This window comes from Megalopta genalis, unplaced genomic scaffold (genome assembly GCF_051020955.1).
Source record: "Megalopta genalis isolate 19385.01 unplaced genomic scaffold, iyMegGena1_principal scaffold0040, whole genome shotgun sequence".
In the NCBI taxonomy this organism is placed as follows: domain Eukaryota; kingdom Metazoa; phylum Arthropoda; class Insecta; order Hymenoptera; family Halictidae; genus Megalopta; species Megalopta genalis.
The window spans coordinates 443,205-514,326 of NW_027476109.1; positions in this window are offsets into that span (position 1 = coordinate 443,205).

Here is a 71,122-nt window from a genome sequence, read left to right on the forward strand (position 1 = left end):
GGCAGTCCCGGGCGGCGACGATCGGCGGCGATACTGAGCCCTCTCCCGGGCGCGGCGGCGGAGGCATTGCGGCAGCAGCCGTACTCGCCTCCACCACCTGCCGGAACCGAGCCACCTCCGCCCGCAGCTCCGTCATTTGCCCCCTGAGGACGGCATTCTCTGCCTCCAGGGCACGCGTGGCGTCGGTAGCTGACCTAACCGCAAGCTCGGACACCCCCACCCTGCCGTTTAAGGCGGCCACCCTTAGGGCGCGGGCCAAATTGCCCTTCAGCCCCTTTGACACGCCGGAGATCCTGGCCACTTCATCCAGGCTCTCCAATATAGCGGCCGCGACATCCCGCGTTGGACGGTTGCGGAAATTTTCCGCTATATCCGTCTCGTCCGGGAGCGGGACGCTCGACCGCGATGGTCTCGGCACGGGGGCTTCCGGGTCGAATATCGCCGCCACCTCCCTTGCCTCGGCCTCCAGCTGCGAAGCCTCGGCCAGCCTAAGTTTGGCCTCTGCGAGGCCAACATATTCGCCGGTCGTCTGCGGCCGTCCTCTTTTCCTCGCTGACGACGAGCCCGGGACACTCTGCGATGAGTGGTGGGAGGAGACAGAGAAATCTGACTCCTCCCCCTCATCGCACTCACCAAGGCCCGCTGCGGTCCTCTTTTTGCCGCGTGTCGCCGAATGCCTCCGCGACACCGGCTCTGTGCATCTTTTGAGGCGCACGATAGGCCCGCGCACCTCCACCTCACGCTCGTTTCCCCCCTCCCCGGTTGTTTGTGAAAAAGTAGACTCCATACTTAATCCCACGAGTGTGGTCGGAAAGAAGGTCACCCCGGGCAGAGCCGCCGTACCCGGGGAAGGCTAATACACCCGGGGGTCGCCAGGTACCCCGGGGTTGTCCGCTAAAGATTGGTGCACCCACCAACCATAGCTGGCGCTTACTCCAGCTACACCCTCATCACCGCGCAACGCTGCTTGGGGCTAGGGATTTTTTAGAGAGGTTGTCATCCTCGCGGCCCGGCCGGTTAAGGCAAGACCCCCGTTCCTGTAAAACATGACCACAGGTTTACGGTATGTGTCCGACTTTAGTTGGCCCCTCACCTCAAGCCACTCCGGCATGGTAGAACCTGCCAGGGAATAAATTCCCCGCCGGCACAGCCTTGAGGATCATTAGGGCACCAAGCCCCCCCACCACGACAAGGTAGCGGACTCGGGGGGGAACCTTGACATAACCTTGACATAACCTTTTTTTTTTTTTTTTTATTTTACGTGGAGGAAATCTGCTCGCCAGACACCACCGCCCCGCCCTGGGGAGCGGGACGAGGGTAGTGTGGGGTTTGACCCACTAAAACCTCCACGGCGACCTGAGGACGCAGGACCGATCGCTGGCGATTCAACGGGGGAGCCACGGGAACTCTTGAAGAACACTACCGCGGCTCCCCCTCGCCTGGCCGGCCATTAATATGGTAACGATGGCCGGCCGCGTCCCGGGGGGAGATATAATCCTCCCCCCTAAAATCCATTTAAATTCGGCGGCGCGAGGGGTCGCACCCCGCACCGCCCCGACACGGCGACCGCGCGATAGGTGACCAGGGCCCCCGCCATGATCACAGCGGCCGCCGGGGGGACGACGAGTATATTGGAGGAGGATCACAGTTAACCCTCCCCTCCATCAGGCGACTCGTCATCCCCCACTCCCAACAGTGGACGTCCTCCTCTGTTGGCGGGCGGCGGACAATGAAACCAGCATGTTTTGGTACACCCGCCGCCCGCCTACTCTCAGCTGCCCGGGGTTTCTCGGCGTGGGCGCGCACGCCGTCCCCGGGCACGTCGGGCGGGATCTGTAAGCTCCCGATCCCGCTCGGCAGCCTCCTTCCGCGACATAACATCCTCGCAGAAAGAGATTGCTGCCGCCCACTTCCCCGGGCTCTCCAGCATGGCCCCAACTAGGCTGGAGAGTGCGAGGTCGTGACCGACTTCCCGTTTTAGGACTCGGCGCAGCGCTGAAAAGGCGGGACATTCCTCCAGCGTGTGCTGCGCCGAGTCTTCCTCCGCGCCACAATGGTGGCACACCGTCGTCGCTTCCCGCCCGATGCGACACAGGTAGACACCGAAGCAGCCATGCCCGGTGAACACCTGCGTCGCTCGGTAGGAGAGCCTGCCATGCCGTCTCTCCCGCCACGAGGTGAAGTGCGGCAGGAGAGCCCCGGGGACGCGCTCGCCGGTGTGGGAGCAAAGCTCGGCACGCCATCTGGCGAGCGCTAGTCTCCGGGCCTGGAGCTCGAAGCCCTCGACCGTCTCTCGCTCCGGCGGGGCCCCTCGAGCACGGCTGGCGATGCTTGTGCGCCCATAAACATAGGCGCGCACCGCCGCCTGAAGCTCGAAGGGAAGTTCTCCCGCCAGAGCAAGCGCCGCCACGGTAGACGTGGTGCGGTAACCTCTTATGAGGCGGATGGCCATCCGCCTCTGCAGCCGGCGCAACAATAGCGTGTTGCGCCGGCTGGTCATCACGTACGGCGCCCATATTGGGGCACCGTATAAGGCCATAGACCGCACCACGCCCATGTATAGGCGGCGCACCAAATCTCCCGGTCCCCCGAGGTTGGGCAGCAGGCGGCCCAAAGAGGCCGCCGCCTTTTCGACTCGGGGGACGAGACGGTCGAGATGCGCATCGAAGCACCAGTGGCTGTCGAGGATCAGTCCGAGATATTTCAACTCGGACTTCACCTCGACGCAGGCTTCTCCAACCCGGATCCACGATCTGGCCGGTGGCCGAGACCGAGGCCGTCCGTGAAACCAGACAGCCTCGGCCCTCTCCGGGGCTATTTTCAGCCCCAGATCGCGGATCCTCGCGACGACGGCTGCCACCGCAACCTCTGCTCGACGGATGGTCCTCTCGAAGGTACTCCCGACGGCGACCACCAACGTGTCGTCCGCGTAGCAGACGAGGGTGGCACCGTCGGGCAGGGAGGCCTTTTCCAGGACCGCGTTGTAACCTAGGTCCCACAGGAGCGGTCCTAAAACGGACCCCTGCGGGACCCCGCGGTCCACTTCCCTCCGTATCATCCCGCACCGGCCCGGGTATTCAACCCACCTGTCCCGCAGGTAGGCCCCGATCACCCGCCTCAGATAGGGAGGCACCTGGTGATCGACGAGGGCCTCCCTAATGGCGGACCAGGGCAGGGTGTTGAACGCATTGACGATGTCAATGGACACCGCCAAGCACACCCCGCCCCTTGCCACGGCATTGTCCGAGAGGGACTTGAGACGGTCGATTGCGTCGACCGTCGATCGCCCCTCCCGGAAGCCAAACTGGCAGTCCGCCAGATCTGGGCCGTCGCGGGACAGGTGTCTGGAGAGGCGGGCAACAATGATCTTCTCGAAGATCTTGCCCGCCTCATCCAGGAGACAAATGGGCCGGTACGCGGAGGGAGAATCCCCCGGCCTCCCATCCTTCCTCAAGAGGACCATCCGACTTTCTCTCCATAGGTCGGGGAACGTCCCCGACCTCAGGAGCCCAGAGTAGAGGCTCCTCAGCCTCTCGCCCAGGACGCTCGCGGCGAGCAGCCAGACCCGGCCGGGGATACCGTCCGGCCCCGGGGCGGTATTCTTGCCCCGGAGCCATTTGACGACCCCGGCCATCTCCTCCGGCGCGACCTCAAGATCCGGGGACCACTCATGTTCCTCTGGCTCAGGGACGGGCCGGGACGCCTCCCCGCTAACGGGGAATAAAGCGTCCACGATCCGCCCGAGCAGCCCCGGATCCAGGCTCTCCGTCACGGGGGGCGCCCAGGGACGTAATCGTCCCAATGCCATCTTGTATGGGCGCCCCCACGGATCTCGGTTCAGAGAGCCGAGGAGATCGCGCCAGGCCTGGTCCTTCGCTCGCCTGATGGCCAGCTGCAGGGAGACCACCTTCTCCCGATATCGCCCATACAGCTGGGCAGCCAGCACGTCGTCCGTACGTCGTCGTCGACGGGCGCGAGCGTACTGGCGTCGCGCGCGGACGCACTCGGTGCGTAATTCCGCTATTTTGCGCGACCACCAGTACACCGCCTTCCTCGGGAAGACCCTGGCCCGGGGCATGGCGACGTCGCAAATCGACGTCATTGCGCCCCGGAACCAATGGGCCTCCCCATTCCCGTCGACTGGCCCGGCCGGTGTTGCTGGCCAGGCCACGACGTGGGCTGCCGCCATCAGAGCGTCCTGGTCGAGGCGCTTCAGCGCCCACCGCGGTTGAGGCGAACCCTCATCGGCGGGGCGACGACGGGGTGTCGATGGTGGGGCGGCGGAGAGGTCGAGAACTATGTATCTGTGGTCAGACAACGTCTCGACCCCTTCCGCCACCTTCCACCCCGTAATACGGCGCGCGGCCGGGGGCGTTGCCCACGAAAGGTCAACGATGGACCCCCCGTTATGCCGCACGCACGTATGGACCGAGCCCGTGTTCAGGAGACGGAGCTCCAGTCCCGCCGCCCAATCCTGCACCTCCCGGCCCCTCGAGTCAGTCCCGGGGGAACCCCAAGCCGTGGCCTTGGCATTGAAGTCCCCCAGGACCAGCACCGGACGGGGATGGCAGCGGGAGACGCATCTCCCTACCCCGTCCAGATACTGCTCAAACTCTTCGAGGGACAACCTTGGAGGTGCGTATACCGCCACAACCGCGGTGCCGCCCCAATCAACGGCCACTTATCCCAAGCCGCGCTCGATAAGCGAGCACGGCGAGGACCCCGGCCTCCCAGCCCAAATAATCGCGGCGGAGCCAATCGAGTCCCCCATCCAGTGTGGATGTTTGGGGACCTTGTGCGGCTCCGACACGACTGCCAACCCGGCACCTCGCTCGGCCAGGCATTGAAACAGGAGATCCTGCGCTCGGGCCGAGCAGTTGAGGTTAACTTGTATTATCGGGCCCGGGGGCCCCATTACACAGCCGTGTCCATCGCCGTCACGGCCGCGCATGCGGTGGCGTCTGGGACTTTAGTGGCCCCATCCGCCCACGTGGGTGCGGCGGTAGCATCAGTCGGTGCCGCCTTTTCGTTGCTGGCCACGGTGGTCGCTGCCTTGGCCATCGTGGTTTCCTTCCCTTTTTTAAGAAATCTGGCAGACGGCCTTTGGCCGCCTCCCCTGCCCCGCCCCGCACTGGCAGGACAAGCCCGGCTGCCGAGGCGGTGACCAGACGGCTTGCCCGCGCCCGCACAAAGCGGACAATTGGGCGTGGCCGTACAGGCTGCCACTTTATGGTCCCGACTGCCGCATCTATAGCAGCAGTCGGACCTATCCTCGGCAGAAGTGCACCGCTGACTGGTGTGGCCAACACCAAGGCAACGGTAACACTGCAGAGGCCGGGCACTCAGGGCCTCCACGGCTGCCTGGGTCCAGCCGACGGTTATCCGGCCCGCGACAGCAACCTTGCGAGCGGCCGCGGCAGGACATCGGACCCAGAGGGTGCCCAATCCCGTGGGGGAAGACCGGATTTCGCCGGTATTGATGTCCCCCTCGCTGCACCCGCCCACGCGGGCAACAGCCGCAGCGACCTCCGCCGGCGTGGTCGAATCGACCAGGCCGCGCACCCTAAGGTCAGCTTTTTTGACCGGACGCGCGACCTTTACGCCGGTGCCTGCCAGTGCCTCCGCCACTTTTGTGGCGAGGACGGTGGCCTTGGCGGCCCCATCGGTACCACGGACCTCCAAAATTAACCCCCCAGTCACCGCCCTTCGCGGCCTCAGCGAGGCGATGCCAATTTCTGCCAGGTCCACCTTGGACCTGGCAGTGGCCATCGCCTGCGCGTAAGTAATGTCCGCGCCAGACGGAACCGTTATGGTAACCGCTGCTGTGCGTGGCGGTCGTGGAGGCAGGGGTGTCTTCCCGGGGGCCACCGGGACCACCCGTCCTCTTTTATTCGCGGCCGCAGTGGCCTTGGCTGCCGCCTTTTTGGCCTTCCGGCCAACCACCTGAGACCACGCCTCGTGGGGTGGAGGCGCGGCGGAGGGTGGGGCCAATTCTGCTCGCGGTCGAGCGGGCTTCGTCTGGGCCGCTTTAGCCGCCCCAGCTTTCTCACCTTTCTTTTTCTTCTTCGCCCTCCGCCCCACCCTGTCCGAAGACTGTGAGGGGACGGACGGCCCAGGGGCCACCGATCGTAGGGCCGAGTCCGTTCGCGGCGCGAGCTCCTTCCTGAATGACGCCAATTTGGCGTCTATCAGGGCGCCTATTTGCGCCAGAAAATCTGCGGGCGCAGCCGCAGGTGGTGGCGAGGACTTTTCTTGCCCGGAGCGATGGCAATCCCGGGCGTCGACGATCGGCAGCGATACTGAGCCCTTTCCCGGGCGTGGCGGCGGGGGCATTGCAGCAGCAGCCGTTCTCGCCTCCACCACCTGCCGGAGCCGGGCTACCTCCGCCTGCAGCTCCGTCATTTGCCCCCTGAGGACGGCATTTTCGGCCTCCAGGACACGCGTGGCGTCGGTAGCTGACCTCACTGCCAGCTCGGACACCCCTACCCTGCCGTTTAAGGCGGCCACCCTCAGGGCGCGGGCCAAGTTGCCCTTCAGCCCCTTTGACACACCGGAGATCCTGGCCACCTCATCCAGGCTCTCCAATATAGCGGCCGCGACATCCCGCGTCGGACGGTTGCGGAAATTTTCCGCGATATCCGTCTCGTCCGGGAGCGGGACGCTCGATCGCGATGGTCTCGGCACGGGGGCACCCGGGTCGAATATCGCCGCCACCTCCCTCGCCTCGGCCTCCAGCTGCGAAGCCTCGGCCAGCCTAAGTTTGGCCTCTGCGAGGCCAACATATTCGCCGGTCGTCGGCGGCCGTCCTCTCTTCCTCGCTGACGACGAGCCTGGGACACTCTGCGATGAGTGGTGGGAGGAGACAGAGAAATCTGACTCCTCGCCCTCATCGCACTCACCAAGGCCCGCTGCGGTCCTCTTTTTGCCGCGTGTTGCAGAATGCCTCCGCGACACCGGCTCTGTACACCTTTTGAGGCGCACGATAGGCCCGCGCACCTCCACCTCACGCTCGTTTCCCCCCTCCCCGGTTGTTTGTGAAAAAGTAGACTCCATACTTAATCCCACGAGTGTGGTCGGAAAGGAGGTCACCCCGGGTAGAGCCGCCATACCCGGAGAAGGCTAATACGCCCGGGGGTTAACCTTTTTTTTTTTTTTTTATTTTACGTGGAGGAAATCTGCTCGCCAGACACCCCCGCCCCGCCCGGGGGAGCGGGACGAGAGTAGTGTGGGGATCGACCCACTAAAACCTCCACGGCGACCTGAGGACGCAGGACCGATCGCTGGCGATTTAACGGGGGAGCCACGGGAACTCTTGAAGAACACTACCGCGGCTCCCCCTCGCCAGGCCGGCCATCAGGATGGTAACGATGGCGGGCCGCGTCCCGGGGGGAAATAAAATAAATCCTCCCCCCTAAAATCCATTTAAATTCGGCGGCGCGAGGGGTCGCACCCCGCACCGCCCCGACACGGCGACCGCGCGATAGGTGACCAGGGCCCCCGCCATGATCACAGCGGCCGCCGGGGGGACGACGAGTATATTGGAGGAGGATCACAGTTAACCCTCCCCTCCATCAGGCGACTCGTCATCCCCCACTCCCAACAGTGGAGGTCCTCCTCTGTTGGCGGGCGGCGGGCAATGAAACCAGCATGTTCTGGTACACCCGCCGCCCGCCTACTCTCAGCTGCCCGGGGTTTCTCGGCGTGGGCGCGCACGCCGTCCCCGGGCACGTCGGGCGGGATCTGTAAGCTCCCGATCCCGCTCGGCAGCCTCCTTCCGCGACATAACATCCTCGCAGAAAGAGATTGCTGCCGCCCACTTCCCCGGGCTCTCCAGCATGGCCCCAACTAGGTTGGAGAGTGCGAGGTCGTGACCGACTTCCCGTTTTAGGACTCGGCGCAGCGCTGAAAAGGCGGGACATTCCTCCAGCGTGTGCTGCGCCGAGTCTTCCTCCGCGCCACAATGGTGGCACACCGTCGTCGCTTCCCGCCCGATGCGACACAGGTAGACACCGAAGCAGCCATGCCCGGTGAACACCTGCGTCGCTCGGTAGGAGAGCCTGCCATGCCGTCTCTCCCGCCACGAGGTGAAGTGCGGCAGGAGAGCCCCGGGGACGCGCTCGCCGGCGTGGGAGCAAAGCTCGGCACGCCATCTGGCGAGCGCTAGTCTCCGGGCCTGGAGCTCGAAGCCCTCGACCGTCTCTCGCTCCGGCGGGGCCCCTCGAGCACGGCTGGCGATGCTTGTGCGCCCATAAACATAGGCGCGCACCGCCGCCTGAAGCTCGAAGGGAAGTTCTCCCGCCAGAGCAAGCGCCGCCACGGTAGACGTGGTGCGGTAACCTCTTATGAGGCGGATGGCCATCCGCCTCTGCAGCCGGCGCAACAATAGCGTGTTGCGCCGGCTGGTCATCACGTACGGCGCCCATATTGGGGCACCGTATAAGGCCATAGACCGCACCACGCCCAGGTATAGGCGGCGCACCAAATCTCCCGGTCCCCCGAGGTTGGGCAGCAGGCGGCCCAAAGAGGCCGCCGCCTTTTCGACTCGGGGGACGAGACGGTCGAGATGCGCATCGAAGCACCAGTGGCTGTCGAGGATCAATCCGAGATATTTCAACTCGGACTTCACCTCGACGCAGGCTTCTCCAACCCGGATCCACGATCTGGCCGGTGGCCGAGACCGAGGCCGTCCGTGAAACCAGACAGCCTCGGCCTTCTCCGGGGCTATTTTCAGCCCCAGATCGTGGATCCTCGCGACGACGGCTGCCACCGCAACCTCTGCTCGTCGGATGGTCCTCTCGAAGGTACTCCCGACGGCGACCACCAACGTGTCATCCGCGTAGCAGACGAGGGTGGCACCGTCGGGCAGGGAGGCCTTCTCCAGGACCGCGTTGTAACCCAGGTCCCACAGGAGCGGTCCTAAAACGGACCCCTGCGGGACCCCGCGGTCCACTTCCCTCCGTATCATCCCGTACCGGCCCGGGTATTCGACCCACCTGTCCCGCAGGTAGGCTCCGATCACCCGCCTCAGATAGGGAGGCACCTGGTGATCGACGAGGGCCTCCCTAATGGCGGACCAGGGCAGGGTGTTGAACGCATTGACGATGTCAATGGACACCGCCAAGCACACCCCGCCCCTTGCCACGGCATTGTCCGAGAGGGACTTGAGACGGTCGATGGCGTCGACCGTCGATCGCCCCTCCCGGAAGCCAAACTGGCAGTCCGCCAGATCTGGGCCGTCGCGGGACAGGTGTCTGGAGAGGCGGGCAACAATGATCTTCTCGAAGATCTTGCCCGCCTCATCCAGGAGACAAATGGGCCGGTACGCTGAGGGAGAATCCTCCGGCCTCCCATCCTTCCTCAAGAGGACCATCCGACTTTCTCTCCATAGGTCGGGGAACGTCCCCGACCTCAGGAGCCCAGAGTAGAGGCTCCTCAGCCTCACTCCCAGGACGCTCGTGGCGAGCAACCAGACCCGGCCGGGGATACCGTCCGGCCCCGGGGCAGTGTTCTTGCCCCGGAGCCATTTGACGACCGCGGCCATCTCCTCCGGCGCGACCTCAAGATCCGGGGACCACTCATGTTCCTCTGGCTCAGGGACGGGTCGGGATGCCTCCCCGCTAACGGGGAATAAAGCGTCCACGACCCGCCCGAGCAGCCCCGGATCCAGGCTCTCCGTCACGGGGGGCGCCCAGGGACGTAATCGTCCCAATGCCATCTTGTATGGGCGCCCCCACGGATCTCGGTTCAGAGAGCCGAGGAGATCGCGCCAGGCCTGGTCCTTCGCTCGCCTGATGGCCAGCTGCAGGGCGACCACCTTCTCCCGATATCGCCCGTACAGTTGGGCAGCCAGCACGTCGTCCGTACGTCGTCGTCGACGGGCGCGAGCGTACCGGCGTCGCGCGCGGACGCACTCGGTGCGTAATTCCGCTATTTCGCGCGACCACCAGTACACCGCCTTCCTCGGGAAGACCCTGGCCCGGGGCATGGCGACGTCGCAAATCGACGTCATTGCGGCCCGGAACCAATGGGCCTCCCCATTCCCGTCGACTGTCCCGGCCGGTGTTGCTGGCCAGGCCACGACGTGTGCTGCGGCCACCAGAGCGTCCTGGTCGAGGCGCTTCAGCGCCCACCGCGGCTGAGGCGAACCTTCATCGGCGGGGCGACGACGAGGTGTCGATGGTGGGGCGGCGGAGAGGTCGAGAACTATGTATCTGTGGTCAGACAACGTCTCGACCCCTTCCGCCACCCTCCACCCCGTAATACGGCGCGCGGCCGGGGGCGTTGCCCACGAAAGGTCAACGATGGACCCCCCGTTATGCCGCACGCACGTATGGACCGAGCCCGTGTTCAGGAGGCGGAGCTCCAGTCCCGCCGCCCAATCCAGCACCTCCCGGCCCCTCGAGTCAGTCCCGGAGGAACCCCAAGCCGAGGCCTTGGCATTGAAGTCCCCCAGGACCAGCACCGGACGGGGATGGCAGCGGGAGACGCATCTCCCTACCCCGTCCAGATACTGCTCAAACTCTTCGAGGGACCACCTTGGAGGTGCCTATATCGCCACAACCGCGGTTCCGCCCCAATCAACGGCCACGTATCCCAGGCCGCGCTCGATAACCGAGCACGGCGGGGACCCTGGCCTCCCAGCCCAAATAATCGCGGCGGAGCCAATCGAGTCCCCCGCCCAGTGTGGATGTTTGGGGACCCTGTGCGGCTCCGCCACGACTGCCAACCCGGCACCCCGCTCGGCCATGCATTGAAACAGGAGATCCTGCGCTCTGGCCGAGCAGTTGAGGTTAACTTGTATTATCGGGCCCGGGGGCCCCATTACACAGCCGTGTCCATCGCCGTCACGGCCGCGGATGCGGTGGCGTCTGGGACTTTAATGGACCCATCCGCCCCCGCGGGCGCGGCGGGAGCATCAGGCGATGCTGCCTTTTCGTTGCTGGCCACGGTGGTCGCTGCATTGGCCATTGTGGTTTCCCTCCCCTTTTTATTAAATCTGGCAGACGACCTTTGGCCGCCTACCTTGCCTCGCCTCGCACTGGCAGAACATGCCCGGCTGCTGAGGCGGTGACCAGACGGCTTGCCCGCGCCCGCACAAAGCGGACAATTGGGCGTGGCCGTACAGGCTGCCACCTTATGGTCCCGACTGCCGCATCTATAGCAGCAGTCGGACCTATCCTCGGCAGAAGTGCACCGCTGACTGGTGTGGCCAACACCAAGGCAACGGTAACACTGCAGAGGCCGGGCACTCAGGGCCTCCACGGCTGCCTGGGTCCAGCCGACAGTTATCCGGCCCGCGACAGCAACCTTGCGAGCGGCCGCGGCAGGACATCGGACCCAGAGGGTGCCCAATCCCGAGGGGGAAGACCGGATTTCGCCGGTGTTGACGTCCCCCTCGCTGCACCCGCCTACGCGGGCAACAGCCGCAGCGACCTCCGCCGGCGTGGTCGAATCGACCAGGCCGCGCACCCTAAGGTCAGCTTTTTTGACCGGACGCGCGACCTTTGCGCCGGTGCCTGCCAGCGCTTCTGCCACTTTTGTGGCGAGGACGGTGGCCTTGGCGGCCCCATCGGTGCCAGGGACCTCCAAAATTAACCCCCCAGTCACCGCCCTTCGCGGCCTCAGCGAGGCGATGCCAATTTCTGCCAGGTCCACCTTCGACCTGGCAGTGGCCATCGCCTGCGCGTAAGTAATGTCCACGCCAGACGGAACCGTTATGGTAACCGCTGCTGTGCGTGGCGGTCGCGGAGGCAGGGGTGTCTTCCTGGGGGCCGCCGGGACCACCCGTCCTTTTTTATTATTCGCCGCCGCAGTGGCCTTGGCAGCCGCCTTTTTAGCCTTGCGGCCAACCACCTGGGACCACGCCTCCTGGGGCGGAGGCGCGGCAGAGGGTAGCGCCGATTCTGCTCGCGGTCGAGCGGGCTCCGTCTGGGCCGCTATAGCCGCCCCAGCTTTCCCACCTTTCTTCTTCTTCTTCGTCTTCCGCCCCACCCTGTCCGAAGACTGTGAGGGGACGGACGGCCCAGGTGCCACCGATCGCAGGGCCGAGTCCGTTCGCGGCGCGAGCTCCCTCCTGAATGACGCCAATTTGGCGTCTATCAGGGCGCTTATCTGCGCCAGAAAATCTGCGGGCGCAGTCGCATGTGGGGGCGAGGACTTTTCTTGCCCGGAGCGTTGGCAGTCCCGGGCGGCGACGATCGGCGGCGATACTGAGCCCTCTCCCGGGCGCGGCGGCGGTGGCATTGCGGCAGCAGCCGTACTCGCCTCCACCACCTGCCGGAGCCGAGCCACCTCCGCCCGCAGCTCCGTCATTTGCCCCCTGAGGACGGCATTCTCTGCCTCCAGGGCACGCGTGGCGTCGGTAGCTGACCTAACCGCAAGCTCGGACACCCCCACCCTGCCGTTTAAGGCGGCCACCCTTAGGGCGCGGGCCAAATTGCCCTTCAGCCCCTTTGACACGCCGGAGATCCTGGCCACTTCATCCAGGCTCTCCAATATAGCGGCCGCGACATCCCGCGTCGGACGGTTGCGGAAATTTTCCGCTATATCCGTCTCGTCCGGGAGCGGGACGCTCGACCGCGATGGTCTCGGCACGGGGGCTCCCGGGTCGAATATCGCCGCCACCTCCCTAGCCTCGGCCTCCAGCTGCGAAGCCTCGGCCAGCCTAAGTTTGGCCTCTGCGAGGCCAACATATTCGCCGGTCGTCGGCGGCCGTCCTCTTTTCCTCGCTGACGACGAGCCCGGGACACTCTGCGATGAGTGGTGGGAGGAGACAGAGAAATCTGACTCCTCCCCCTCATCGCACTCACCAAGGCCCGCTGCGGTCCTCTTTTTGCCGCGTGTCGCCGAATGCCTCCGCGACACCGGCTCTGTGCATCTTTTGAGGCGCACGATAGGCCCGCGCACCTCCACCTCACGCTCGTTTCCCCCCTCCCCGGTTGTTTGTGAAAAAGTAGACTCCATACTTAATCCCACGAGTGTGGTCGGAAAGGAGGTCACCCCGGGTAGAGCCGCCATACCCGGGGAAGGCTAATACGCCCGGGGGGTCGCCAGGTACCCCGGGGTTGTCCGCTAACGATTGGTGCACCCACCAACCATAGCTGGCGCTTACTCCAGCTACGCCCTCTTCACCGCGCAACACTGCTTGGGGCTAGGGATTTTTTAGAGAGGTTGTCATCCTCGCGGCCCGGCCGGTTAAGGCAAGACCCCCGTTCCTGTAAAACATGACCACAGGTTTACGGTATGTGTCCGACTTTAGTTGGCCCCTCACCTCAAGCCACTCCGGCATGGTAGAACCTGCCAGGGAATAAATTCCCCGCCGGCACAGCCTTGAGGATCATTAGGGCACGAAGCCCCCCCACCACGACAAGGTAGCGGACACGGGGGGGACACCTTGACATAACCTTTTTTTTTTTTTTTTTATTTTACGTGGAGGAAATCTGCTCGCCAGACACCCCCGCCCCACCCGGGGGAGCGGGACGAGGGTAGTGTGGGGTTTGACCCACTAAAACCTCCACGGCGACCTGAGGACGCAGGACCGATCGCTGGCGATTCAACGGGGGAGCCACGGGAACTCTTGAAGAACACTACCGCGGCTCCCCCTCGCCTGGCCGGCCATCAAGATGGTAACGATGGCCGGCAGCGTCCCGGGGGGAGATAAATCCTCCCCCCTAAAATCCATTTAAATTCGGCGGCGCGAGGGGTTGCACCCCGCACCGCCCCGACTCGGTGACCGCGCGACAGGTGACCAGGGCCCCCGCCCTGATCACAGCGGCCGCCGGGGGGACGACGAGTATATTGGAGGAGGATCACAGTTAACCCACGCCTCCTCAGGCGACTCGTCATCCCCCACTCACAACAGGGGAGGTCCTCCTCTGTTGGCGGGCGGCGGGCAATGAAACCAGCATATTCTGGTACACCCGCCGCCCGCCTACTATCAGCTGCCCGGGGTTTCTCGGGGTGGGCGCGCACGCCGTCCCCGGGCACGTCGGGCGGGATCTGTAAGCTCCCGATCCCGCTCGGCAGCCTCCTTCCGCGACATAACCTCCTCGCAGAAAGAGATTGCTGCCGCCCACTTCCCCGGGCTCTCCAGCATGGCCCCAACTAGGCTGGAGAGTGCGAGGTCGTGACCGACTTCCCGTTTTAGGACTCGGCGCAGCGCTGAAAAGGCGGGACATTCCTCCAGCGTGTGCTGCGCCGAGTCTACCTCCGCGCCACATTGGTGGCACACCGTCGTCGCTTCCCGCCCGATGCGACACAGGTAGACACCGAAGCAGCCATGCCCGGTGAACACCTGCGTCGCTCGGTAGGAGAGCCTGCCATGCCGTCTCTCCCGCCACGAGGTGAAGTGCGGCAGGAGAGCCCCAGGGACGCGCTCGCCGGCGTGGGAGCAAAGCTCGGCACGCCATCTGGCGAGCGCTAGTCGCCGGGCCTGGAGCTCGAAGCCCTCGACCGTCTCACGCTCCGGCGGGGCCCCTCGAGCACGGCTTGCGATGCTAGTGCGCCTATAAACATAGGCGCGAACCGCCGCCTGAAGCTCGAAGGGAAGTTCTCCCGCCAGAGCAAGCGCCGCCACGATAGACGTGGTGCGGTAACCTCTTATGAGGCGGATGGCCATCCGCCTCTGCAGCCGGCGCAACAACAGCGTGTTGCGCCGGCTGGTCATCACGTACGGCGCCCATATTGGGGCACCGTATAAGGCCATAGACCGCACCACGCCCAGGTATAGGCGGCGCACCAAATCTCCCGGTCCCCCGAGGTTGGGCAGCAGGCGGCCCAAAGAGGCCGCCGCCTTTTCGACTCGGGGGACGAGACGGTCGAGATGCGCGTCGAAGCTCCAGCGGCTGTCGAGGATCAGTCCGAGATATTTCAACTCTGACTTCACCTCGACGCAGGCTTCTCCAACCCGGATCCACGATCCGGCCGGTGGCCGAGACCGAGGCCGTCCGTGAAACCAGACAGCCTCGGCCTTCTCCGGGGCCATTTTCAGCCCCAGATCGCGGATCCTCGCGACGACGGCTGCCACCGCAACCTCTGCTCGTCGGATGGTCCTCTCGAAGGTACTCCCGACGGCGACCACCAACGTGTCGTCCGCGTAGCAGACGAGGGTGGCACCGTCGGGCAGGGAGGCCTTCTCCAGGACCGCGTTGTAACCCAGGTCCCACAGGAGCGGTCCTAAAACGGACCCCTGCGGGACCCCGCAGTCCACTTCCCTCCGTATCATCCCGTACCGGCCCGGGTATTCGATCCACCTGTCCCGCAGGTAGGCCACGATCACCCGCCTCAGATAGGGAGGCACCTGGTGATCAACAAGGGCCTCCCTAATGGCGGACCAGGGCAGGGTGTTGAACGCATTGACGATGTCAATGGACACCGCCAAGCACACCCCGCCCCTTGCCACGGCATTGTCCGAGAGGGACTTGAGACGGTCGATAGCGTCGACCGTCGATCGCCCCTCCCGGAAGCCAAACTGGCAGTCCGCCAGATCTGGGCCGTCGCGGGACAGGTGTCTGGAGAGGCGGGCAACAATGATCTTCTCGAAGATCTTGCCCGCCTCATCCAGGAGACAAATGGGCCGGTACGCGGAGGGAGAATCCCCCGGCCTCCCATCCTTCCTCAAGAGGACCATCCGACTTTCTCTCCATAGGTCGGGGAACGTCCCCGACCTCAGGAGCCCAGAGTAGAGGCTCCTCAGCCTCTCGCCCAGGACGCCCGCGGCGAGCAGCCAGACCCGGCCGGGGATACCGTCCGGCCCCGGGGCGGTATTCTTGCCCCGGAGCCATTTGACGACCCCGGCCATCTCCTCCGGCGCGACCTCAAGATCCGGGGACCACTCATGTTCCTCTGGCTCAGGGACAGGCCGGGACGCCTCCCCGCTAACGGGGAATAAAGCGTCCACGACCCGCCCGAGCAGCCCCGGATCCAGGCTCTCCGTCACGGGGGGCGCCCAGGGACGCAATCGTCCCAATGCCATCTTGTATGGGCGCCCCCACGGATCTCGGTTTAGAGAGCCGAGGAGATCGCGCCAGGCCTGGTCCTTCGCTCGCCTGATGGCCAGCTGCAGGGCGACCACCTTCTCCCGATATCGCCCGTACATCTGGGCAGCCAGAACGTCGTCCGTTCGTCGTCGTCGACGGGCGCGAGCGTACTGGCGTCGCGCGCGGACGCACTCGGTGCGTAACTCCGCTATCGCGCGCGACCACCAGTACACCGCCTTCCTCGGGAAGACCCTGGCCCGGGGCATGGCTACGTCGCAAATGGACGTCATTGCGCCACGGAACCAATGGGCCTCCCCATTCCCGTCGACTGGCCCGGCCGGTGTTGCTGGCCAGGCCACGACGTGGGCCGCCGCCATCAGAGCGTCCTGGTCGAGGCGCCTCAGCGCCCACCGCGGTCGAGGCGAACCTTCATCGGCGGGGCGACGACGGAGTGTCGATGGTGGGGCGGCGGAGAGGTCGAGAACTATGTATCTGTGGTCAGACAACGTCTCGACCCCTTCCGCCACCCTCCACCCCGTAATACGGCGCGCGGCCTGGGGCGTTGCCCACGAAAGGTCAACGATGGACCCCCCGTTATGCCGCACGCACGTATGGACCGAGCCCGTGTTCAGGAGACGGAGCTCCAGTCCCGCCGCCCAATCCAGCACCTCCCGGCCCCTCGAGTCAGTCCCGGGGGAACCCCAAGCCGTGGCCTTGGCATTGAAGTCCCCCAGGACCAGCACCGGAAGGGGATGGCAGCGGGAGACGCATCTCCCTACCCCGTCCAGATACTGCTCAAACTCTTCGAGGGACCACTTTGGAGGTGCGTATATCGCCACAACCGCGGTGCCGCCCCAATCAACGGCCACGTATCCCAGGCCGCGCTCGATAACCGAGCACGACGGTGTCCCCGGCCTCCCAGCCCAAATAACCGCGGCGGAGCCTATCGAGTCCCCCATCCAGTGTGGATGTTTGGGGACCCTGTGCGGCTCCGCCACGACTGCCAACCCGGCACCCCGCTCGGCCAGGCATTGAAACAGGAGATCCTGCGCTCTGGCCGAGCAGTTGAGGTTAACTTGTATTATCGGGCCCGGGGGCCCCATTACACAGCCGTGTCCATCGCCGTCACGGCCGCGGATGCGGTGGCGTCTGGGACTTTAATGGCCCCATCCGCCCCCGCGGGCGCGGCGGCAGCATCAGGCGATGCTGCCTTTCCGTTGCTGGCCACGGTGGTCGCTGCCTTGGCCATCGTGGTTACCTTCCCTTTCTTATAAAGTCTGGCAGACGGCCTTTGGCCGCCTACCTTGCCTCGCCTTACACTGGCAGGACATGCCCGGCTGCCGAGTCGGTGGCCAGACGGCTTGCCCGCGCCCGCACAAAGCGGACAATTGGGCGTGGCCGTACAGGCTGCCACCTTATGGTCCCGACTGCCGCATCTATAGCAGCAGTCGGACCTATCCTCGGCAGAAGTGCACCGCTGACTGGTGTGGCCAACACCAAGGCAACGGTAACACTGCAGAGGCCGTGCACTCAGGGCCTCCACGGCTGCCTGGGTCCAGCCGACAGTTATCCGACCCGCGACAGCAACCTTGCGAGCGGCCGCGGCAGGACATTGGAGCCAGAGGGTGCCCAATCCCGAGGGGGAAGACCGAATTTCGCCGGTATTGATGTCCCCCTCGCTGCACCCGCCCACGCGGGCAACAGCCGCAGCGACCTCCGCCGGCGTGGTCGAATCGACCAGGCCGCGCACCCTAAGGTCAGCTTTTTTGACCGGACGCGCGACCTTTACGCCGGTGCCTGCCAGCGCTTCCGCCACTTTTGTGGCGAGGACGGTGGCCTTGGCGGCCCCATCGGTGCCAGGGACCTCCAAAATTAACCCCCCAGTCACCGCCCTTCGCGGCCTCAGCGAGGCGATGCCAATTTCTGCCAGGTCCACCTTGGACCTGGCAGTGGCCATCGCCTGCGCGTAAGTAATGTCCACGCCAGAAGGAACCGTTATGGTAACCGCTGCTGTGCGTGGTGGTCGAGGAGGCAGGGGTGTCTTCCTGGGGGCCGCCGGGACCACCCGTCCTTTTTTATTCGCGGCCGCTGTGGCCTTGGCAGCCGCCTTTTTGGCCTTCCGGCCAACCACCTGGGACCACGCCTCGTGGGGTGGAGGCGCGGCAGAGTGTGGGGCCAATTCTGCTCGCGGTCGAGCGGGCTCCGTCTGGGCCGCTTTAGCCGCCCCAGCTTTCCCAGCTTTCTTCTTCTTCTTCGCCCTGCGCCCCGCCCTGTCCGAAGACTGTGAGGGGACGGACGGCCCAGGGGCCACCGATCGCAGGGCCGAGTCCGTTCGCGGCGCGAGCTGCTTCCTGAATGACGCCAATTTGGCGTCTATCAGGGCGCCTATTTGCGCCAGAAAATCTGCGGGCGCAGCCGCAGGTGGGGGCGAGGACTTTTCTTGCCCGGAGCGATGGCAATCCCGGGCGCCTACGATCGGCGGCGATACTGAGCCCTCTCCCGGGCGGGGCGGCGGAGGCATTGCGGCAGCAGCCGTTCTCGCCTCCACCACCTGCCGGAGCCGGGCCACCTCCGCCCGCAGCTCCGTCATTTGCCCCCTGAGGACGGCATTCTCGGCCTCCAGGGCACGCGTGGCGTCGGTAGCCGACCTAACCGCAAGCTCGGACACCCCCACCCTGCCGTTTAAAGCGGCCACCCGCAGGGCGCGGGCCAAGTTGCCCTTCAGCCCCTTCGAAACGCCGGAGATCCTGGCCACCTCATCCAGGCTCTCCAATATAACGGCCGCGACATCCCGCGTCGGACGGTTGCGGAAATTTTCCGCGATATCCGTCTCGTCCGGGAGCGGGACGCTCGACCGCGATGGTCTCGGCACGGGGGCACCCGGGTCGAATATCGCCGCCACCTCCCTTGCCTCGGTCTCCAACTGCGAGGCCTCGGCCAGCCTAAGTTTGGCCTCTGCGAGGCCAACATATTCGCCGGTCGTCGGCGGCCGTCCTCTCTTCCTCGCTGACGACGAGCCCGGGACACTCTGCGATGAGTGGTGGGAGGAGACAGAGAAATCTGACTCCTCCCCCGCATCGCCCTCACCAAGGCCCGCTGCGGTCCTCTTTTTGCCGCGTGTTGCCGAATGCCTCCGCGACACCGGCTCCGTACATCTTTTGAGGCGCACGATAGGCCCGCGCACCTCCACCTCACGCTCGTTTCCCCCCTCCCCGGTTGTTTGTGAAAAAGAATCCATAATTGGTCCCACGAGTGTGGTCGGAAAGAAGTTCACCCCGGGCAGAGCCGCCATACCCGGGGAAGGCTAATACACCCGGGGGTCGCCAGGTACCCCGGGGTTGTCCGCTAAAGATTGGTGCACCCACCAACCATAGCTGGCGCTTACTCCAGCTACACCCTCATCACCGCGCAACACTGCTTGGGGCTAGGGATTTTTTAGAGAGGTTGTCATCCTCGCGGCCCGGCCGGTTAAGGCAAGACCCCCGTTCCTGTAAAACATGACCACAGGTTTACGGTATGTGTCCGACTTTAGTTGGCCCCTCACCTCAAGCCACTCCGGCATGGTAGAACCTGCCAGGGAATAAATTCCCCGCCGGCACAGCCTTGAGGATCATTAGGGCACGAAGCCCCCCCACCACGACAAGGTAGCGGACATGGGGGGGACTTTGACATAACCTTGACATTTTTTTTTTTTTTTTTTTTTTTTTTTTTTTTTTCAGGAGGAGGGGAATGCTTTGCGCACGCCGCCCTATGGTGTTAGTGGGCGGGAGTGTGGGACTCCCTGGCGAAAGGTGCAATACCAAGTATACCCACTAAACCCCTCCTCAGGCGTCAGCCTTTACGCAGAACACCCACCGCGGCGTCCCCTCTCGGGATTCCTGCACGGTGGGTGTCTGGATCATGGGTCAATAACCGTTTAACTAAGGCCACGGTAAGCCTATACTACACCTAAAGTCAAGAAACAGGGTCAAGAGTTACACCTAAAATAAAAATAAACAATTAAAAATAAAAATAAAATAAATGCCTAGCCTAAAGGCTGAGGCCTGTGTCTCGATCTGGCACTTTGCACCCTGCGGTGCCGTCGTTTCTCGGTCCTGTCAAAATCCTCTCTCTGTTTAATAACGTCGTTGACGTAACATGAGAGAGTCGTCCTGGTATCCTCGTCCTTGAGCAGGGACATAAAGCTGTCGAGACTTAAAGCGGCTCCCATCGCCCTTTCGGCGGCGCCCCTCTCGGCGGCAAAACGCCCACACTCCATGAGCGCGTGAACGGGGCCATCAGGCCCCCCCCCCGCATGCCAGGCAGAGATTACTGTCCGTAAAGCCCATCCTCGACAGGTACTCAGCGAAGCATCCGTGCCCGGAGATAAACTGAGCTAGGCGAAAGCTGAGTACTTTAGGGCCCCACTGGATCCACTCGCTGATATTGGGAATCAAGCGGTGGGTCCAGCGTCCATGCCTTGCAGCATCCCATCTCACTTGCCAACGCTGCAGCGTGACAAGTTTCTCCTCAGCCTTCACCCGCCCAGCCTCCGACACGAAGCACTCCGAGCCCCTGTCGAGGGTGGACAGCCTGCGGAAAATACGCAGCCTTTCCTCCGCCACCAACACCAGGGGCGGCACGCCCGCCAGAACGCAAACGGCGTCGAGGGACACGGTCCTGTACGTCCTGGCTACTCGAGCCAGGATCGCACGCTGGACCGCGTTAATGGCCTTGTCATTGCCACACCTCGACGCCACGTGAGCCCAGACAGGGGCCGCGTAGAGGACCACCGACTCGACCACCCTATAATAGAGCAGCCGAGCCCAGTAGCCCCCGCCCCGGATGTTGGGGAGGATTCGGGCTAGCAGGCCCGCGTATTTGGCTGCCCTCTCGCAGCTACGCCTGACATGCGCGCGGAAGCACTGATTGCCCTCAATCAGCAGCCCAAGGTAGCGCACGCATCCGCCGCCACGAAGGGACGCCGTGCCGAGGGCAAGTTGGAGGGCCTCCGGCGCCTTCCTGCTGGTCAGGTGCAGGACCTCGGTTTTCTCCTCCGCCAGCTCAAGGTGGTGTTTCCGAAACCACGCGTGGATGCGGGCGAGCGTTTGCTCGGCCAGCGCAACCACGCGTTCGGCACTACGCGCGCCAACGAGCAGCGCGACGTCGTCGGCAAACCCTAAGACACTACAGTGCCTAGGGAGAGGCATCTCGAGGAGACCATCATATTGAGCGTTCCAGAGCCAGGGGCCGAGAACGGAGCCCTGAGGCACCCCGGCATGCACTGCAAAACGCTCAGGTCCTGACGGGGTCGTCGCCTCCACCACGCGCCCGCTGAGATAACTACTCAACACGCGCAGCAGCGGAGCCGAGACCCCTTTCCCCGCCAAAGCGCCCAGAACACCGTCCCACCGTACGGTGTTAAAGGCATTCCTGACGTCCAAGGCCACCATCACGCAGTGCAAACCTGTACGCTTGGCAGCGTCCCATGTGTCGATGAGACGACACATGGCATCGACCGTGCTTTTGCGCTTGACGAAGCCAAATTGGTTGCTTGCGAAGGTAACCCCGGACGCGAGGCGCTCCTTAAGACAATATTCGAACGCCTTGGAGAAGTTTGAGAGGAGGCAAAGCGGGCGCCACGACACCACGCCCCCGGGTCCAGGCTTCTTGGGAATCAGCACAAGCCTGCCCACCTTCCATGCCTCCGGGAAATATCCCAGAGTGATACATGTATTAAAAAGGTGGGCAATATGGCTAAGTGCCTCTCCCCCGAGAGCCCAGACCACGCAGGACGCGATACCGTCGACGCCGGCCGCCTTCCTCTTGACCCTTTTGATGGCCGCCTCGACCTCTTCCTCTGTAAAAAACTGCCTGGAAGAGGCAGGGCACTCTGAACAAAATTCCTCAATTCGCGGGAACGGAGCCCCACTAGGAGGCTCCGTTACAAAAAGCTTGCGAACGACGCCCGCCACCTCGTCAGCGCTAAGGGATGCTGGCGGAGAGCGTCCCTTGACCCTACCCCTGACCCAGAGGTATGGCCGGCCCCAGACGTCCGCCTCCACACTGTCCGTAAAGGACTTCCACGAGGAGGACTTGGCCTTCGCAATTATGCGGGCCAGGTCCTTTTTTAATACTTTATAAGCCGCGGCCCTAACCTCCAGGGCACAGGCGTCATGGCCGCGCCTGGCCCTCTGGAGGCTCCGTCTTGCTTTGCATAACAATCTTCTGGCCGTCGCGATCTCGCTACTCCACCACCACACGGGGCGCTTATTGCGCAACCCGGGGTGGAGAGAGCGAGACGCGCGTCCGGCCAGATCGACAACCATGTCTATGTACGCGTCCACGTCCTCAACAGTAACAATACTGAGAGGGTTAGCTTCATGCGCAAACTTGTGATACTCTTTTATGAAACGTTTAATATCTACGCTCCGGCGCGGAGGGCCACTGTACGGTCCCCGCCCGGCAGCGCAGTCTACAAACTTGTGTAAAATGTACCGATGATCGGAGGCAGTCTCAACGTCGAGAATTCTGCTCTCCGTCAACCTTGCATAGGCGCCCCCGCCACAAAGCATGAAATCGATGAGGGAGCGTTGGCTCCCTCGCTCAAAAGTAAACGCCCCGGTGCTTCTCACCGGGACGAGTCCGATCCTATTAACAAGCTCGAGGACGGCGTGTCCCCTTGCGTCGGAGCAGACCGATCCCCAGGCCGGGGACTTCGCATTGAAGTCCCCGCCCACCGCAATCTGGCCCAAAGGAACTTTTCCAATTAGGGCCTCAAGCCCACCGAGAAGGGCACCGAACTCGGTGAGCGGGATATTCGGGGAGAAATAGCAGCCAACGAGGGTGAGATCACCCACGCTGACCGCCACCGCCCCCCGAACGGCACCAACATGCCTAGCTCCCGCCCCCGCGGCGCCCCTCCCCGTGACCCAGACAGCCGCCTTTCCGGTTTCGTCCCTGTGCCAGTCACCTGGAACGGTCCAGGGCTCCGACACGAGGACAACGTCGACCTCGAGCTCGTGCACGGCCTGCTGGAGCAGGTCGTGGGCTAGCCGACACCCATGCAAGTTGATCTGAAGAACGTTCAGACCCCCCAGTCGGATTCTCTGCGTATTGGCCGTGCTGGCCATCGCAGTACACTGGTATAACCGATAAAATAAAATACAATAAAATAAAATAAAATACACTTAGCTTGGCTAGTAGTAGTACCCCCGGCAAGGCGCCTGTACAAAGCCAAGAGTGCGGATGCAGCCGGATAAAAATTCCAAAGCAGCCGGGAAGATCCAATGCAGCCGGGTATACTCCGATATCAATCAGTGCAGCACTCAAAATTCAACAAAATCAAGCACGGCACCCACTAAACCGGCACACCCGTAGCGTACACCTAACTGCACAAACTGCACTTTTGCTTGCTTAAATTAAATTAAATTAAACTTCAAGCTTACCGGTTATTGACCGATAAGCTGTCGATATTTAAAATTGGTCGAAAAGAACGGAAAAAGAAAAAGAAAAGAAACGAAAGGAGGCGAAAAAGATCCGCAAAAAGGCCTACAAGAAACTTCGCTCCGATGAAAAACGGGCAGAAAAACTGGCCTAGTCGGTCGCTTGTTGTCGCGCACGTTGCGTGACGTCAGCCTCGTCTCTCGAAATTTGACGGAGAGGGCCGGCCCCCTCCGCACGTCCCTGTTCTGTATTGCCTGTCGAGCCGTTCGGCTCCGGTCGTGTTTCGCCGCCTCGTTCGGCCGCGCCTGCGCCGCCGCCTGCGCGTCCCGAGTTGCGCGGTCTTGGCGCGACGTCATCCTGAACGTCTAACCCGTCTCCCCCCGCGCGTCCCTGGGCCGGCGCTCGCCGCAGCCTGAGCTTCGGCTCGCCTCGGCCCGCGTCGCGACGGGAGGCCGAGTCTGCGCACCGGTCTGCGCAGACATCGCTGCGCGTCGACATCGCGCTCGTAGGCGCGGAGGACTCCCCCCCGGCCGATGCACCGCGCGGTGCAGGCCGCGGAGCGCCACCCGCACGAACGATGCCACCCCTAGCACCGATAATAGCCTGCCCTTGTATGGGAGCTGTCTCCGTGGGTTCCTTACCCCCGGTGGACGTGCGAACCCCCTTCTCGACCGAAGGGGGAGAAGGCCGCGCGCGCGGGGTTACCCTAGGGCGCCGCTCGCCAGAGGGAGGCTTCCCCCCTTTATTCCTCGCATCCTCGAGGGCCTTGCGATAGGCAGGGCACCGCAGACCCCCGTCCCGGTGCCCGTCCTGATCACAGACCACACACCTCTCCCGACCCTTGCAGTCGCCAGCCCGGTGGTCATCGGCACCGCATTTACGGCAGACCTTAGTACGGTCTGGCCCTTCACACTCGGCAGCCCGATGCCCGTAACCCCGGCACCTGAAGCACTGGAGGATTACCTCGCGCTCAGTTACCAGACAGCAACTCCAGCCCACCCGTAGCGGGCTGAGAGCGATGATACGCGCCGCCACCGACGCGGGAGCCAGAATTGAAGCATTCTGTCTCCCGGCAAATGCCGGCCGGAGTGCGCGTATCCTATAGCTGTCAGTCGGAACATCCGGCAGCCTCCTGTGGATGGCCGCCTTTATATCGTCGGCGGTCGCATCGCCTTCGACACGACGAAGATGCAGGGTGCGGAGAGGGCCCCTCCCCACACCGACCGACGCCCTAAGCCCCTGAACCCTTTCGTTGACTAGAGTGCTCAGGGCCCTAGCCTTAGCCCCGTCGCCCCTCACTTGAATGAGCATGTGGCCCTCCCTGCTGGTCCTGACGTCGGAGACGAGAATCCCCGCGCCGTCGATGTCCACCTTGTCTTTAACGGCTCGGAGCATCTGAGCGTACGAGAGATTCTCGCCCCTCACCAGGACCGTGTCGGAGGGCGGCTCGGGAGGACGACGCACTAGGCCGGCCGGGATCCCCCAGATCTTAATTAAGATACCGGTACCCGAAAATACCGCCTCAAGCATTTTCCGGAAAGGCTCCGGCGGAATGTTGGGGTGGGAGGCCATGGCTATGCACTTGCATACCATTTTGACTCCCAACTCCCTAAGATGCACCAGAGCCTTAAATGCATTTTCAACCACAAAAACACTCGCCCCATTAACCCTATCGGCTGCGAAAAATATCTTTTTCTCGCGAATTCTAGGGGGGGCATCGCGGCGCGGAATGGACGTCCTTAAAGTCAAGAATGTGGACTCACCCACCGGTGGAGGGTCCGCCCTCAAATCGGCGATCCCCGGAATGCGGTCCATGAGGAAGTGGGCAGGACCACCTCCCACTTCAAGGTCGGCCGGGGCGAAGCAGGCCACGTCGTCGTCGGGGCAGCTAACAAGTGGGTTGCCCTCCACGATGGTTGTAGCCGTAAAAGCGGTTTCCGCCCACCTTCTGTCCACCAGGGCTCTAAGCGACAGCCAGTCCCTGGACCCGCGCGTCCACTCCACGACGTCGTGATCGTCGACTTCTTGCGGGTCGCAGGTCTGGGTGCCGCATGATCTAGACTTCGGCGAGCCGGAGCCACTAATGTCCATACTCTCATGCACCTCCGTCTGCGTGCCGACCGTGACCGAAGCCGGAGAGCTCCGTGAAGAATGCCGGGGAGTCGATGTCGGTATTGCGGAGGCTCGATCATTTCTCCTCATCGCCTTGACCGCGTGCTGCACTTCGTTGAGACTTCTAATTATTGAATTAAACAGTTTTCTCGTGTCTTCCTCCATTTCCGTGGAGGCGCCTAGCCTCTTGCAGAGCGCTCGTGTGCCCGCGACCGCCTTTTTCACCTGCGTTTCCAGGCCAGGCAGGGGGCTCACGCAGCCGCTCGTTGTGGCAGACTCGTCCGAGGTACCGCCAATCGCTTCCTCGGGAGACGAAAACGCGGTCCTCTTTCTCTTAGACTTACTCTTACTCTTACCACCCCCCGAACTCTTGGCGGAGCCGAGGGTAGGTGAAGGGGGAAAGGAGAATAGAGAGGAAGGAGGGAGAGGGGAGAAGAAGGGAGGAGAGGGGGGATTGGGCACCGGAGAGGAGGCCGTAACGGCCGCCGTCCGGGGATTCTTCTGGTCCTCAGCCTCACGTGCAGGATCGCGAGATCCCGACGGCGGAGACCGTGCCAGACTCTTTCTCGGCAGGAATGGCGAGCCCTCCTGCTCGAGGTCGAAGCGCTGACTTCCAGTAGCCAGCACGTCCAAGTCGGCCTGGTTGCCTACCGACTTGGCGGAATTGCGGGTGCCGGGAAGCACCCTTACCTCGGGTAAACCGAGGGACGCAGGCGGCACTGTAAAAACCTGCTTATTTTCGTTGTCACTGTTCATTTTAAAAAAAGAAAAGTTAGACATAAAGGGACAAAAACAGTGTAAGAGAGTGTAAATGTGTGATATGGTCAGGAGGATCGCCGGGAGAAGGGGCACCGGCAGCCCGTCCTGGACCCCCCCGATGTCCGAGCGTCCCTACAATCCGGTGGCCTCGTCGGTTCCCCCCCCCGCTCCCCGCAGCAGGGTACCCGTCCGGACGCCACTCGGCACTACTACGAGAAGCGGGATTTAGCATAATCGCCCTACCACTGTGCAGGGCTGCCTCCCAACTGGCTGGGCTGGGTTCGGGCCCCCCTACTAATGGCGGCCCGGCAGTGCCCACCGGTGTTAACCGCTGTACCCTCCAGATAGGGGGCGCACACGGACACGAGGAAGTCCCCTCAGGACCCCCGATCATTCCCTCCCCCGACGATCACTGCACCGTACTCCCAGACAGCGACCCCTCGAACTCGGAGACTCATTCATATTCCGGTGTACCTATTGACCAGGTACCCGGACCATTCATAACCCGCCAGGGCATTCCCGTTTATAGGTAGGCCCCCTTCATTCACGAGTGAACCCGTTTATAGGGTTACTCAATTCATCCACTGGCTCCCCGGAAAAAGGGGAAGGCCTCTCTTACACTCTCCCCGAGACAAAGGGTGCCCGGAAGCACGCGTAGAAACGTGTGTGTATATGAAAGTGAGTGGTTGTGCCCGTCGACAGCTACCACTATTGCTGCGTCATTCGAGAGCCTGAACCCCTTCGGCGAGAACAGCCGGTACCACGTGAAGGTGGGGAAGACTTGGACTGCAGAGGCTATGGCCACAAGACCTTAGTTACGCATGACAGTCCCTTATCCGACCGACATAACCTTTTTTTTTTTTTTTTTTTTTATTTTACGTGGAGGAAATCTGCTCGCCAGACACCCCCGCCCCGCCCGGGGGAGCGGGACGAGGGTAGTGTGGGGATCGACCCACTAAAACCTCCACGGCGACCTGAGGACGCAGGACTGATCGCTGGCGATTCAACGGGGGAGCCACGGGAACTCTTGAAGAACACTACCGCGGCTCCCCCTCGCCTGGCCGGCCATCAGGATGGTAAGGATGGCCGGCCGCGTCCCGGGGGAGATATAATCCTCCCCCTAAATCCATTTAAATTCGGCGGCGCGAGGGGTCGCACCCCGCACCGCCCCGACACGGCGACCGCGCGATAGGTGACCAGGGCCCCCGCCATGATCACAGCGGCCGCCGGGGGGACGACGAGCATATTGGAGGAGGATCACAGTTAACCCTCCCCTCCATCAGGCGACTCGTCATCCCCCACTCCCAACAGTGGAGGTCCTCCTCTGTTGGCGGGCGGCGGGCAATGAAACCAGCATTTTCTGGTACACCCGCCGCCCGCCTACTCTCAGCTGCCCGGGGTTTCTCGGCGTGGGCGCGCACGCCGTCCCCGGGCACGTCGGGCGGGATCTGTAAGCTCCCGATCCCGCTCGGCAGCCTCCTTCCGCGACATAACATCCTCGCAGAAAGAGATTGCTGCCGCCCACTTCCCCGGGCCCTCCAGCATGGCCCCAACTAGGCTGGAGAGTGCGAGGTCGTGACCGACTTCCCGTTTTAGGACTCGGCGCAGCGCTGAAAAGGCGGGACATTCCTCCAGCGTGTGCTGCGCCGAGTCTTCCTCCGCGCCACAATGGTGGCACACCGTCGTCGCTTCCCGCCCGATGCGACACAGGTAGACACCGAAGCAGCCATGCCCGGTGAACACCTGCGTCGCTCGGTAGGAGAGCCTGCCATGCCGTCTCTCCCGCCACGAGGTGAAGTGCGGCAGGAGAGCCCCGGGGACGCGCTCGCCGGCGTGGGAGCAAAGCTCGGCACGCCATCTGGCGAGCGCTAGTCTCCGGGCCTGGAGCTCGAAGCCCTCGACCGTCTCTCGCTCCGGCGGGGCCCCTCGAGCACGGCTGGCGATGCTTGTGCGCCCATAAACATAGGCGCGCACCGCCGCCTGAAGCTCGAAGGGAAGTTCTCCCGCCAGAGCAAGCGCCGCCACGGTAGACGTGGTGCGGTAACCTCTTATGAGGCGGATGGCCATCCGCCTCTGCAGCCGGCGCAACAATAGCGTGTTGCGCCGGCTGGTCATCACGTACGGCGCCCATATTGGGGCACCGTATAAGGCCATAGACCGCACCACGCCCAGGTATAGGCGGCGCACCAAATCTCCCGGTCCCCCGAGGTTGGGCAGCAGGCGGCCCAAAGAGGCCGCCGCCTTTTCGACTCGGGGGACGAGACGGTCGAGATGCGCATCGAAGCACCAGTGGCTGTCGAGGATCAGTCCGAGATATTTCAACTCGGACTTCACCTCGACGCAGGCTTCTCCAACCCGGATCCACGATCTGGCCGGTGGCCGAGACCGAGGCCGTCCGTGAAACCAGACAGCCTCGGCCTTCTCCGGGGCTATTTTCAGCCCCAGATCGTGGATCCTCGCGACGACGGCTGCCACCGCAACCTCTGCTCGACGGATGGTCCTCTCGAAGGTACTCCCGACGGCGACCACCAACGTGTCGTCCGCGTAGCAGACGAGGGTGGCACCGTCGGGCAGGGAGGCCTTTTCCAGGACCGCGTTGTAACCTAGGTCCCACAGGAGCGGTCCTAAAACGGACCCCTGCGGGACCCCGCGGTCCACTTCCCTCCGTATCATCCCGCACCGGCCCGGGTATTCAACCCACCTGTCCCGCAGGTAGGCCCCGATCACCCGCCTCAGATAGGGAGGCACCTGGTGATCGACGAGGGCCTCCCTAATGGCGGACCAGGGCAGGGTGTTGAACGCATTGACGATGTCAATGGACACCGCCAAGCACACCCCGCCCCTTGCCACGGCATTGTCCGAGAGGGACTTGAGACGGTCGATTGCGTCGACCGTCGATCGCCCCTCCCGGAAGCCAAACTGGCAGTCCGCCAGATCTGGGCCGTCGCGGGACAGGTGTCTGGAGAGGCGGGCAACAATGATCTTCTCGAAGATCTTTCCCGCCTCATCCAGGAGACAAATGGGCCGGTACGCGGAGGGAGAATCCCCCGGCCTCCCATCCTTCCTCAAGAGGACCATCCGACTTTCTCTCCATAGGTCGGGGAACGTCCCCGACCTCAGGAGCCCAGAGTAGAGGCTCCTCAGCCTCTCGCCCAGGACGCTCGCGGCGAGCAGCCAGACCCGGCCGGGGATACCGTCCGGCCCCGGGGCGGTATTCTTGCCCCGGAGCCATTTGACGACCCCGGCCATCTCCTCCGGCGCGACCTCAAGATCCGGGGACCACTCATGTTCCTCTGGCTCAGGGACAGGCCGGGACGCCTCCCCGCTAACGGGGAATAAAGCGTCCACGACCCGCCCGAGCAGCCCCGGATCCAGGCTCTCCGTCACGGGGGGCGCCCAGGGACGCAATCGTCCCAATGCCATCTTGTATGGGCGCCCCCACGGATCTCGGTTTAGAGAGCCGAGGAGATCGCGCCAGGCCTGGTTCTTCGCTCGCCCGATGGCCAGCTGCAGGGCGACCACCTTCTCCCGATATCGCCCGTACAGCTGGGCAGCCAGAACGTCGTCCGTACGTCGTCGTCGACGGGCGCGAGCGTACTGGCGTCGCGCGCGGACGCACTCGGTGCGTAACTCCGCTATCGCGCGCGACCACCAGTACACCGCCTTCCTCGGGAAGACCCTGGCCCGGGGCATGGCTACGTCGCAAATGGACGTCATTGCGCCACGGAACCAATGGGCCTCCCCATTCCCGTCGACTGGCCCGACCGGTGTTGCTGGCCAGGCCACGACGCGGGCCGCCGCCATCAGAGCGTCCTGGTCGAGGCGCTTCAGCGCCCACCGCGGTCGAGGCGAACCTTCATCGGCGGGGCGACGACGGAGTGTCGATGGTGGGGCGGCGGAGAGGTCGAGAACTATGTATCTGTGGTCAGACAACGTCTCGACCCCTTCCGCCACCCTCCACCCCGTAATACGGCGCGCGGCCTGGGGCGTTGCCCACGAAAGGTCAACGATGGACCCCCCGTTATGCCGCACGCACGTATGGACCGAGCCCGTGTTCAGGAGACGGAGCTCCAGTCCCGCCGCCCAATCCAGCACCTCCCGGCCCCTCGAATCAGTCCCGGGGGAACCCCAAGCCGTGGCCTTGGCATTAAAGTCCCCCAGGACCAGCACCGGACGGGGATGGCAGCGGGAGACGCATCTCCCTACCCCGTCCAGATACTGCTCAAACTCTTCGAGGGACCACCTTGGAGGTGCGTATATCGCCACAACCGCGGTGCCGCCCCAATCGACGGCCACGTATCCCAGGCCGCGCTCGATAAGCGAGCACGGCGGGGACCCCGGCCTCCCAGCCCAAATAATCGCGGCGGAGCCAATCGAGTCCCCCATCCAGTGTGGATGTTTGGGGACCCTGTGCGGCTCCGCCACGACTGCCAACCCGGCACCCCGCTCGGCCAGGCATTGAAACAGGAGATCCTGCGCTCTGGCCGAGCAGTTGAGGTTAACTTGTATTATCGGGCCCGGGGGCCCCATTACACAGCCGTGTCCATCGCCGTCACGGCCGCGGATGCGGTGGCGTCAGGGACTTTAGTGGCCCCATTCGCCCCCGCGGGTGCGGCGGTAGCATCAGGCGGTGCCGCCTTTTCGTTGCTGGCCACGGTGGTCGCTGCCTTGGCCATCGTGGTTTCCTTCCCTTTTTTATTGAATCTGGCAGACGACCTTTGGCCGCCTACCTTGCCTCGCCTCGCACTGACAGGACACGCCCGGCCGCCGAGGCGGTGACCAGACGGCTTGGACCTTGACATAACCTTTTTTTTTTTTTTTTTATTTTACGTGGAGGAAATCTGCTCGCCAGACACCCCCGCCCCGCCCGGGGGAGCGGGACGAGGGTAGTGTGGGGTTTGACCCACTAAAACCTCCACGGCGACCTGAGGACGCAGGACCGATCGCTGGCGATTCAACGGGGGAGCCACGGGAACTCTTGAAGAACACTACCGCGGCTCCCCCTCGCCTGGCCGGCCATCAAGATGGTATCGATGGCCGGCCGCGTCCCGGGGGGAGATAAATCCTCCCCCCTAGAATCCATTTAAATTCGGCGGCGCGAGGGGCCGCACCCCGCACCACCCCGACACGGCGACCGCGCGATAGGTGACCAAGGCCCCCGCCCTGATCACAGCGGCCGCCGGGGGGACGACGAGTATATTGGAGGAGGATCACAGTTAATCCTCGCCTCCTTCAGGCGACTCGTCATACCCCACTCACAACAGGGGAGGACCTCCTCTGTTGGCGGGCGGCGGGCAATGAAGCCAGCATGTACTGGTACACCCGCCGCCCGCCTACTCTCAGTTGCCCGGGGTTTCTCGGCGTGGGCGCGCAAGCCGTCCCCGGGCACGTCGGGCGGGATCTGTAAGCTCCCGATCCCGCTCGGCAGCCTCCTTCCGCGACATAACCTCCTCGCAGAAAGAGATTGCTGCCGCCCACTTCCCCGGGCCCTCCAGCATGGCCCCAACTAGGCTGGAGAGTGCGAGGTCGCGGCCGACTTCTCGTTTTAGGACTCGGCGCAGCGCTGAAAAGGCGGGACATTCCTCCAGCGTGTGCTGCGCCGAGTCTTCCTCCGCGCCACAATGGTGGCACAACGTCGTCGCTTCCCGCCCGATGCGACACAGGCAGACACCGAAGCAGCCATGCCCGGTGAACACCTGCGTCGCTCGGTAGGAGAGCCTGCCATGCTGTCTCTCCCGCCACGAGGTGAAGTGCGGCAGGAGAGCCCCGGGGACGCGCTCGCCGGCGTGGGAGCAAAGCTCGGCACGCCATCTGGCGAGCGCTAGTCGCCGGGCCTGGAGCTCGAAGCCCTCGACCGTCTCTCGCTCCGGCGGGGCCCCTCGAGCACGGCTGGCGATGCTTGTGCGCCTATAAACATAGGCGCGCACCGCCGCCTGAAGCTCGAAGGGAAGTTCTCCCGCCAGAGCAAGCGCCGCCACGGTAGACGTGGTGCGGTAACCTCTTATGAGGCGGATGGCCATCCGCCTCTGCAGCCGGCGCAACAACAGCGTGTTGCGCCGGCTGGTCATCACGTACGGCGCCCATATTGGGGCACCGTATAAGGCCATAGACCGCACCACGCCCAGGTATAGGCGGCGCACCAAATCTCCCGGTCCCCCGAGGTTGGGCAGCAGGCGGCCCAAAGAGGCCGCCGCCTTTTCGACTCGGGGGACGAGACGGTCGAGATGCGCACCGAAGCTCCAGCGGCTGTCGAGGATCAGTCCGAGATATTTCAACTCGGACTTCACCTCGACGCAGGCTTCTCCAACCCGGATCCACGATCTGGCGGGTGGCCGAGACCGAGGCCGTCCGTGAAACCAGACAGCCTCGGCCCTCTCCGGGGCTATTTTCAGCCCCAGATCGCGGATCCTCGCGACGACGGCTGCCACCGCAACCTCTGCTCGTCGGATGGTCCTCTCGAAGGTACTCCCGACGGCGACCACCAACGTGTCGTCCGCGTAGCAGACGAGGGTGGCACCGTCGGGCAGGGAGGCCTTCTCCAGGACCGCGTTGTAACCCAGGTCCCACAGGAGCGGTCCTAAAACGGACCCCTGCGGGACCCCGCGGTCCACCTCCCTCCGTATCATCCCGTACCGGCCCGGGTATTCGACCCACCTGTCCCGCAGGTAGGCCCCGATCACCCGCCTCAGATAGGGAGGCACCTGGTGATCAACGAGGGACTCCCTAATGGCGGACCATGGCAGGGTGTTGAACGCATTGACGATGTCAATGGACACCGCCAAGCACACCCCGCCCCTTGCCACGGCATTGTCCGAGAGGGACTTGAGACGGTCGATAGCGTCGACCGTCGATCGCCCCTCCCGGAAGCCAAACTGGCAGTCCGCCAGATCTGGGCCGTCGCGGGACAGGTGTCTGGAGAGGCGGGCAACAATGATCTTCTCGAAGATCTTGCCCGCCTCATCCAGGAGACAAATGGGCCGGTACGCGGAGGGAGAATCCCCCGGCCTCCCATCCTTCCTCAAGAGGACCATCCGACTTTCTCTCCATAGGTCGGGGAACGTCCCCGACCTCAGGAGCCCAGAGTAGAGGCTCCTCAGCCTCTCCCCCAGGACGCTCGCGGCGAGCAACCAGACCCGGCCGGGGATACCGTCCGGCCCCGGGGCGGTATTCTTGCCCCGGAGCCATTTGACGACCGCGGCCATCTCCTCCGGCGCGACCTCAAGATCCGGGGACCACTCATGTTCCTCTGGCTCAGGGACGGGCCGGGACGCCTCCCCGCTAACGGGGAATAAAGCGTCCACGACCCGCCCGAGCAGCCCCGGATCCAGGCTCTCCGTCACGGGGGGCGCCCAGGGACGCAATCGTCCCAAAGCCATCTTGTATGGGCGCCCCCACGGATCTCGGTTCAGAGAGCCGAGGAGATCGCGCCAGGCCTGGTCCTTCGCTCGCCTGATGGCCAGCTGCAGGGCGACCACCTTCTCCCGATATCGCCCATACAGCTGGACAGCCAGCACGTCGTCCGTACGTCGTCGTCGACGGGCGCGAGCGTACCGGCGTCGCGCGCGGACGCACTCGGTGCGTAATTCCGCTATTTCGCGCGACCACCAGTACACCGCCTTCCTCGGGAAGACCCTGGCCCGGGGCATGGCGACGTCGCAAATCGACGTCATTGCGCCCCGGAACCAATGGGCCTCCCCATTCCCGTCGACTGTCCCGGCCGGTGTTGCTGGCCAGGCCATGACGTGTGCTGCGGCCATCAGAGCGTCCTTGTCGAGGCGCTTCAGCGCCCACCGCGGCTGAGGCGAACCTTCATCGGCGGGGCGACGACGGGGTGTCGATGGTGGGGCGGCGGAGAGGTCGAGAACTATGTATCTATGGTCAGACAACGTCTCGACCCCTTCCACCACCCTCCACCCCGTAATACGGCGCGCGGCCGGGGGCGTTGCCCACGAAAGGTCAACGATGGACCCCCCGTTATGCCGCACGCACGTATGGACCGAGCCCGTGTTCAGGAGACGGAGCTCCAGTCCCGCCGCCCAATCCAGCACCTCCCGGCCCCTCGAGTCAGTCCCGGGGGAACCCCAAGCCGTGGCCTTGGCATTGAAGTCCCCCAGGACCAGCACCGGACGGGGATGGCAGCGGGAGACGCATCTCCCTACCCCGTGCAGATACTGCTCAAACTCTTCGAGGGACCACCTTGGAGGTGCGTATATCGCCACAACCGCGGTGCTGTCCCAATCAACGGCCACGTATCCCAGGCCGCGCTCGATAAGCGAGCACGGCGGGGACCCCGACCTCCCAGCCCAAATAATCGCGGCGGAGCCAATCGAGTCCCCCATCCAGTGTGGATGTTTGGGGACGTTGTGCGGCTCCGCCACGACTGCCAACCCGGCACCCCGCTCGGCCAGGCATTGAAACAGGAGCTCCTGCGCTCTGGCCGAGCAGTTGAGGTTCACTTGTATTATCGGGCCCGGGGGCCCCATTACACAGCCGTGTCCATCGCCGTCACGGCCGCGCATGCGGTGGCGTCTGGGACTTTAGTGGCCCCATCCGCCCACGCGGGCGCGGCGGTAGCATCAGGCGATGCTACCTTTTCGTTGCTGGCCACGGTGGTCGCTGCCTTGGCCATCGTGGTTTCCCTCCCCATTTTATTATACCTGGCAGACGGCCTTTGGCCGCCTCCCCTGCCCCGCCCCGCACTGGCAGGGCAAGCCCGGCTGCCGAGGCGGTGACCAGACGGCCTGCCCGCGCCCGCACAAAGCGGACAATTGGGCGTGGCCGTACAGGCTGCCGCCTTATGGTCCCGACTGCCGCATCTATAGCAGCAGTCGGACCTATCCTCGGCAGAAGTGCACCGCTGACTGGTGTGGCCAACACCAAGGCAACGGTAACACTGCAGAGGCCGGGCACTCAGGGCCTCCACGGCTGCCTGGGTCCAGCCGACGGTTATCCGGCCCGCGACAGCAACCTTGCGAGCGGCCGCGGCAGGACATCGGACCCAGAGGGTGCCCAATCCCGAGGGGGAAGACCGGATTTCGCCGGTATTGACGTCCCCCTCGCTGCACCCGCCCACGCGGGCAACAGCTGCTGCGACCTCCGCCGGCGTGGTCGAATCGACCAGGCCGCGCACTCTAAGGTCAGCCTTTTTGACCGGACGCGCGACCTTTACGCCGGTGCCTGCCAGTGCTTCCGCCACTTTTGTGGCGAGGACGGTGGCCTTGGCGGCCCCATCGGTACCAGGGACCTCCAAAATTAACCCCCCAGTCACCGCCCTTCGCGGCCTCAGCGAGGCGATGCCAATTTCTGCCAGGTCCACCTTGGACCTGGCAGTGGCCATCGCCTGCGCGTAAGTAATGTCCACGCCAGACGGAACCGTTATGGTAACCGCTGCTGTGCGTGGCGGTCGAGGAGGCAGGGGTGTCTTCCTGGGGGCCGCCGGGACCACCCGTCCTTTTTTATTCGCGGCCGCAGTGGCCTTGGCAGCCGCCTTTTTGGCCTTCCGGCCAACCACCTGGGACCACGCCTCCTGGGGTGGTGGCGCGGCAGAGGGTAGCGCCGATTCTGCTCGCGGTCGAGCGGGCTCCGTCTGGGCCGCTATAGCCGCCCCAGATTTCCCACCTTTCTTTTTCTTCTTCGCCCTCCGCCCCACCCTGTCCGAAGACTGTGTGGGGACGGACGGCCCAGGGGCCACCGATCGCAGGGCCGAGTCCGTTCGCGGCGCGAGCTCCCTCCTGAATGACGCCAATTTGGCGTCTATCAGGGCGCCTATTTGCGCCAGAAAGTCTGCGGGCGCAGCCGCAGGTGGCGGCGAGGACTTTTCTTGCCCGGAGCGATGGCAATCCCGGGCGCCGACGATCGGCGGCGATACTGAGCCCTCTCCCGGGCGTGGCGGCGGAGGCATTGCAGCAGCAGCCGTTCTCGCCTCCACCACCTGCCGGAGCCGGGCCACCTCCGCCTGCAGCTCCGTCATTTGCCCCCTGAGGACGGCATTCTCGGCCTCCAGGACACGCGTGGCGTCGGTTGCTGACCTAACCGCAAGCTCGGACACCCCCACCCTGCCGTTTAAAGCGGCCACCCTCAGGGCGCGGGCCAAGTTGCCCTTCAGCCCCTTCGAAACGCCGGAGATCCTGGCCACCTCATCCAGGCTCTCCAATATAGCGGCCGCGACATCCCGCGTCGGACGGTTGCGGAAATTTTCCGCGATATCCGTCTCGTCCGGGAGCGGGACGCTCGACCGCGATGGTCTCGGCACGGGGGCACCCGGGTCGAATATCGCCGCCACCTCCCTTGCCTCGGCCTCCAGCTGCGAAGCCTCGGCCAGCCTAAGTTTGGCCTCTGCGAGGCCAACATATTCGCCGGTCGTCGGCGGCCGTCCTCTCTTCCTCGCCGACGAAGAGCCCGGGACACTCTGCGATGAGTGGTGGGAGGAGACAGAGAAATCTGACTCCTCCCCGTCATCGCACTCACCAAGGCCCGCTGCGGTCCTCTTTTTGCCGCGTGTTGCAGGATGCCTCCGCGACACCGGCTGTGTACATCTTTGGAGGCGCACGATAGGCCCGCGCACCTCCACCTCACGCTCGTTTCCCCCCTCCCCGGTTGTTTGTGAAAAAGAATCCATAATTGGTCCCACGAGTGTGGTCGGAAAGGAGGTCACCCCGGGTAGAGCCGCCATACCCGGGGAAGGCTAATACGCCCGGGGGGTCGCCAGGTACCCCGGGGTTGTCCGCTAACGATTGGTGCACCCACCAAACATAGCTGGCGCTTACTCCAGCTACGCCCTCTTCACCGCGCAACACTGCTTGGGGCTAGGGATTTTTTAGAGAGGTTGTCATCCTCGCGGCCCGGCCGGTTAAGGCAAGACCCCCGTTCCTGTAAAACATGACCACAGGTTTACGGTATGTGTCCGACTTTAGTTGGCCCCTCACCTCAAGCCACTCCGGCATGGTAGAACCTGCCAGGGAATAAATTCCCCGCCAGCACAGCCTTGAGGATCATTAGGGCACGAAGCCCCCCCACCACGACAAGGTAGCGGACTCGGGGGGGAACCTTTTTTTTTTTTTTTTATTTTACGTGGAGGAAATCTGCTCGCCAGACACCCCCGCCCGGGGAGCGAGACGAGGGTAGTGTGGGGATTGACCCACTAAAACCTCCACGGCGACCTGAGGACGCAGGACCGATCGCTGGCGATTCAACGGGGGAGCCACGGGAACTCTTGAAGAACACTACCGCGGCTCCCCCTCGCCTGGCCGGCCATCAGGATGGTAACGATGGCCGGCCGCGTCCCTGGGGGGAAATAAAATAAATCCTCCCCCCTAAAATCCAATTAAATTTGGCGGCGCGAGGGGTCGCACCCCGCACCGCCCCGACACGGCGACCGCGCGATAGGAGACCAGGGCCCCCGCCCTGATCACAGCGGCCGCCGGGGGGACGACGAGTATATTGGAGGAGGATCACAGTTAAACCTCGCCTCCTTCAGGCGACTCGTCATCCCCCACTCCCAACAGTGGACGTCCTCCTCTGTTGGCGGGCGGCGGGCAATGAAACCAGCATGTACTGGTACACCCGCCGCCCGCCTACTCTCAGCTGCTCGGGGTTTCTCGGCGTGGGCGCGCACGCCGCCCCCGGGCACGTCGGGCGGGATCTGTAAGCTCCCGATCCCGCTCGGCAGCCTCCTTCCGCGACATAACCTCCTCGCAGAAAGAGATTGCTGCCGCCCACTTCCCCGGGCCCTCCAGCATGGCCCCAACTAGGCTGGAGAGTGCGAGGTCGTGGCCGACTTCTCGTTGTAGGACTCGGCGCAGCGCTGAAAAGGCGGGACATTCCTCCAGCGTGTGCTGCGCCGAGTCTTCCTCCGCGCCACAGTGGTGGCACACCGTCGTCGCTTCCCGCCCGATGCGACACAGGTAGACACCGAAGCAGCCATGCCCGGTGAACACCTGCGTCGCTCGGTAGGAGAGCCTGCCATGCCGTCTCTCCCGCCACGAGGTGAAGTGCGGCAGGAGAGCCCCGGGGACGCGCTCGCCGGCGTGGGAGCAAAGCTCGGCACGCCATCTGGCGAGCGCTAGTCTCCGGGCCTGGAGCTCGAAGCCCTCGACCGTCTCTCGCTCCGGCGGGGCCCCTCGAGCACGGCTGGCGATGCTTGTGCGCCCATAAACATAGGCGCGCACCGCCGCCTGAAGCTCGAAGGGAAGTTCTCCCGCCAGAGCAAGCGCCGCCACGGTAGACGTGGTGCGGTAACCTCTTATGAGGCGGGTGGCCATCCGCCTCTGCAGCCGGCGCAACAATAGCGTGTTGCGCCGGCTGGTCATCACGTACGGCGCCCATATTGGGGCACCGTACAAGGCCATAGACCGCACCACGCCCAGGTATAGGCGGCGCACCAAATCTCCCGGTCCCCCGAGGTTGGGCAGCAGGCGGCCCAAAGAGGCCGCCGCCTTTTCGACTCGGGGGACGAGACGGTCGAGATGCGCATCGAAGCTCCAGCGGCTGTCGAGGATCAGTCCGAGATATTTCAACTCGGACTTCACCTCGACGCAGGCTTCTCCAACCCGGATCCACGATCTGGCCGGTGGCCGAGACCGAGGCCGTCCGTGAAACCAGACAGCCTCGGCCTTCTCCGGGGCTATTTTCAGCCCCAGATCGCGGATCCTCGCGACGACGGCTGCCACCGCAACCTCTGCTCGTCGGATGGTCCTCTCGAAGGTACTCCCGACGGCGACCACCAACGTGTCGTCCGCGTAGCAGACGAGGGTGGCACCGTCGGGCAGGGAGGCCTTTTCCAGGACCGCGTTGTAACCCAGGTCCCACAGGAGCGGTCCTAAAACGGACCCCTGCGGGACCCCGCGGTCCACTTCCCTCCGTATCATCCCGTACCGGCCCGGGTATTCAACCCACCTGTCCCGCAGGTAGGCCCCGATCACCCGCCTCAGATAGGGAGGCACCTGGTGATCGACGAGGGCCTCCCTAATGGCGGACCAGGGCAGGGTGTTGAACGCATTGACTATGTCAATGGACACCGCCAAGCACACCCCGCCCCTTGCCACGGCATTGTCCGAGAGGGACTTGAGACGGTCGATAGCGTCGACCGTCGATCGCCCCTCCCGGAAGCCAAACTGGCAGTCCGCCAGATCGGGGCCGTCGCGGGACAGGTGCCTGGAGAGGCGGGCAACAATGATCTTCTCGAAGATCTTGCCCGCCTCATCCAGGAGACAGATGGGCCGGTACGCGGAGGGAGAATCCCCCGGCCTCCCATCCTTCCTCAAGAGGACCATCCGACTTTCTCTCCATAGGTCGGGGAACGTCCCCGACCTCAGGAGCCCAGAGTAGAGGCTCCTCAGCCTCTCGCCCAGGACGCTCGCGGCGAGCAGCCAGACCCGGCCACCGATACCGTCCGGCCCCGGGGCGGTATTCTTGCCCCGGAGCCATTTGACGACCCCGGCCATCTCCTCCGGCGCGACCTCAACCTTGACATAACCTTTTTTTTTTTTTTTTATTTTACGTGGAGGAAATCTGCTCGCCAGACACCATCGCCCCGCCCGGGGGAGCGGGACGAGGGTAGTGTGGGGTTTGACCCACTAAAACCTCCACGGCGACCTGAGGACGCAGGACCGATCGCTGGCGATTCAACGGGGGAGCCACGGGAACTCTTGAAGAACACTACCGCGGCTCCCCCTCGCCTGGCCGGCCATTAATATGGTAACGATGGCCGGCCGCGTCCCGGGGGGAGATATAATCCTCCCCCCTAAAATCCAATTAAATTCGGCGGCGCGAGGGGTCGCACCCCGCACCGCCCCGACACGGCGACCGCGCGATAGGTGACCAGGGCCCCCGCCCTGATCACAGCGGCCACCGGGGGGACGACGAGTATATTGGAGGAGGATCACAGTTAAACCTCGCCTCCCTCAGGCGACTCGTCATCCCCCACTCCCAACAGTGGACGTCCTCCTCTGTTGGCGGGCGGCGGGCAATGAAACCAGCATGTTCTGGTACACCCGCTGCCCGCCTACTCTCAGCTGCCCGGGGTTTCTCGGCGTGGGCGCGCACGCCGTCCCCGGGCCCGTCGGGCGGGATCTGTAAGCTCCCGATCCCGCTCGGCAGCCTCCTTCCGCGACATTACCTCCTCGCAGAAAGAGATTGCTGCCGCCCACTTCCCTGGGCTCTCCAGCATGGCCCCAACTAGGCTGGAGAGTGCGAGGTCGTGGCCGACTTCCCGTTTTAGGACTCGGCGCAGCGCTGAAAAGGCGGGACATTCCTGCAGCGTGTGCTGCGCCGAGTCTTCCTCCGCGCCACAATGGTGGCACACCGACGTCGCTTCCCGCCCGATGCGACACAGGTAGACACCGAAGCAGCCATGCCCGGTGAACACCTGCGTCGCTCGGTAGGAGAGCCTGCCATGCCGTCTCTCCCGCCACGAGGTGAAGTGCGGCAGGAGAGCCCCGGGGACGCGCTCGCCGGCGTGGGAGCGAAGCTCGGCACGCCATCTGGCGAGCGCTAGTCGCCGGGCCTGGAGCTCGAAGCCCCCGACCGTCTCTCGCTCCGGCGGGGCCCCCCGAGCACGGCTGGCGATGCTTGTGCGCCTATAAACATAGGCGCGCACCGCCGCCTGAAGCTCGAAGGGAAGTTCACCCGCCAGAGCAAGCGCCGCCACGGTAGACGTGGTGCGGTAACCTCTTATGAGGCGGATGGCCATCCGCCTCTGCAGCCGGCGCAACAACAGCATGTTGCGCCGGCTGGTCATCACGTACGGCGCCCATATTGGGGCACCGTATAAGGCCATAGACCGCACCACGCCCAGGTACAGGCGGCGCACCAAATCTCCCGGTCCCCCGAGGTTGGGCAGCAGGCGGCCTAAAGAGACCGCCGCCTTTTCGACTCGGGGGACGAGACGGTCGAGATGCGCATCGAAGCTCCAGCGGCTGTCGAGGATCAGTCCGAGATATTTCAACTCGGACTTCACCTCTACGCAGGCTTCTCCAACCCGGATCCACGATCTGGCCGGTGGCCGAGACCGAGGCCGTCCGTGGAACCAGACAGCCTCGGCCTTCTCCGGAGCTATTTTCAGCCCCAGATCGCGGATCCTCGCGACGACGGCTGCCACCGCAACCTCTGCTCGTCGGATGGTCCTCTCGAAGGTACTCCCGACGGCGACCACCAACGTGTCGTCCGCGTAGCAGACGAGGGTGGCACCGTCGGGCAGGGAGGCCTTCTCCAGGACCGCGTTGTAACCCAGGTCCCACAGGAGCGGTCCTAAAACGGACCCCTGCGGGACCCCGCGGTCCACTTCCCTCCGTATCATCCCGTACCGGCCCGGGTATTCGACCCACCTGTCCCGCAGGTACGCCCCAATCACTCGCCTCAGATAGGGAGGCACCTGGTGATCGACGAGGGCCTCCCTAATGGCGGACCAGGGCAGGGTGTTGAACGCATTGACGATGTCAATGGACACCGCCAAGCACACCCCGCCCCTTGCCACGGCATTGTCCGAGAGGGACTTGAGACGGTCGATTGCGTCGACCGTCGATCGCCCCTCCCGGAAGCCAAACTGGCAGTCCGCCAGATCTGGGCCGTCGCGGGACAGGTGTCTGGAGAGGCGGGCAACAATGATCTTCTCGAAGATCTTGCCCGCCTCATCCAGGAGACAAATGGGCCGGTACGCGGAGGGAGAATCCCCCGGCCTCCCATCCTTCCTCAAGAGGACCATCCGACTTTCTCTCCATAGGTCGGGGAACGTCCCCGACCTCAGGAGCCTAGAGTAGAGGCTCCTCAGCCTCTCCTCCAGGACGCTCGCGGCGAGCAACCAGACCCGGCCGGGGATACCGTCCGGCCCCGGGGCGGTATTCTTGCCCCGGAGCCATTTGACGACCCCGGCCATCTCCTCCGGCGCGACCTCAAGATCCGGGGACCACTCATGTTCCTCTGGCTCAGGGACGGGCCGGGACGCCTCCCCGCTAACGGGGAATAAAGCGTCCACGACCCGCCCGAGCAGCCCCGGATCCAGGCTCTCCGTCACGGGGGGCGCCCAGGGACGTAATCGTCCCAATGCCATCTTGTATGGGCGCCCCCACGGATCTCGGTTCAGAGAGCAGAGGAGATCGCGCCAGGCCTGGTCCTTCGCTCGCCTGATGGCCAGCTGCAGGGCGACCACCTTCTCCCGATATAGCCCGTACAGCTGGGCAGCCAGCACGTCGTCCGTTCGTCGTCGTCGACGGGCGCGAGCGTACTGGCGTCGCGCGCGAACGCACTCGGTGCGTAATTCCGCTATCTCGCGCGACCACCAGTACACCGCCTTCCTCGGGAAGACCCTGGCCCGTGGCATGGCGACGTCGCAAACCGACGTCATTGCGCCCCGGAACCAATGGGCCTCCCCATTCCCGTCGACTGGCCCGACCGGTGTTGCTGGCCAGGCCACGACGTGTGCTGCCGCCATCAGAGCGTCCTGGTCGAGGCGCTTCAGCGCCCACCGCGGCTGAGGCGAACCCTCATCGGCGGGGTGACGTCGAGGTGTCGATGGTGGGGCGGCGGAGAGGCCGAGAACTATGTATCTGTGGTCAGACAACGTCTCGACCTCTTCCGCCACCCTCCACCCCGTAATACGGCGCGCGGCCGGGGGCGTTGCCCACGAAAGGTCAACGATGGACCCCCCGTTATGCCGCACGCACGTATGGACCGAGCCCGTGTTCAGGAGACGGAGCTCCAGTCCCGCCGCCCAATCCAGCACCTCCCGGCCCCTCGAATCAGTCCCGGGGGAACCCCAAGCCGTGGCCTTGGCATTAAAGTCCCCAAGGACCAGCACCGGACGGGGATGGCAGCGGGAGACGCATCTCCCTACCCCGTCCAGATACTGCTCAAACTCTTCGAGGGACCACCTTGGAGGTGCGTATATCGCCACAACCGCGGTGCCGCCCCAATCAACGGCCACGTATCCCAGGCCGCGCTCGATAAGCGAGCACGGCGGGGACCCCGACCTCGCAGCCCAAATAATCGCGGCGGAGCCAATCGAGTCCCCCATCCAGTGTGGATGTTTGGGGACCCTGTGCGGCTCCGCCACGACTGCCAACCCGGCACCCCGCTCGGCCAGGCATTGAAACAGGAGATCCTGCGCTCTGGCCGAGCAGTTGAGGTTAACTTGTATTATCGGGCCCGGGGGCCCCATTACACAGCCGTGTCCATCGCCGTCACGGCCGCGGATGCGGTGGCGTCAGGGACTTTAGTGGCCCCATTCGCCCCCACGGGTGCGGCGGTAGCATCAGGCGGTGCCGCCTTTTCGTTGCTGGCCACGGTGGTCGCTGCCTTGGCCATCGTGGTTTCCTTCCCTTTTTTATTGAATCTGGCAGACGACCTTTGGCCGCCTACCTTGCCTCGCCTCGCACTGACAGGACACGCCCGGCCGCCGAGGCGGTGACCAGAAGGCCTGCCCGCGCCCGCACAAAGCGGACAATTGGGCGTGGCCGTACAGGCTGCCACCTTATGGTCCCGACTGCCGCATCTATAGCAGCAGTCGGACCTATCCTCGGCAGAAGTGCACCGCTGACTGGTGTGGCCAACATCAAGGCAACGGTAACACTGCAGAGGCCGGGCACTCAGGGCCTCCACGGCTGCATGGGTCCAGCCGACGGTTATCCGGCCCGCGACAGCAACCTTGCGAGCGGCCGCGGCAGGACATCGGACCCAGAGGGTGCCCAATCCCGAGGGGGAAGACCGGATTTCGCCGGTATTGATGTCCCCCTCGCTGCACCCGCCCACGCGGGCAACAGCCGCAGCGACCTCCGCCGGCGTGGTCGAATCGACCAGGCCGCGCACCCTAAGGTCAGCTTTTTTGACCGGACGCGCGACCTTTACGCCGGTGCCTGCCAGCGCTTCCGCCACTTTTGTGGCGAGGACGGTGGCCTTGGCGGCCCCATCGGTGCCAGGGACCTCCAAAATTAACCCCCCAGTCACCGCCCTTCGCGGCCTCAGCGAGGCGATGCCAATTTCTGCCAGGTCCACCTTGGACCTGGCAGTGGCCATCGCCTGCGCGTAAGTAATGTCCACGCCAGACGGAACCGTTATGGTAACCGCTGCTGTGCGTGGCGGTCGAGGAGGCAGGGGTGTCTTCCTGGGGGCCGCCGGGACCACCCGTCCTTTTTTTTTATTCGCGGCCGCAGTGGCCTTGGCAGCCGCCTTTTTGGCCTTCCGGCCAACCACCTGGGACCACGCCTCCTGGGGTGGAGGCGCGGCGGAGTGTGGGGCCAATTCGGCTCGCGGTCGAGCGGGCTCCGTCTGGGCCGCTTTAGCCGCCCCAGCTTTCCCACCTTTCTTCTTCTTCTTCGCCCTCCGCCCCACCCTGTCCGAAGACTGTGAGTGGACGGACGGCCCAGGGGCCACCGATCGCAGGGCCGAGTCCGTTCGCGGCGCGAGCTCCTTCCTGAATGACGCCAATTTGGCGTCTATCAGGGCGCCTATTTGCGCCAGAAAATCTGCGGGCGCAGCCGCAGGCGGTGGCGTGGACTTTTCTTGCCAGGAGCGATGGCAATCCCGGGCGCCGACGATCGGCGGCGATACTGAGCCCTCTCCCGGGCGCGGTGGCGGAGGCATTGCGGCAGCAGCCGTACTCGCCTCCACCACCTGCCGGAGCCGAGCCACCTCCGCCCGCAGCTCCGTCATTTGCCCCCTGAGGACGGCATTCTCTGCCTCCAGGGCACGCGTGGCGTCGGTAGCCGACCTAACCGCAAGCTCGGACACCCCCACCCTGCCGTTTAAGGCGGCCACTCTCAGGGCGCGGGCCAAGTTGCCCTTCAGCCCCTTTGACACGCCGGAGATCCTGGCCACCTCATCCAGGCTCTCCAATATAGCGGCCGCGACATCCCGCGTCGGACGGTTGCGGAAATTTTCCGCGATATCCGTCTCGTCCGGGAGCGGGACGCTCGACCGCGATGGTCTCGGCACGGGGGCACCCGGGTCGAATATCGCCGCCACCTCCCTTGCCTCGGCCTCCAGCTGCGAAGCCTCGGCCAGCCTAAGTTTGGCCTCTGCGAGGCCAACATATTCGCCGGTCGTCGGCGGCCGTCCTCTCTTCCTCGCTGACGAAGAGCCCGGGACACTCTGCGATGAGTGGTGGGAGGAGACAGAGAAATCTGACTCCTCCCCGTCATCGCACTCACCAAGGCCCGCTGCGGTCCTCTTTTTACCGCGTGTTGCAGAATGCCTCCGCGACACCGGCTCTGCACATCTTTTGAGGCGCACGATAGGCCCGCGCACCTCCACCTCACGCTCGTTTCCCCCCTCCCCGGTTATTTGTTTAAAAGAATCCATAATTGGTCCCACGAGTGTGGTCGGAAAGAAGGTCACCCCGGGCAGAGCCGCCATACCCGGGGAAGGCTAATACACCCGGGGGTCGCCAGGTACCCCGGGGTTGTCCGCTAAAGATTGGTGCACCCACCAACCATAGCTGGCGCTTACTCCAGCTACACCCTCATCACCGCGCAACACTGCTTGGGGCTAGGGATTTTTTAGAGAGGTTGTCATCCTCGCGGCCCGGCCGGTTAAGGCAAGACCCCCGTTCCTGTAAAACATGACCACAGGTTTACGGTATGTGTCCGACTTTAGTTGGCCCCTCACCTCAAGCCACTCCGGCATGGTAGAACCTGCCAGGGAATAAATTCCCCGCCGGCACAGCCTTGAGGATCATTAGGGCACGAAGCCTCCCCACCACGACAAGGTAGCGGACACGGGGGGGAACCTTGACATAACCTTGACATAACCTTGACATAACCTTGACATAACCTTTTTTTTTTTTTTTTATTTTACGTGGAGGAAATCTGCTCGCCAGACACCCCCGCCCCGCCCGGGGGGCGGGACGAGAGTAGTGTGGGGATCGACCCACTAAAACCTCCACGGCGACCTGAGGACGCAGGACCGATCGCTGGCGATTTAACGGGGGAGCCACGGGAACTCTTGAAGAACACTACCGCGGCTCCCCCTCGCCTGGCCGGCCATCAAGATGGTAACGATGGCCGGCCGCGTCCCGGGGGGAGATAAATCCTCCCCCCTAAAATCCATTTAAATTCGGCGGCGCGAGGGGTCGCACCCCGCACCGCCCCGACACGGCGACCGCGCGATAGGTGACCAGGGCCCCCGCCCTGATCACAGCGGCCGCCGGGGGGACGACGAGTATATTGGAGGAGGATCACAGTTAACCCTCGCCTCCTTCAGGCGACTCGTCATCCCCCACTCCCAACAGGGGTCGTCCTCCTCTGTTGGCGGGCGGCGGGCAATGAAACCAGCATATTCTGGTACACCCGCCGCCCGCCTACTCTCAGCTGCCCGGGGTTTCTCGGCGTGGGCGCGCACGCCGTCCCCGGGCACGTCGGGCGGGATCTGTAAGTTCCCGATCCCGCTCGGCAGCCTCCTTCCGCGACATAACCTCCTCGCAGAAAGAGATTGCTGCCGCCCACTTCCCCGGGCCCTCCAGCATGGCCCCAACTAGGCTGGAGAGTGCGAGGTCGTGGCCGACTTCTCGTTTCAGGACTCGGCGCAGCGCTGAAAAGGCGGGACATTCCTCCAGCGTGTGCTGCGCCGAGTCTTCCTCCGCGCCACAATGGTGGCACACCGTCGTCGCTTCCCGCCCGATGCGACACAGGTAGACACCGAAGCAGCCATGCCCGGTGAACACCTGCGTCGCTCGGTAGGAGAGCCTGCCATGCCGTCTCTCCCGCCACGAGGTGAAGTGCGGCAGGAGAGCCCCGGGGACGCGCTCGCCGGCGTGGGAGCAAAGCTCGGCACGCCATCTGGCGAGCGCTGGTCGCCGGGCCTGGAGCTCGAAGCCCTCGACCGTCTCTCGCTCCGGCGGGGCCCCTCGAGCACGGCTGGCGATGCTAGTGCGCCTATAAACATAGGCGCGCACCGCCGCCTGAAGCTCGAAGGGAAGTTCTCCAGCCAGAGCAAGCTCCGCCACGGTAGACGTGGTGCGGTATCCTCTTATGAGGCGGATGGCCATCCGCCTCTGCAGCCGGCGCAACAACAGCGTGTTGCGCCGGCTGGTCATCACGTACGGCGCCCATATTGGGGCACCGTATAAGGCCATAGACCGCACCACGCCCAGGTATAGGCGGCGCACCAAATCTCCCGGTCCCCCGAGGTTGGGCAGCAGGCGGCCCAAAGAGGCCGCCGCCTTTTCGACTCGGGGGACGAGACGGTCGAGATGCGCATCGAAGCACCAGTGGCTGTCGAGGATCAGTCCGAGATATTTCAACTCGGACTTCACCTCGACGCAGGCTTCTCCAACCCGGATCCACGATCTGGCCGGTGGCCGAGACAGAGGCCGTCCGTGAAACCAGACAGCCTCGGCCTTCTCCGGGGCTATTTTCAGCCCCAGATCGCGGATCCTCGCGACGACGGCTGCCACCGCAACCTCTGCTCGTCGGATGGTCCTCTCGAAGGTACTCCCGACGGCGACCACCAACGTGTCGTCCGCGTAGCAGACGAGGGTGGCACCGTCGGGCAGGGAGGCCTTCTCCAGGACCGCGTTGTATCCCAGGTCCCACAGGAGCGGTCCTAAAACGGACCCCTGCGGGACCCCGCGGTCCACTTCCCTCCGTATCATCCCGCACCGGCCCGGGTATTCAATCCACCTGTCCCGCAGGTAGGCCCCGATCACCCGCCTCAGATAGGGAGGCACCTGGTGATCAACAAGGGCCTCCCTAATGGCGGACCACGGCAGGGTGTTGAACGCATTGACGATGTCAATGGACACCGCCAAGCACACCCCGCCCCTTGCCAAGGCATTGTCCGAGAGGGACTTGAGACGGTCGATAGCGTCGACCGTCGATCGCCCCTCCCGGAAGCCAAACTGGCAGTCCGCCAGATCGGGGCCGTCGCGGGACAGGTGCCTGGAGAGGCGGGCAACAATGATCTTCTCGAAGATCTTGCCCGCCTCATCCAGGAGACAAATGGGCCGGTACGCGGAGGGAGAATCCCCCGGCCTCCCATCCTTCCTCAAGAGGACCATCCGACTTTCTCTCCATAGGTCGGGGAACGTCCCCGACCTCAGGAGCCCAGAGTAGAGGCTCCTCAGCCTCTCCCCCAGGACGCTCGCGGCGAGCAACCAGACCCGGCCGGGGATACCGTCCGGTCCCGGGGCGGTATTCTTGCCCCGGAGCCATTTGTCGACCCCGGCCATCTCCTCCGGCGCGACCTCAAGATCCGGGGACCACTCATGTTCCTCTGGCTCAGGGACGGGCCGGGACGCCTCCCCGCTAACGGGGAATAAAGCGTCCACGACCAGCCTGAGCAGCCCCGGATCCAGGCTCTCCGTCACGGGGGGCGCCCAGGTACGTAATCGTCCCAATGCCATCTTGTATGGGCGCCCCCACGGATCTCGGTTCAGAGAGCCGAGGAGATCGCGCCAGGCCTGGTCCTTCGCTCGCCTGATGGCCAGCTGCAGGGCGACCACCTTCTGCCGATATCGCCCATACAGCTGGGCAGCCAGCACGTCGTCCGTACGTCGTCGTCGACGAGCGCGAGCGTACTGGCGTCGCGCGCGGACGCACTCGGTGCGTAATTCCGCTATTTCGCGCGACCACCAGTACACCGCCTTCCTCGGGAAGACCCTGGCCCGGGGCATGGCGACGTCGCAAATCAACGTCATTGCGCCCCGGAACCAATGGGCCTCCCCATTCCCGTCGACTGGCCCGGTCGGTGTTGCTGGCCAGGCCACGACGTGGGCTGCCGCCATCAGAGCGTCCTGGTCGAGGCGCTTCAGCGCCCACCGCGGTCGAGGCGAACCTTCATCGGCGGGGCGACGACGGGGTGTCGATGGGGGGGCGGCGGAGAGGTCGAGAACTATGTATCTGTGGTCAGACAACGTCTCGACCCCTTCCGCCACCCTCCACCCCGTAATACGGCGCGCGGCCGGGGGCGTTGCCCACGAAAGGTCAACGATGGACCCCCGTTATGCCGCACGCAAGTATGGACCGAGCCCTTGTTCAGGAGACGGAGCTCCAGTCCCGCCGCCCAATCAAGCACCTCCCGGCCCCTCGAGTCAGTCCCGGGGGAACCCCAAGCCGAGGCCTTGGCATTGAAGTCCCCCAGGACCAGCACCGGACGGGGATGGCAGCGGGAGACGCATCTCCCTACCCCGTCCAGATACTGCTCAAACTCTTCGAGGGACCACCTTGGAGGTGCATATATCGCCACAACCGCGGTTCCGCCCCAATCAACGGCCACGTATCCCAGGCCGCGCTCGATAACCGAGCACGGCGGGGGCCCCGGCCTCCCAGCCCAAATAATCGCGGCGGAGCCAATCGAGTCCCCCGCCCAGTGTGGATGTTTGGGGACCCTGTGCGGCTCCGCCACGACTGCCAACCCGGCACCCCGCTCGGCCATGCATTGAAACAGGAGATCCTGCGCTCTGGCCGAGCAGTTGAGGTTAACTTGTATTATCGGGCCCGGGGGCCCCATTACGCGGCCGTGTCCATCGCCGTCACGGCCGCGGATGCGGTGGCGTCTGGGACTTTAATGGCCCCATCCGCCCCCGCGGGCGCGGCGGTAGCATCAGGCGATGCTGCCTTTCCGTTGCTGGCCACGGTGGTCGCTGCCTTGGCCATCGTGGTTACCTTCCCTTTTTTATTAAGTCTGGCAGACGGCCTTTGGCCGCCTCCCTTGCCTCGCCACACACTGGCAGGACATGCCCGGCTGCCGAGGCGGTGACCAGACGGCTTGCCCGCGCCCGCACAAAGCGGACAATTGGGCGTGGCCGTACAGGCTGCCACCTTATGGTCCCGACTGCCGCATCTATAGCAGCAGTCGGACCTATCCTCGGCAGAAGTGCACCGCTGACTGGTGTGGCCAACACCAAGACAGCGGTAACACTGCAGAGGCCGGGCACTCAGGGCCTCCACGGCTGCCTGGGTCCAGCCGACGGTTATCCGGCCCGCGACAGCAACCTTGCGAGCGGCCGCGGCAGGACATCGGACCCAGAGGGGTGCCCAATCCCGAGGGGGAAGACCGGATTTCGCCGGTATTGATGTCCCCTCGCTGCACCCGCCCACGCGGGCAACAGCCGCTGCGACCTCCGCCGGCGTGGTCGAATCGACCAGGCCGCGCACCCTAAGGTCAGCTTTTTTGACCGGACGCGCGACCTTTACGCCGGTGCCTGCCAGCGCTTCCGCCACTTTTGTGGCGAGGACGGTGGCCATGGCGGCCCCATCGGTGCCAGGGACCTCCAAAATTAACCCCCCAGTCACCGCCCTTCGCGCCTCAGCGAGGCGATGCCAATTTCTGCCAGGTCCACCTTGGACCTGGCAGTGGCCATCGCCTGCGCGTAAGTAATGTCCACGCAGACGGAACCGTTATGGTAACCGCTGCTGTGCGTGGCGGTCGAGGAGGCAGGGGTGTCTTCCTGGGGGCCGCCCGGGACCACCCGTCCTTTTTTATTCGCGGCCGCAGTGGCCTTGGCAGCCGCCTTTTTGGCCTTCCGGCCAACCACCTGGGACCACGCCTCCTGGGTGGAGGCGCGGCAGAGGGTAGCGCCGATTCTGATCGCGGTCGAGCGGGCTCCGTCTGGGCCGCTATAGCCGCCCCAGCTTTCCCACCTTTCTGCTTCTTCTTCGCCCTGCGCCCCACCCTGTCCGAAGACTGTGAGGGGACGGACGGCCCAGGGGCCACCGATCGCAGGGCCGAGTCCGTTCGCGGCGCGAGCTCCCTCCTGAATGACGCCAATTTGGCGTCTATCAGGGCGCCTATATGCGGCCAGAAAATCTGCGGGCGCAGCCGCAGGTGGTGGCGAGGACTTTTCTTGCCCGGAGCGATGGCAATCCCGGGCGCCGACGAACGGCGGCGATACTGAGCCCTCCCCCGGGCGTGGCGGCGGAGGCATTGCGGCAGCAGCCGTTCTCGCCTCCACCACCTGCCGGAGCCGGGCCACCTCCGCCTGCAGCTCCGTCATTTGCCCCCTGAGGACGGCATTCTCGGCCTCCAGGACACGCGTGGCGTCGGTAGCCGACCTCACTGCCAGCTCGGACACCCCCACCCTGCCGTTTAAGGCGGCCACCCTCAGGGCGCGGGCCAAGTTGCCCTTCAGCCCCTTTGACACGCCGGAGATCCTGGCCACCTCATCCAGGCTCTCCAATATAGCGGCCGCGACATCCCGCGTCGGACGGTTGCGGAAATTTTCCGCGATATCCGTCTCGTCCGGGAGCGGGACGCTCGACCGCGATGGTCTCGGCACGGGGGCACCCGGGACGAATATCGCCGCCACCTCCCTTGCCTCGGCCTCCAGCTGCGAAGCCTCGGCCAGCCTAAGTTTGGCCTCTGCGAGGCCAACATATTCGCCGGTCGTCGGCGGCCGTCCCCTCTTCCTCGCTGACGACGAGCCCGGGACACTCTGCGATGAGTGGTTTGAGGAGACAGAGAAATCTGACTCCTCCCCCTCATCGCACTCACCAAGGCCCGCTGCGGTCCTCTTTTTGCCGCGTGTTGCAGAATGCCTCCGCGACACCGGCTCTGCACATCTTTTGAGGCGCACGATAGGCCCGCGCACCTCCACCTCACGCTCGTTTCCCCCCTCCCCGGTTATTTGTTTAAAAGAATCCATAATTGGTCCCACGAGTGTGGTCGGAAAGAAGGTCACCCCGGGCAGAGCCGCCATACCCGGGGAAGGCTAATACACCCGGGGGTCGCCAGGTACCCCGGGGTTGTCCGCTAAAGATTGGTGCACCCACCAACCATAGCTGGCGCTTACTCCAGCTACACCCTCATCACCGCGCAACACTGCTTGGGGCTAGGGATTTTTTAGAGAGGTTGTCATCCTCGCGGCCCGGCCGGTTAAGGCAAGACCCCCGTTCCTGTAAAACATGACCACAGGTTTACGGTATGTGTCCGACTTTAGTTGGCCCCTCACCTCAAGCCACTCCGGCATGGTAGAACCTGCCAGGGAATAAATTCCCCGCCGGCACAGCCTTGAGGATCATTAAGGCACGAAGCCCTCCCACCACGACAAGGTAGCGGACTCGGGGGGGAACCTTGACATAACCTTTTTTTTTTTTTTTTTTTTTTTTTTTTATTTTACGTGGAGGAAATCTGCTAGCCAGACACCCCCGCCCCGCCCGGGGGAGCGAGACGAGGGTAGTGTGGGGATTGACCCACTAAAACCTCCACGGCGACCTGAGGACGCAGGACCGATCGCTGGCGATTCAACGGGGGAGCCACGGGAACTCTTGAAGAACACTACCGCGGCTCCCCCTCGCCTGGCCGGCCACCAATATGGTAACGATGGCCGGCCGCGTCCCGGGTGGGAAATAAATACTCCCCCCTAAAATCCATTTAAATTCGGCGGCGCGAGGGGTCGCACCCCGCACCGCCCCGACACGGCGACCGCGCGATAGGTGACCAGGGCCCCCGCCCTGATCACAGCGGCCGCCGGGGGGACGACGAGTATATTTGAGGAGGATCACAGTTAACCCTCGCCTCCTTCAGGCGACTCGTCATCCCCCACTCCCAACAGTGGACGACCCCCTCTGTTGGCGAGCGGCGGGCAATGAAACCAGCATATTCTGGTACACCCGCCGCCCGCCTACTCTCAGCTGCCCGGGGTTTCTCGTCGTGGGCGCGCACGCCGTCCCCGGGCACGTCGGGCGGGATCTGTAAGCTCCCGATCCCGCTCGGCAGCCTCCTTCCGCGACATAACCTCCTCGCAGAAAGAGATAACCTTGACATAACCTTTTTTTTTTTTTTTTTATTTTACGTGGAGGAAATCTGCTCGCCAGACACCCCCGCCCCGCCCGGGGGAGCGGGACGAGGGTAGTGTGGGGTTTGACCCACTAAAACCTCCACGGCGACCTGAGGACGCAGGACCGATCGCTGGCGATTCAACGGGGGAGCCACGGGAACTCTTGAAGAACACTACCGCGGCTCCCCCTCGCCTGGCCGGCCATCAACATGGTAACGATGGCCGGCCGCGTCCCGGGAGGAGATAAATCCTCCACCCTAGAATCCATTTAAATTCGGCGGCGCGAGGGGTCGCACCCCGCACCGCCCCGACACGGCGACCGCGCGATAGGTGACCAGGGCCCCCGCCCTGATCACAGCGGCCGCCGGGGGGACGACGAGTATATTGGAGGAGGATTACAGTTAACCCTCGCCTCCTTCAGGCGACTCGTCATCCCCCACTCCCAACAGTGGACGTCCTCCTCTGTTGGCGGGCGGCGGGCAATGAAACCAGCATGTTCTGGTACACCCGCCGCCCGCCTACTCTCAGCTGCCCGGGGTTTCTCGGCGTGGGCGCGCACGCCGTCCCCGAGCACGTCGGGCAGGATCTGTAAGCTCCCGATCCCGCTCGGCAGCCTCCTTCCGCGACATAACCTCCTCGCAGAAAGAAATTGCTGCCGCCCACTTCCCCGGGCCCTCCAGCATGGCCCCAACTAGGCTTGTGAGTGCGAGGTCGTGGCCGACTTCTCGTTTTAGGACTCGGCGCAGCGCTGAAAAGGCGGGACATTCCTCCAGCGTGTGCTGCGCCGAGTCTTCCTCCGCGCCACAATGGTGGCACACCGTCGTCGCTTCCCGCCCGATGCGACACAGGTAGACACCGAAGCAGCCATGCCCGGTGAACACCTGCGTCGCTCGGTAGGAGAGCCTGCCATGCCGTCTCTCCCGCCACGAGGTGAAGTGCGGCAGGAGAGCCCCGGGGACGCGCTCGCCGGCGTGGGAGCAAAGCTCGGCACGCCATCTGGCGAGCGCTAGTCTCCGGGCCTGGAGCTCGAAGCCCTCGACCGCCTCTCGCTCCGGCGGGGCCCCTCGAGCACGGCTGGCGATGCTTGTGCGCCCATAAACATAGGCGCGCACCGCCGCCTGAAGCTCGAAGGGAAGTTCTCCCGCCAGAGCAAGCGCCGCCACGATAGACGTGGTGCGGTAACCTCTTATGAGGCGGATGGCCATCCGCCTCTGCAGCCGGCGCAACAACAGCGTGTTGCGCCGGCTGGTCATCACGTACGGCGCCCATATTGGGGCACCGTATAAGGCCATAGACCGCACCACGCCCAGGTATAGGCGGCGCACCAAATCTCCCGGTCCCCCGAGGTTGGGCAGCAGGCGGCCCAAAGAGGCCGCCGCCTTTTCGACTCGGGGGACGAGACGGTCGAGATGCGCATCGAAGCTCCAGCGGCTGTCGAGGATCAGTCCGAGATATTTCAACTCGGACTTCACCTCGACGCAGGCTTCTCCAACCCGGATCCACGATCTCGCCGGTGGCCGAGACCGAGGCCGTCCGTGAAACCAGACAGCCTCGGCCTTCTCCGGGGCTATTTTCAGCCCCAGATCGCGGATCCTCGCGACGACGGCTGCCACCGCAACCTCTGCTCGTCGGATGGTCCTCTCGAAGGAACTCCCGACGGCGACCACCAACGTGTCGTCCGCGTAGCAGACGAGGGTGGCACCGTCGGGCAGGGAGGCCTTCTCCAGGACCGCGTTGTAACCCAGGTCCCACAGGAGCGGTCCTAAAACGGACCCCTGCGGGACCCCGCGGTCCACTTCCCTCCGTATCATCCCGCACCGGCCCGGGTATTCAACCCACCTGTCCCGCAGGTAGGCTCCGATCACCCGCCTCAGATAGGGAGGCACCTGGTGATCGACTAGGGCCTCCCTAATGGCGGACCAGGGCAGGGTGTTGAACGCATTGACGATGTCAATGGACACCGCCAAGCACACCCCGCCCCTTGCCACGGCATTGTCCGAGAGGGACTTGAGACGGCCGATAGCATCGACCGTTGATCGCCCCTCCCGGAAGCCAAACTGGCATTCCGCCAGATCGGGGCCGTCGCGGGACAGGTGTCTGGAGAGGCGGGCAACAATGATCTTCTCGAAGATCTTGCCCGCCTCATCCAGGAGACAGATGGGCCGGTACGCGGAGGGAGAATCCCCCGGCCTCCCATCCTTCCTCAAGAGGACCATCCGACTTTCTCTCCATAGGTCAGGGAACGTCCCCGACCTCAGGAGCCCAGAGTAGAGGCTCCTCAGCCTCTCCCCCAGGACGCTCGCGGCGAGCAACCAGACCCGGCCGGGGATACCGTCCGGCCCCGGGGCGGTATTCTTGCCCCGGAGCCATTTGACGACCCCGGCCATCTCCTCCGGCGCGACCTCAAGATCCGGGGACCACTCATGTTCCTCTGGCTCAGGGACGGGCCGGGACGCCTCCCCGCTAACGGGGAATAAAGCGTCCACGATCCGCCCGAGCAGCCCCGGATCCAGGCTCTCCGTCACGGGGGGCGCCCAGGGACGTAATCGTCCCAATGCCATCTTGTATGGGCGCCCCCACGGATCTCGGTTCAGAGAGCCGAGGAGATCGCGCCAGGCCTGGTCCTTCGCTCGCCTGATGGCCAGCTGCAGGGAGACCACCTTCTCCCGATATCGCCCATACAGCTGGGCAGCCAGCACGTCGTCCGTACGTCGTCGTCGACGGGCGCGAGCGTACTGGCGTCGCGCGCGGACGCACTCGGTGCGTAATTCCGCTATTTCGCGCGACCACCAGTACACCGCCTTCCTCGGGAAGACCCTGGCCCGGGGCATGGCGACGTCGCAAATCGACGTCATTGCGCCCCGGAACCAATGGGCCTCCCCATTCCCGTCGACTGGCCCGGGCGGTGTTGCTGGCCAGGCCACGACGTGGGCCGCCGCCATCAGAGCGTCCTGGTCGAGGCGCTTCAGCGCCCACCGCGGCTGAGGCGAACCCTCATCGGCGGGGCGACGACGGGGTGTCGATGGTGGGGCGGCGGAGAGGTCGAGAACTATGTATCTGTGGTCAGACAACGTCTCGACCCCTTCCGCCACCCTCCACCCCGTAATACGGCGCGCGGCCGGGGGCGTTGCCCACGAAAGGTCAACGATGGACCCCCCGTTATGCCGCACGCACGTATGGACCGAGCCCGTGTTCAGGAGACGGAGCTCCAGTCCCGCCGCCCAATCCAGAACCTCCCGGCCCCTCGAGTCAGTCCCGGGGGAACCCCAAGGCGTGGCCTTGGCATTGAAGTCCCCCAGGACCAGCACCGGACGGGGATGGCAGCGGGAGACGCATCTCCCTACCCCGTCCAGATACTGCTCAAACTCTTCGAGGGACCACCTTGGAGGTGCGTATACCGCCACAACCGCGGTGCCGCCCCAATCAACGGCCACGTATCCCAGGCCGCGCTCGATAAGCGAGCACAGCGGGGACCCCGGCCTCCCAGCCCAAATAATCGCGGCGGAGCCAATCGAGTCCCCCATCCAGTGTGGATGTTTGGGTACCCTGTGCGGCTCCGCCACGACTGCCAACCCGGCACCCCGCTCGGCCATGCATTGAAACAGGAGATCCTGCGCTCTGGCCGAGCAGTTGAGGTTAACTTGTATTATCGGGCCCGGGGGCCCCATTACACAGCCGTGTCCATCGCCGTCACGGCCGCGGATGCGGTGGCGTCTGGGACTTTAATGGCCCCATCCGCCCCCGCGGGCGCGGCGGTAGCATCAGGCGATGCTGCCTTTCCGTTGCTGGCCACGGTGGTCGCTGCCTTGGCCATCGTGTTTACCTTCCCTTTTTTAAGAAATCTGGCAGACGACCTTTGGCCGCCTACCTTGCCTCGCCCCCCACTGGCAGGACATGCCCGGCTGCAGAGGCGGTGACCAGACGGCTTGCCCGCGCCCGCACAAAGCGGACAATTGGGCGTGGCCGTACAGGCTGCCACCTTATGGTCCCGACTGCCGCATCTATAGCAGCAGTCGGACCTATCCTCGGCAGAAGTGCACCGCTGACTGGTGTGGCCAACACCAAGGCAACGGTAACACTGCAGAGGCCGGGCACTCAGGGCATCCACGGCTGCCTGGGTCCAGCCGACAGTTATCCGGCCCGCGACAGCAATCTTGCGAGCGGCCGCGGCAGGACATCGGACCCAGAGGGTGCCCAATCCCGAGGGGGAAGACCGGATTTCGCCGGTATTGATGTCCCCCTCGCTGCAACCGCCCACGCGGGCAACAGCCGCAGCGACCTCCGCCGGCGTGGTCGAATCGACCAGGCCGCGCACCCTAAGGTCAGCTTTTTTGACCGGACGCGCGACCTTTACGCCGGTGCCTGCCAGCGCTTCTGCCACTTTTGTGGCGAGGACGGTGGCCTTGGCGGCCCCATCGGTGCCAGGGACCTCCAAAATTAACCCCCCAGTCACCGCCCTTCGCGGCCTCAGCGAGGCGATGCCAATTTCTGCCAGGTCCACCTTGGACCTGGCAGTGGCCATCGCCTGCGCGTAGGTCATCTCCACGCCAGTCGGGACCGTTATGGTAACCGCTGCTGTGCGTGGCGGTCGTGGAGGCAGGGGTGTCTTCTTGGGGGCCACCGGGACCACCCGTCCTCTTTTATTCGCGGCCGCAGTGGCCTTGGCTGCCGCCTTTTTGGCCTTCCGGCCAACCACCTGAGACCACGCCTCCTGGGGTGGAGGCGCGGCGGAGGGTGGGGCCAATTCTGCTCGCGGTCGAGCGGGCTTCATCTGGGCAGCTTTAGCCGCCCCAGCTTTCTCACCTTTCTTTTTCTTCTTCGCCCTCCGCCCCACCCTGTCCGAAGACTGTGAGGGGACGGACGGCCCAGGGGCCACCGATCGTAGGGCCGAGTCCGTTCGCGGCGCGAGCTCCTTCCTGAATGACGCCAATTTGGCGTCTATCAGGGCGCCTATTTGCGCCAGAAAATCTGCGGGCGCAGCCGCAGGTGGTGGCGAGGACTTTTCTTGCCCGGAGCGATGGCAATCCCGGGCGTCGACGATCGGCAGCGATACTGAGCCCTTTCCCGGGCGTGGCGGCGGGGGCATTGCAGCAGCAGCCGTTCTCGCCTCCACCACCTGCCGGAGCCGGGCTACCTCCGCCTGCAGCTCCGTCATTTGCCCCCTGAGGACGGCATTTTCGGCCTCCAGGACACGCGTGGCGTCGGTAGCTGACCTCACTGCCAGCTCGGACACCCCTACCCTGCCGTTTAAGGCGGCCACCCTCAGGGCGCGGGCCAAGTTGCCCTTCAGCCCCTTTGACACACCGGAGATCCTGGCCACCTCATCCAGGCTCTCCAATATAGCGGCCGCGACATCCCGCGTCGGACGGTTACGGAAATTTTCCGCGATATCCGTCTCGTCCGGGAGCGGAACGCTCGACCGCGATGGTCTCGGCACGGGGGCACCCGGGTCGAATATCGCCGCCACCTCCCTTGCCTCGGCCTCCAACTGCGAGGCCTCGGCCAGCCTAAGTTTGGCCTCTGCGAGGCCAACATATTCGCCGGTCGTCGGCGGCCGTCCTCTCTTCCTCGCCGACGAAGAGCCCGGGACACTCTGCGATGAGTGGTTTGAGGAGACAGAGAAATCTGACTCCTCCCCCTCATCGCACTCACCAAGGCCCGCTGCGGTCCTCTTTTTGCCGCGTGTTGCAGAATGCCTCCGCGACACCGGCTCTGCACATCTTTTGAGGCGCACGATAGGCCCGCGCACCTCCACCTCACGCTCGTTTCCCCCCTCCCCGGTTGTTTGTGAAAAAGTAGACTCCATACTTAATCCCACGAGTGTGGTCGGAAAGGAGGTCACCCCGGGTAGAGCCGCCATACCCGGGGAAGGCTAATACGCCCGGGGGGTCGCCAGGTACCCCGAGGTTGTCCGCTAACGATTGGTGCACCCACCAACCATAGCTGGCGCTTACTCCAGCTACGCCCTCTTCACCGCGCAACACTGCTTGGGGCTAGGGATTTTTTAGAGAGGTTGTCATCCTCGCGGCCCGGCCGGTTAAGGCAAGACCCCCGTTCCTGTAAAACATGACCACAGGTTTACGGTATGTGTCCGACTTTAGTTGGCCCCTCACCTCAAGCCACTCCGGCATGGTAGAACCTGCCAGGGAATAAATTCCCCGCCGGCACAGCCTTGAGGATCATTAGGGCACGAAGCCCCCCCACCACGACAAGGTAGCGGACATGGGGGGGACCTTGACATAACCTTTTTTTTTTTTTTTTTTTTTATTTTACGTGGAGGAAATCTGCTCGCCAGACACCCCCGCCCCGCCCGGGGGTGCGGGACGAGGGTAGTGTGGGGTTTGACCCACTAAAACCTCCACGGCGACCTGAGGACGCAGGACCGATCGCTGGCGATTCAACGGGGGAGCCACGGGAACTCTTGAAGAACACTACCGCGGCCCCCCTCGCCTGGCCGGCCATCAGGATGGTAACGATGGCCGGCCGCGTCCCGGGGGGAAATAAAATAAATCCTCCCCCCTAAAATCCATTTAAATTCGGCGGCGCGAGGGGTCGCACCCCGCACCGCCCCGACACGGCGACCGCGCGATAGGTGACCAGGGCCCCCGCCCTGATCACAGCGGCCGCCGGGGGGACGACGAGTATATTGGAGGAGGATTACAGTTAACCCTCGCCTCCTTCTGGCGACTCGTCATCCCCCACTCCCAACAGTGGAGGTCCTCCTCTGTTGGCGGGCGGCGGGCAATGAAACCAGCATGTTCTGGTACACCCGCCGCCCGCCTACTCTCAGCTGCCCGGGGTTTCTCGGCGTGGGCGCGCACGCCGTCCCCGGGCACGTCGGGCGGGATCTGTAAGCTCCCGATCCCGCTCGGCAGCCTCCTTCCGCGACATAACCTCCTCGCAGAAAGAGATTGCTGCCGCCCACTTCCCCGGGCCCTCCAGCATGGCCCCAACTAGGCTGGAGAGTGCGAGGTCGTGGCCGACTACTCGTTTTAGGACTCGGCGCAGCGCTGAAAAGGCGGGACATTCCTCCAGCGTGTGCTGCGCCGAGTCTTCCTCCGCGCCACAATGGTGGCACACCGTCGTCGCTTCCCGCCCGATGCGACACAGGTAGACACCGAAGCAGCCATGCCCGGTGAACACCTGCGTCGCTCGGTAGGAGAGCCTGCCATGCCGTCTCTCCCGCCACGAGGTGAAGTGCGGCAGGAGAGCCCCGGGGACGCGCTCGCCGGCGTGGGAGCAAAGCTCGGCACGCCATCTTGCGAGCGCTAGTCTCCGGGCCTGGAGCTCGAAGCCCTCGACCGCCTCTCGCTCCGGCGGGGCTCCTCGAGCACGGCTGGCGATGCTTGTGCGCCCATAAACATAGGCGCGCACCGCCGCCTGAAGCTCGAAGGGAAGTTCTCCCGCCAGAGCAAGCGCCGCCACGGTAGACGTGGTGCGGTAACCTCTTATGAGGCGGATGGCCATCCGCCTCTGCAGCCGGCGCAACAACAGCGTGCTGCGCCGGCTGGTCATCACGTACGGCGCCCATATTGGGGCACCGTATAAGGCCATAGACCGCACCACGCCCAGGTATAGGCGGCGCACCAAATCTCCCGGTCCCCCGAGGTTGGGCAGCAGGCGGCCCAAAGAGACAGCCGCCTTTTCGACTCGGGGGACGAGACGGTCGAGATGCGCATCGAAGCTCCAGCGGCTGTCGAGGGTCAGTCCGAGATATTTCAACTCGGACTTCACCTCGACGCAGGCTTCTCCAACCCGGATCCACGATCTGGCCGGTGGCCGAGACCGAGGCCGTCCATGAAACCAGACAGCCTCGGCCTTCTCCGGGGCTATTTTCAGCCCCAGATCGCGGATCCTCGCGACGACGGCTGCCACCGCAACCTCTGCTCGTCGGATGGTCCTCTCGAAGGTACTCCCGACGGCGACCACCAACGTGTCGTCCGCGTAGCAGACGAGGGTGGCACCGTCGGGTAGGGAGGCCTTTTCCAGGACCGCGTTGTAACCCAGGTCCCACAGGAGCGGTCCTAAAACGGACCCCTGCGGGACCCCGCGGTCCACCTCCCTCCGTATCATCCCGTACCGGCCCGGGTATTCGACCCACCTGTCCCGCAGGTAGGCTCCGATCACCCGCCTCAGATAGGCAGGCACCTGGTGATCGACGAGGGCCTCCCTAATGGCGGACCAGGGCAGGGTGTTGAACGCATTGACGATGTCAATGGACACCGCCAAGCACACCCCGCCCCTTGCCACGGCATTGTCCGAGAGGGACTTGAGACGGTCGATAGCGTTGACCGTCGATCGCCCCTCCCGGAAGCCAAACTGGCAGTCCGCTAGATCGGGGCCGTCGCGGGACAGGTGTCTGGAGAGGCGGGCAACAATGATCTTCTCGAAGATCTTGCCCGCCTCATCCAGGAGACAAATGGGCCGGTACGCGGAGGGAGAATCCCCCGGCCTCCCATCCTTCCTCAAGAGGACCATCCGACTTTCTCTCCATAGGTCGGGGAACGTCCCCGACCTCAGGAGCCCAGAGTAGAGGCTCCTCAGCCTCTCCCCCAGGACGCTCGCGGCGAGCAACCAGACCCGGCCGGGGATACCGTCCGGCCCCGGGGCGGCATTCTTGCCCCGGAGCCATTTGACGACCCCGGCCATCTCCTCCGGCGCGACCTCAAGATCCGGTGACCACTCATGTTCCTCTGGCTCAGGGACGGACCGGGACACCTCCCCGCTAACGGGGAATAAAGCGTCCACGACCCGCCCGAGCAGCCCCGGATCCAGGCTCTCCGTCACGGGGGGCGCCCAGGGACGCAGTCGTCCCAATGCCATCTTGTATGGGCGCCCCCACGGATCTCGGTTCAGAGAGCCGAGGAGATCGCGCCAGGCCTGGTCCTTTGCCCGTCTGATGGCCAGCTGCAGGGCGACCACCTTCTCCCGATATAGCCCGTACAGCTGGGCAGCCAGCACGTCGTCCGTTCGTCGTCGTCGACGGGCGCGAGCGTACTGGCGTCGCGCGCGAACGCACTCGGTGCGTAATTCCGCTATCTCGCGCGACCACCAGTACACCGCCTTCCTCGGGAAGACCCTGGCCCGGGGCATGGCGACGTCGCAAATCGACGTCATTGCGCCCCGGAACCAACGGGCCTCCCCATCCCCGTCGACTGGCCCGGCCGGTGTTGCTGGCCAGGCCACGACGTGTGCTGCCGCCATCAGAGCGTCCTGGTCGAGGCGCTTCAGCGCCCACCGCGGTTGAGGCGAACCCTCATCGGCGGGGCGACGTCGGGGTGTCGATGGTGGGGCGGCGGAGAGGTCGAGAACTATGTATCTGTGGTCAGACAACGTCTCGACCTCTTCCGCCACCCTCCACCCCGTAATACGGCGCGCGGCCGGGGGCGTTGCCCACGAAAGGTCAACGATGGACCCCCCGTTATGCCGCACGCACGTATGGACCGAGCCCGTGTTCAGGAGACGGAGCTCCAGTCCCGCCGCCCAATCCAGCACCTCCCGGCCCCGCGAGTCAGTCCCGGGGGAACCCCAAGCCGTGGCCTTGGCATTGAAGTCCCCCAGCACCAGCACCGGACGGGGACGGCAGCGGGAGACGCATCTCCCTACCCCGTCCAGATACTGCTCAAACTCTTCGAGGGACCAACTTGGAGGTGCGTATATCGCCACAACCGCGGTGCCGCCCCAATCAACGGCCACGTATCCCAGGCCGCGCTCGATAAGCGAGCACGGCGGGGACCCCGGCCTCCCAGCCCAAGTAATCGCGGCGGAACCAATCGAGTCCCCCATCCAGTGTGGATGTTTGGGCACCCTGTGCGGCTCCGCCACGACTGCCAACCCGGCACCCCGCTCGGCCATGCATTGAAACAGGAGATCCTGCGCTCTGGCCGAGCAGTTGAGGTTAACTTGTATTATCGGGCCCGGGGGCCCCATTACACAGCCGTGTCCATCGCCGTCACGGCCGCGGATGCGGTGGCGTCTGGGACTTTAGTGGCCCCATCCGCCCCCGCGGGTGCGGCGGTAGCATCAGGCGGTGCCGCCTTTTTGTTGCTGGCCACGGTGGTCGCTGCCTTGGCCATCGTGGTTTCCTTCCTTTTTTTAAGAAATCTGGCAGACGGCCATTGGCCGCCTCCCTTGCCTCGCCCCGCACTGGCAGGACATGCCCGGCTGCCGAGACGGTGACCAGACGGCTTGCCCGCACCCGCACAAAGCGGACAATTGGGCGTGGCCGTACAGGCTGCCACCTTATGGTCCCGACTGCCGCATCTATAGCAGCAGTCGGACCTATCCTCGGCAGATGTGCACCGCTGACTGGTGTGGCCAACACCAAGGCAACGGTAACACTGCAGAGGCCGAGCACTCAGGGACTCCACGGCTGCCTGGGTCCAGCCGACGGTTATCCGGCCCGCGACAGCAACCCTGCGAGCGGCCGCGGCAGGACATCTGACCCAGAGGGTGCCCAATCCCGAGGGGGAAGACCGGATTTCGCCGGTATTGATGTCCCCCTCACTGCACCCGCCCACGCGGGCAACAGCCGCAGCGACCTCCGCCGGCGTGGTCGAATCGACCAGGCCGCGCACCCTAAGGTCAGCTTTTTTGACCGGACGCGCGACCTTTACGCCGGTGCCTGCCAGCGCTTCCGCCACTTTTGTGGCGAGGACGGTGGCCTTGGCGGCCCCATCGGTGCCAGGGACCTCCAAAATTAACCCCCCAGTCACCGCCCTTCGCGGCCTCAGCGAGGCGATGCCAATTTCTGCCAGGTCCACCTTGGACCTGGCAGTGGCCATCGCCTGCGCGTAAGTAATGTCCACGCCAGACGGAACCGTTATGGTAACCGCTGCTGTGCGTGGCGGTCGCGGAGGCAGGGGTGTCTTCCTGGGGGCCGCCGGGACCACCCGTCCTTTTTTATTATTCGCCGCCGCAGTGGCCTTGGCAGCCGCCTTTTTAGCCTTGCGGCCAACCACCTGGGACCACGCCTCCTGGGGTGGAGGCGCGGCAGAGGGTAGCGCCGATTCTGCTCGCGGTCGAGCGGGCTCCGTCTGGGCCGCTATAGCCGCCCCAGCCTTCCCACCTTTCTTCTTCTTCTTCGTCTTCCGCCCCACCCTGTCCGAAGACTGTGAGGGGACGGACGGCCCAGGGGCCATCGATCGCAGGGCCGAGTCCGTTCGCGGCGCGAGCTCCTTCCTGAATGACGCCAATTTGGCGTCTATCAGGGCGCCTATTTGCGCCAGAAAATCTGCGGGCGCAGCCGCAGGTGGTGGCGAGGACTTTTCTTGCCCGGAGCGATGGCAATCCCGGGCGCCGACGATCGGCGGCGATACTGAGCCCTCTCCCTGGCGCGGCGGCGGAGGCATTGCGGCAGCAGCCGTTCTCGCCTCCACCACCTGCCGGAGCCTGGCCACCTCCGCCTGCAGCTCCATCATTTGCCCCCTGAGGACGGCATTTTCGGCCTCCAGGACACGCGTGGCGTCGGTAGCTGACCTCACTGCCAGCTCGGACACCCCCACCCTGCCGTTTAAGGCGGCCACCCTCAGGGCGCGGGCCAAGTTGCCCTTCAGCCCCTTTGACACACCGGAGATTCTGGCCACCTCATCCAGGCTCTCCAATATAGCGGCCGCTACATCCCGCGTCGGACGGTTGCGGAAATTTTCCGCGATATCCGTCTCGTCCGGGAGCGGGACGCTCGACCGCGATGGTCTCGGCACGGGGCCACCCGGGTCGAATATCGCCGCCACCTCCCTTGCCTCGGCCTCTAACTGCGAGGCCTCGGCCAGCCTAAGTTTGGCCTCTGCGAGGCCAACATATTCGCCGGTCGTCGGCGGCCGTCCTCTCTTCCTCGCTGATGACGAGCCCGGGACACTCTGCGATGAGTGGTGGGAGGAGACAGAGAAATCTGACTCCTCCCCCTCATCGCACTCACCAAGGCCCGCTGCGGTCCTCTTTTTGCCGCGTGTCGCCGAATGCCTCCGCGACACCGGCTCTGTGCATCTTTTGAGGCGCACGATAGGCCCGCGCACCTCCACCTCACGCTCGTTTCCCCCCTCCCCGGTTATTTGTGAAAAAGAATCCATAATTGGTCCCACGAGTGTGGTCGGAAAGAAGGTCACCCCGGGCAGAGCCGCCATACCCGGGGAAGGCTAATACACCCGGGGGTCGCCAGGTACCCCGGGGTTGTCCGCTAAAGATTGGTGCACCCACCAACCATAGCTGGCGCTTACTCCAGCTACACCCTCATCACCGCGCAACACTGCTTGGGGCTAGGGATTTTTTAGAGAGGTTGTCATCCTCGCGGCCCGGCCGGTTAAGGCAAGACCCCCGTTCCTGTAAAACATGACCACAGGTTTACGGTATGTGTCCGACTTTAGTTGGCCCCTCACCTCAAGCCACTCCGGCATGGTAGAACCTGCCAGGGAATAAATTCCCCGCCGGCACAGCCTTGAGGATCATTAGGGCACGAAGCCCCCCCACCACGACAAGGTAGCGGACTCGGGGGGGACCTTTTTTTTTTTTTTTTTTTTTTTTTTTTTTTTTTTATTTTACGTGGAGGAAATCTGCTCGCCAGACACCCCCGCCCCGCCCGGGGGAGCGGGACGAGGGTAGTGTGGGGTTTGACCCACTAAAACCTCCACGGCGACCTGAGGACGCAGGACCGATCGCTGGCGATTCAACGGGGGAGCCACGGGAACTCTTCAAGAACACTACCGCGGCTCCCCCTCGCCTGGCCGGCCATCAGGATGGTAAGGATGGCCGGCCGCGTCCCGGGGGAGATATAATCCTCCCCCCTAAATCCATTTAAATACGGCGGCGCGAGGGGTCGCACCCCGCACCGCCCCGACACGGCGACCGCGCGATAGGTGACCAGGGCCCCCGCCCTGATCACATCGGCCGCCGGGGGGACGACGAGTATACTGGACGAGGATCACAGTTAACCCTCGCCTCCCTCAGGCGACTCGTCATCCCCCACTCCCAACAGTGGACGTCATCCTCTGTTGGCGGGCGGCGGGCAATGAAACCAGCATATTCTGGTACACCCGCCGCCCGCCTACTCTCAGCTGCCCGGGGTTTCTCGGCGCGGGCGCGCACGCCGTCCCCGGGCACGTCGGGCGGGATCTGTAAGCTCCCGATCCCGCTCGGCAGCCTCCTTCCGCGACATAACTTCCTCGCAGAAAGAGATTGCTGCCGCCCACTTCCCCGGGCCCTCCAGCATGGCCCCAACTAGGCTGGAGAGTGCGAGGTCGTGGCCGACTTCTCGTCTTAGGACTCGGCGCAGCGCTGAAAAGGCGGGACAATCCTCCAGCGTGTGCTGCGCCGAGTCTTCCTCCGCGCCACAATGGTGGCACACCGTCGTCGCTTCCCGCCCGATGCGACACAGGTAGACACCGAAGCAGCCATGCCCGGTGAACACCTGCGTCGCTCGGTAGGAGAGCCTGCCATGCCGTCTCTCCCGCCACGAGGTGAAGTGCGTCAGGAGAGCCCCGGGGACGCGCTCGCCGGCGTGGGAGCAAAGCTCGGCACGCCATCTGGCGAGCGCTAGTCTCCGGGCCTGGAGCTCGAAGCCCTCGACCGTCTCTCGCTCCGGCGGGGCCCCTCGAGCACGGCTGGCGATGCTTGTGCGCCCATAAACATAGGCGCGCACCGCCGCCTGAAGCTCGAAGGGAAGTTCTCCCGCCAGAGCAAGCGCCGCCACGGTAGACGTGGTGCGGTAACCCCTTATGAGGCGGATGGCCATCCGCCTCTGCAGCCGGCGCAACAACAGCGTGCTGCACCGGCTGGTCATCACGTACGGCGCCCATATTGGGGCACCGTATAAGGCCATAGACCGCACCACGCCCAGGTATAGGCGGCGCACCAAATCTCCCGGCCCCCCGAGGTTGGGCAGCAGGCGGCCCAAAGAGGCCGCTGCCTTTTCGACTCGGGGGACGAGACGGTCGAGATGCGCACCGAAGCTCCAGCGGCTGTCGAGGATCAGTCCGAGATATTTCAACTCGGACTTCACCTCGACGCAGGCTTCTCCAACCCGGATCCACGATCTGGCCGGTGGCCGAGACCGAGGCCGTCCGTGGAACCAGACAGCCTCGGCCTTCTCCGGGGCTATTTTCAGCCCCAGATCGCGGATCCTCGCGACGACGGCTGCCACCGCAACCTCTGCTCGTCGGATGGTCCTCTCGAAGGTACTCCCGACGGCGACCACCAACGTGTCGTCCGCGTAGCAGACGAGGGTGGCACCGTCGGGCAGGGAGGCCTTCTCCAGGACCGCGTTGTAACCCAGGTCCCACAGGAGCGGTCCTAAAACGGACCCCTGCGGGACCCCGCGGTCCACTTCCCTCCGTATCATCCCGTACCGGCCCGGGTATTCGACCCACCTGTCCCGCAGGTAGGCCCCGATCACCCGCCTCAGATAGGGAGGCACCTGGTGATCGACGAGGGCCTCCCTAATGGCGGACCAGGGCAGGGTGTTGAATGCATTGACGATGTCAATGGACACCGTCAAGCACACCCCGCCCCTTGCCACGGCATTGTCCGAGAGGGACTTGAGACGGTCGATAGCGTCGACCGTCGATCGCCCCTCCCGGAAGCCAAACTGGCAGTCCGCCAGATCTGGGCCGTCGCGGGACAGGTGACTGGAGAGGCGGGCAACAATGACCTTCTCGAAGATCTTGCCCGCCTCATCCAGGAGACAAATGGGCCGGTACGCGGAGGGAGAATCCCCCGGCCTCCCATCCTTCCTCAAGAGGACCATCCGACTTTCTCTCCATAGGTCGGGGAACGTCCCCGACCTCAGGAGCCCAGAGTAGAGGCTCCTCAGCCTCTCTCCCAGGACGCCCGCGGCGAGCAACCAGACCCGGCCGGGGATACCGTCCGGCCCCGGGGCGGTATTCTTGCCCCGGAGCCATTTGACGACCCCGGCCATCTCCTCCGGCGCGACCTCAAAATCCGGTGACCACTCATGTTCCTCTGGCTCAGGGACGGGCCGGGACGCCTCCCCGCTAACGGGGAATAAAGCGTCCACGACCCGCCCGAGCAGCCCCGGATCCAGGCTCTCCGTCACGGGGGGCGCCCAGGGACGTAATCGTCCCAATGCCATCTTGTATGGGCGCCCCCACGGATCTCTGTTCAGAGAGCCGAGGAGATCGCGCCAGGCCTGGTCCTTCGCTCGCCTGATGGCCAGCTGCAGGGCGACCACCTTCTCCCGATATCGCCCGTACAGCTGGGCAGCCAGCACGTCGTCCGTACGTCGTCGTCGACGGGCGCGAGCGTACTGGCGTCGCGCGCGGACGCACTCGGTGCGTAATTCCGCTATTTCGCGCGACCACCAGTACACCGCCTTCCTCGGGAAGACCCTGGCCCGGGGCATGGCGACGTCGCAAATCGACGTCATTGCGCCCCGGAACCAACGGGCCTCCCCATTCCCGTCGACTGGCCCGGCCGGTGTTGCTGGCCAGGCCACGGCGTGGGCTGCCGCCATCAGAGCATCCTGGTCGAGGCGCTTCAGCGCCCACCGCGGTTGAGGCGAACCCTCATCGGCGGGGCGACGACGGGGTGTCGATGGTGGGGCGGCGGAGAGGCCGAGAACTATGTATCTGTGGTCAGACAACGTCTCCACCCCTTCCGCCACCCTCCACCCCGTAATACGGCGCGCGGCCGGGGGCGTTGCCCACGAAAGGTCAACGATGGACCCCCCGTTATGCCGCACGCACGTATGGACCGAGCCCGTGTTCAGGAGACGGAGCTCCAGTCCCGCCGCCCAATCCAGCACCTCCCGGCCCCTCGAATCAGTCCCGGGGGAACCCCAAGCCGTGGCCTTGGCATTAAAGTCCCCCAGGACCAGCACCGGACGGGGATGGCAGCGGGAGACGCATCTCCCTACCCCGTCCAGATACTGCTCAAACTCTTCGAGGGACCACCTTGGAGGTGCGTATATCGCCACAACCGCGGTGCCGCCCCAATCGACGGCCACGTATCCCAGGCCGCGCTCGATAAGCGAGCACGGCGGGGACCCCGGCCTCCCAGCCCAAATAATCGCGGCGGAGCCAATCGAGTCCCCCATCCAGTGTGGATGTTTGGGGACCCTGTGCGGCTCCGCCACGACTGCCAACCCGGCACCCCGCTCGGCCAGGCATTGAAACAGGAGATCCTGCGCTCTGGCCGAGCAGTTGAGGTTAACTTGTATTATCGGGCCCGGGGGCCCCATTACACAGCCGTGTCCATCGCCGTCACGGCCGCGGATGCGGTGGCGTCAGGGACTTTAGTGGCCCCATTCGCCCCCGCGGGTGCGGCGGTAGCATCAGGCGGTGCCGCCTTTTCGTTGCTGGCCACGGTGGTCGCTGCCTTGGCCATCGTGGTTTCCTTCCCTTTTTTATTGAATCTGGCAGACGACCTTTGGCCGCCTACCTTGCCTCGCCTCGCACTGACAGGACACGCCCGGCCGCCGAGGCGGTGACCAGAAGGCCTGCCCGCGCCCGCACAAAGCGGACAATTGGGCGTGGCCGTACAGGCTGCCACCTTATGGTCCCGACTGCCGCATCTATAGCAGCAGTCGGACCTATCCTCGGCAGAAGTGCACCGCTGACTGGTGTGGCCAACATCAAGGCAACGGTAACACTGCAGAGGCCGGGCACTCAGGGCCTCCACGGCTGCATGGGTCCAGCCGACGGTTATCCGGCCCGCGACAGCAACCTTGCGAGCGGCCGCGGCAGGACATCGGACCCAGAGGGTGCCCAATCCCGAGGGGGAAGACCGGATTTCGCCGGTATTGATGTCCCCCTCGCTGCACCCGCCCACGCGGGCAACAGCCGCAGCGACCTCCGCCGGCGTGGTCGAATCGACCAGGCCGCGCACCCTAAGGTCAGCTTTTTTGACCGGACGCGCGACCTTTACGCCGGTGCCTGCCAGCGCTTCCGCCACTTTTGTGGCGAGGACGGTGGCCTTGGCGGCCCCATCGGTGCCAGGGACTTCCAAAATTAACCCCCCAGTCACCGCCCTTCGCGGCCTCAGCGAGGCGATGGACTCGGGGGGGACCTTGACATAACCTTGACATAACCTTGACATAACCTTGACATAACCTTGACATAACCTTGACATAACCTTGACATTTTTTTTTTTTTTTTTTTTTTACATGGAGGTAATCCCTTTACGGATATCCCGCCCCCTCGTGGGAGAGGCAGCGGGATTATGCGAGACTCCGTCGAACTGTTCGACCCCAAAAGGGGGGACGACCAGCCCGACGACTACCCGCCAATTCCTCCATGTCCATCTCGCGGGTTTTGCGGGTGAGTCTGGGATCCGCGCCGGCATGCCTACCAGACTCCCCCACCCGTCTTCATACACCCCGGGGTGATGAAGGCACCCCCAATACCTCGTTATCCGAAGATGCTCGGCGATGGAAGGCAGAGCATCTTTTCCCCTCTAGTTGAGCCGCCCGTTGAGCTAACGAATCCCATTCGCTTCGCTCGACGGCTCACCGGAGACCACCCTACAGGCGGTTGACCAAAGTTCCTGGGGGAACCATGATGTCACATCCGCTGCGGGATGGCCTCCGCTACGCGTTAGCGGGTACCCAACGGGAGTGCGCGGTCCGCACGCACCCTGGGTCTCCGCAGCCCCCTCCTTCTATTTGGGTCGCAGGTTCGCCTGCGACGCCTTTCAGCTTCCTCCTTCTGGAGCATTACGGACTCGCAGAAGGAGGTGAATGCCTTCCACGACCCCGCGCTTGCAACCGACTCGTGTACGATGGTTTCAAGCGCGAGGTCTCCTCCTACGGCCATCCTCAGGCCACGGCGCTGTGGAGCCCACGCCGGACATTCCTCCAGCGTATGTTGCGCCGTGTCCGAAGGATCACCGCAGTGGTGACACCTAGTGTCCACCTCCTTTCCGATGCGACAAAGGTAACTGCCGAAGCATCCGTGCCCCGTCAGCACCTGCGTCGCTCGGTATGTGGTCCTCCCCCCGAGTCCAGCACGCCGCCATTCTCGGAACGCAGGGAGGATCGCTTTCGCCGCTCTATTAATGTTACTACCCCTCGCGACCTCTGATGTGAGGCGTTGCCGCCAGGCTTCTACGGCGCGTTGCCTGGCGGCCTCCCTTTCAGCCGCCACCTGGAGACTCCTCTGTTCCGGGGCCACCCCAGCCAGCCGAAGGCCGCGATCCC